At 47.8% G+C, this 71,928-nt stretch overlaps 3 protein-coding genes across 3 annotated transcripts; 1 reads left to right on the forward strand and 2 right to left on the reverse strand.

Moving 5' to 3' along the window:
* Positions 1-16,292: 16,292 nt before the first annotated feature.
* On the reverse strand, positions 16,293-19,010 carry LOC109777171 (L-type lectin-domain containing receptor kinase SIT2). Its single transcript, XM_020335819.4, has one exon. It carries the CDS (start codon positions 18,561-18,563, stop codon positions 16,539-16,541), a length of 2,025 nt encoding a protein of 674 aa, XP_020191408.1. The 5' UTR covers positions 18,564-19,010; the 3' UTR covers positions 16,293-16,538.
* Positions 19,011-39,619: 20,609 nt separating this feature from the next.
* Positions 39,620-42,828, reverse strand: LOC109784609 (L-type lectin-domain containing receptor kinase SIT2). Its single transcript, XM_020343210.4, has one exon. The coding sequence runs from the start codon at positions 41,837-41,839 to the stop codon at positions 39,824-39,826; it is 2,016 nt and encodes a 671-aa protein (XP_020198799.1). The 5' UTR covers positions 41,840-42,828; the 3' UTR covers positions 39,620-39,823.
* Positions 42,829-43,263: 435 nt separating this feature from the next.
* On the forward strand, positions 43,264-44,286 carry LOC109784620 (probable NADPH:quinone oxidoreductase 1). Its single transcript, XM_020343218.4, has 2 exons — positions 43,264-43,515; positions 43,616-44,286. The coding sequence occupies exons 1-2, from the start codon at positions 43,410-43,412 to the stop codon at positions 44,125-44,127; spliced, it is 618 nt and encodes a 205-aa protein (XP_020198807.1). The 5' UTR covers positions 43,264-43,409; the 3' UTR covers positions 44,128-44,286.
* Positions 44,287-71,928: the final 27,642 nt, after the last annotated feature.

Raw genomic sequence — 71,928 nt, forward strand, 5'->3', positions numbered from 1 at the left:
CCCTAAGTATGCACCGTTGCGAAAGTTCTTCGTGCTGAGACACCACGTGATGATCGGGTGTGATAGGCTCTACGTTCAAATACAACGGGTGCAAAACAGTTGCAAACGCGGAATACTCAAGTTAAACTTGACGAGCCTAGCATATGCAGATATGGCCTCGGAACACGGAGACCGAAAGGTCGAGCGTGAATCATATAGTAGATATGATCAACATAGTGATGTTCACCATTGAAACTACTCCATCTCACGTGATGATCGGACATGGTTTAGTTGATTTGGATCACGTAATCACTTAGATGATTAGAGGGATGTCTATCTAAGTGGGAGTTCTTAAGTAATATGATTAATTGAACTTGAATTTATCATGAACTTAGTACCTGATAGTATCTTGCTTGTCTATGTTAATTGTAGATAAATGGCCTGTGCTGTTGTTCCGTTGAATTTTAATGCGTTCCTTGAGAAAGCAAAGTTGAAAGATGATGGTAGCAATTACACGGACTGGGTCCGTAACTTGAGGATTATCCTCATTGCTGCACAGAAGAATTACGTCTTGGAAGCACCGCTAGGTGCCAGGCCTCCTGCAAGAGCAACGCCAGAAGTTATGAACGTCTGGCAGAGCAAAGCTGATGACTACTCGATAGTTCAGTGTGCCATGCTTTACGGCTTAGAACCGGGTCTTCAACGACGTTTTGAACGTCATGGAGCATATGAGATGTTCCAGGAGTTGAAGTTAATATTTCAAGCAAATGCCCGGATTGAGAGATATGAAGTCTCCAATAAGTTCTATAGCTGCAAGATGGAAGAGAATAGTTCTGTCAGTGAGCATATACTCAAAATGTCTGGGTATAATAATCACTTGATTCAACTGGGAGTTAATCTTCCGGATGATAGCGTCATTGACAGAATTCTTCAATCACTGCCACCAAGCTACAAGAGCTTCGTGATGAACTATAACATGCAAGGGATGAATAAGACAATTCCCGAGCTCTTCGCAATGCTAAAGGCAGCGGAGGTAGAAATCAAAAAGGAGCATCAAGTGTTGATGGTCAGTAAAACCACTAGTTTCAAGAAAAAGGGCAAAGGGAAGAAGAAGGGGAACTTCAAGAAGAAAAGCAAGCAAGTTGTTGTTCAGGAGAAGAAACCCAAGTCTGGACCTAAGCCTGAAACTGAGTGCTTCTACTACAAGCAGACTAGTCACTGGAAGCGGAACTGCCCCAAGTATTTGGCGGATAAGAAGGATGGCAAGGTTAACAAAGGTATATGTGATATACATGTTATTGATGTGTACCTTACTAATGCTCGCAGTAGCACCTGGGTATTTGATACTGGTTCTGTTGCTAATATTTGCAACTCGAAACAGGGGCTACGGATTAAGCGAAGATTGGCTAAGGACGAGGTGACGATGCGCGTGGGAAATGGTTCCAAAGTCGATGTGATCGCGGTCGGCACGCTACCTCTACATCTACCTTCGGGATTAGTATTAGACCTAAATAATTGTTATTTGGTGCCAGCGTTGAGCATGACCATTATATCTGGATCTTGTTTAATGCGAGACGGTTATTCATTTAAATCAGAGAATAATGGTTGTTCTATTTATATGAATAATATCTTTTATGGTCATGCACCCTTGAAGAGTGGTCTATTTTTAATGAATCTCGATAGTAGTGACACACATATTCATAATGTTGAAGCCAAAAGATGCAGAGTTGATAATGACAGTGCAACTTATTTGTGGCACTGCCGTTTAGGTCATATCGGTGTAAAGCGCATGAAGAAACTCCATACTGATGGACTTTTGGAATCACTTGATTATGAATCACTTGGTACTTGCGAACTGTGCCTCATGGGCAAGATGACTAAAACACCGTTCTCCGGAACTATGGAGAGAGCAACAGATTTATTGGAAATCATACATACAGATGTATGTGGTCCGATGAATATTGAGGCTCGTGGCGGATATCGTTATTTTCTCACCTTCACAGATGATTTGAGCAGATATGGGTATATCTACTTAATGAAACATAAGTCTGAAACATTTGAAAAGTTCAAAGAATTTCAGAGTGAAGTTGAAAATCATCGTAACAAGAAAATAAAGTTTCTGCGATCAGATCGTGGAGGAGAATATTTAAGTTACGAGTTTGGCTTACATTTGAAACAATGCGGAATAGTTTCACAACTCACGCCACCCGGAACACCAAAGTGTAATGGTGTGTCCGAACGTCGTAATCGTACTTTACTAGATATGGTGCGATCTATGATGTCTCTTACTGATTTACCGCTATCGTTTTGGGGTTATGCTTTAGAGACGGCTGCATTCACTCTAAATAGGGCACCATCAAAATCCGTTGAAACGACACCTTATGAACTATGGTTTGGCAAGAAACCAAAGTTGTCATATCTTAAAGTTTGGGGTTGCGATGCTTATGTGAAGAAACTTCAACCTGATAAGCTCGAACCTAAATCGGAGAAATGTGTCTTCATAGGATACCCAAAGGAGACTGTTGGGTACACCTTCTATCACAGATCCGAAGGCAAGACATTCGTTGCTAAGAATGGATCCTTTCTAGAGAAGGAGTTTCTCTCGAAAGAAGTGAGTGGGAGGAAAGTAGAACTTGATGAGGTAACTGTACCTGCTCCCTTATTGGAAAGTAGATCATCATAGAAATCAGTTTCTGCGACGCCTACACCAATTAGTGGGGAAGTTAATGATAACGATCATGAAACTTCAGATCAAGTTATTACTGAACCTCGTAGGTCAACTAGATCAAGATCCGCACCAGAGTGGTACGGTAATCCTGTTCTGGAGGTTATGTTACTAGACCATGACGAACCTACGAACTATGAAGAAGCGATGGTGAGCCCAGATTCCGCAAAATGGCTTGAAGCCATGAAATCCGAGATGGGATCCATGTATGAGAACAAAGTATGGACTTTGGTTGACTTGCCCGATGGTCGGCAAGCCATTGAAAATAAATGGATCTTCAAGAAGAAGACTGATGCTGATGGTAATGTTACTGTCTATAAAGCTCGACTTGTTGCGAAAGGTTTTCGACAAGTTCAAGGGATTGACTACGATGAGACCTTCTCACTCGTAGCGATGCTTAAGTCTGTCCGAATCATGTTAGCAATTGCCGCATTTTATGATTATGAAATTTGGCAAATGGATGTCAAAACTGCATTCCTGAATGGATTTCTGGAAGAAGAGTTGTATATGATGCAACCGGAAGGTTTTGTCGATCCAAAGGGAACTAACAAAGTGTGCAAGCTCCAGCGATCCATTTATGGACTGGTGCAAGCCTCTCGGAGTTGGAATAAACGCTTTGATAGTGTGATCAAAGCATTTGGTTTTATACAGACTTTTGGAGAAGCCTGTATTTACAAGAAAGTGAGTGGGAGCTCAGTAGCATTTCTGATATTATATGTGGATGACATATTGCTGATTGGAAATGATATAGAATTTCTGGATAGCATAAAGGGATACTTGAATAAGAGTTTTTCAATGAAAGACCTCGGTGAAGCTGCATATATATTAGGCATTAAGATCTATAGAGATAGATCAAGACGCTTAATTGGACTTTCACAAAGCACATACCTTGACAAAGTTTTGAAGAAGTTCAAAATGGATCAAGCAAAGAAAGGGTTCTTGCCTGTACTACAAGGTGTGAGATTGAGTAAGACTCAATACCCGACCACTGCAGAAGATAGAGAGAAAATGAAAGATGTTCCCTATGCTTCAGCCATAGGCTCTATCATGTATGCAATGCTGTGTACCAGACCTGATGTGTGCCTTCCTATAAGTTTAGCAGGGAGGTACCAAAGTAATCCAGGAGTGGATCACTGGACAGCGGTCAAGAACATCCTGAAATACCTGAAAAGGACTAAGGATATGTTTCTCGTTTATGGAGGTGACAAAGAGCTCATCGTAAGTGGTTACGTTGATGCAAGCTTTGACACTGATCCGGACGATTCTAAATCGCAAACCGGATACGTATTTACATTGAACGGTGGAGCTGTCAGTTGGTGCAGTTCTAAGCAAAGTGTCGTGGCGGGATCTACGTGTGAAGCGGAGTACATAGCTGCTTCGGAAGCAGCAAATGAAGGAGTCTGGATGAAGGAGTTCATATACGATCTAGGTTTCATACCTAGTGCATCGGGACCAATGAAAATCTTTTGTGACAATACTGGTGCAATTGCTTTAGCAAAGGAATCCAGATTTCACAAGAGAACCAAGCACATCAAAAGACGCTTCAATTCCATCCGGGATTTAGTCCAGGTGGGAGACATAGAAATTTGCAAGATACATATGGATCTGAATGTTGCAGACCCGTTGACTAAGCCTCTTCCACGAGCAAAACATGATCAGCACCTAGACTCCATGGGTGTGAGAATCATTACTGTGTAATCTAGATTATTGACTCTAGTGCAAGTGGGAGACTGAAGGAAATATGCCCTAGAGGCAATAATAAAGAATTATTTATTTCCTTATATCATGATAAATGTTTATTATTCATGCTAGAATTGTATTAACCGGAAACATAATACATGTGTGAATACATAGACAAACAGTGTGTCACTAGTATGCCTCTACTTGACTAGCTCGTTAATCAAAGATGGTTATGTTTTCTAGCCATAGACATGAGTTGTCATTTGATTAACAGGATCACCTCATTAGGAGAATGGCGTGATTGACTTGACCCATTCTGTTAGCTTAGCACACGATCGTTTAGTATGTTGCTATTGCTTTCTTCATGACTTATACATGTTCCTATGACTATGAGATTATGCAACTCCCGTTTACCGGAGGAACACTTTGTGTGCTACCAAATGTCACAACGTAAATGGGTGATTATAAAGGTGCTCTACAGGTGTCTCCAAAGGTACTTGTTGGGTTGGCGTATTTCGAGATTAGGATTTGTCACTCCAATTGTCGGAGAGGTATCTCTGGGCCCACTCGGTAATGCACATCACTATAAGCCTTGCAAGCATTGTGACTAATGAGTTAGTTGCGGGATGATGTATTCAGAACGAGTAAAGAGACTTGCCGGTAACGAGATTGAACTAGGTATCGAGATACCGACGATCGAATCTCGGGCAAGTAACATACCGATGACAAAGGGAACAACGTATGTTGTTATGCGGTCTGACCGATAAAGATCTTCGTAGAATATGTAGGAACCAATATGAGCATCCAGGTTCCGCTATTGGTTATTGACCGGAGAGGTGTCTCGGTCATGTCTACATAGTTCTCGAACCCGTAGGGTCCGCACGCTTAAAGTTACGATGACAGTTATATTATGAGTTTATATGTTTTGATGTACCGAAGGTTGTTCGGAGTCCCAAATGTGATCACGGACATGACGAGGAGTCTCGAAATGGTCGAGACATAAAGATTGATATATTGGACGACTATATTCGGACACCGGAAGTGTTACGGAGAAGTTTCGGATAAAACCGGAGTGCCGGAGGGGTTACCGGAACCCCCCGGGGAAGTATTGGGCCTTAGTGGGCCTTGAGGGGAGAGAGAGGGCAGCAGCCAGGAGGTGGCGCGCCCCCTCCCATGAGGAGTCTGAATTGGACTAGGGGAGGGGGGCGCAGCCCCTCTTTCCCTCTCCCTCTCCCTCTCTTTCCTTCCCACCCTCTCTTCCTAGTTGGACTAGGAAAGGGGAGTCCTACTCCTACTAGGAGGAGGACTCCCCCCTTCTCCTTGGCGCGCCCAAGGCAGCCGGCCTCCCCCTTGCTCCTTTATATACGGGGGCAGGGGGGCACCTCTACACACAATTGATATACGATATTTTAGCCGTATGCGGTGCCCCCCTCCACCATATTACACCTCGATAATATCGTTGCGGAGCTTAGGCGAAGCCCTGCGTCGGTAGAACATCATCGTCGTCACCACGCCGCCGTGCTGACGAAACTCTCCCTCAACACTTAGCTGGATCGGAGTTCGAGGGACGTCATCGAGCTGAACGTGTGCTGAACTCGGAGGTGCCGTGCGTTCGGTACTTGATCGGTCAGATCGTGAAGACGTACGACTACATCAACCGCGTTGTGATAACACTTCCGCTTTCGGTCTACGAGGGTACGTGGACAACACTCTCCCCTCTCGTTGCTATGCATCATCATGTTCTTGCGTGTGCGTAGGAATTTTTTTGAAATTACTACGTTCCCCAACACCAGTTGGGTTGGGACTGGGGCAGTTTGGCTTCATGCCACAGGAATAAGTGGCACAACAATACCAGTATTTGCTCTCTAATATGCCAAAGCAGGAGATACTGAAGATGCAGGGGGTAACAAAAGATGAGGGGGGGGGGAAGAGGCACCAAAAAAGAAAGAGCCTGGGAATAACAATAAGAAATTATTCTATATCAAATGCAAAGAACATGGTCATCTGAAGAGTGACTGCAAAAACAAAATTGTTTTGTGTGGTGTGTCAGAGACCATCACACAATACTGATGAATGCACAGTCCTAAAGCAAGCCAAACCTGTAGCTAAGTATGTGGGATATGGAGCTAGGGGTCTGGGGTGTTTATTGGTACAAAATACTAAGGACATTGTGGCTGTTGAACATACAAACCCCATGGCATTAGTCACTGTACAGTCTGGGCAGTTGAATGAGACCACGGTAGCTTATGGGTTTGCTAAGATGTTTGAATGGGGGTGGACCTGGAGAGCCAAATTCCAGAGTCCAAAAACCTTCTTTATGAGATTCCCTAACAAAGCTAAATTGGTGGAGCTAAGGAACTTTGGAAAATCCACCTTGCTGGGAACAGGAGCAATGGTTGAGGTTGATTTCTGGAGCCCAGATGATAAAGCCAAAGGGAAACTTCACTCAGTATGGATAAAGATGTGGGGAGTGCCTGACACTTTGAGACACTACTTAGGGGTGTGTGAGATTGGCTCTGCTTTAGGACCAGTAGTGGAGGTTGATGTGGAGCACATTCACTCCAAGGAAGAGATCAAGGTGAAGGTTGGGGTGAGAGACCTACACAAAATTCCAGCAGGAACTGAGATAACCACCAAAGATTTATTACTGTATGATATAAACTTTGAGTTTAACTCAGTTGCTGAACAAGGATGGTACAAGTTTGTTGAGGGGAATAAAAGGAAGATGTTTGATTATCTAGATCTAGAAAACTTTGAGACCCAAAGAGAGAATGACATGCAAAAGAAAAGCAAACAAGCAGACTCTGGGAAACAGAACATGAGCCTGGGGAGTTTGGGTCTGAAACAGTATGAACAGATGGTTCTGAAGCCTAGTGAGATTTGCCAAACCAATGAAGCTTCTAAAGAGGTAAAAGAGACAGATGCAGTAGCAGAGCTGCAGGAGAGAGAGGAAAACTTGATGCTTAGGTTGCAAAAAGCAGAAGAACTCGCTGCTAGACAGACTGCACAACTAATGCTGGAAGAAAAAAGGAGGAAAGAAATGGAGATTGTAAGGAAAACCCTTGAGAAGGAGATCAGGAGACAACATGAACTACTTCAGATTAATTTGAAAGGGTGTGAGGAAGTGAAAGGGTCTCAGTCTAGAGAAAAAAACACTGCTGAGGGAGAAGAAGAGTAAGCTATCGATGAAGATATGGTGATTGAGGACAAACAGGAGGAGGGAGGAGATATGACAGAACAAGAACTGATGGAACAAGCCATTGGGCTGGGATATGTGGAGCCAGTGGATTACACAGCTAGTCTGGAGACAGATTCCTTTGAGACCAAGATCAAAAAAGCTGGGAAGGGAGATACTGATCTTAAAGATGAAGAAGAGGAGCTGAGAAGATGCATTAGACTAAAAGGAAAAGAAGACCGCAATATTACAGAGCTGGCCAAGGAGAGGGCAGCAAAAAAAGACAATTATGGTGAGTTGCCTTGTTTTGAAAGTTTTCAAAATTCTGACAGTTTTTTTCAAAGAGTTGCTTAGGGGGTAGGAGTCAAATTAGAAAATAACCCTGATATGATTAAACACAATTTAGAATTGATAAAAAATGTGGAACAAGATAGAATTGACTTATGGTTGTCTGATTTCAATAAAAATTAGAAACAGGTTATTCTGTCTGAGGAGAATGAGATTATTGATACTGGGGAACATACCCTAGAAGATCTATTAGATCAGGGGGAGGATGATGAAGATAGAAAAGGAGATGATGATTGGGAAATAGTTAGAGAGCTTTTCTCATCAAAAAAGGGGAGGAAGAAAAATAAAACCACCAAAGGTTCTGGGGTTAAAACTGCCTCTGCTGTAAAATTCCTAGAATCCTCTGCTAAGAAAAAGAGAAAAAAGAAATGAGAGGTATTTTCTGGAATATGAGAGGTTTTGGGGGAGACATTAAAAGAAGGTTCCTTAGAGAAATGATTATGGATATGAAAGTGGACTTTCTGGGACTACAAGAGACTATGAGACAACAATTTTCTAGAAATGATCTACAGCAAATTTGTGCTGGTAGAGACTTCCATTGGCATTTCACTCCAGCTAGGGGGAAATCTGGTGGACTTCTATTAGGGGTTAATTATACTACTCTAGATGTGATCTCACAAGATGAAGGAGATTATCATATTAAAATGACAGTGCAGGATCTAAAAACTAGGTTCATTTGGGACTTAGTGGTGATCTATGGAGATGCCCAGCCAGAGAGGAAAGCTAAATTTTTGGCTGAGCTTTCTAGAGTTTTCCAAAACAGTGTCAACCCCATTTTGATTGGGGGTGATTTCAACATTATTAGAAAAGCCAGTGAGAAAAATAAACCAGGCACTCCTGGTCATTGGAGTTAACTGTTTAATGCTATTCTGGAACAAGCTGGAGTTAGAGAGCTTGATATGAATGGTAGAAAATTTACACGGGGGAATAATTTAACTGTCCTACCTTTGAAAAGTTGGATAGAAATTCTCCGTAACACAGAATGGGAGGAGGTATACCCCTTGACCCAAATTACAGCTTTAACCAGAGAAAAATCTGATCACACCCCACTTCTCTTGGACTCTGGTGACATTCAAAAATCTGATCCCATTTTCAGATTTGAAAACTCTTTGTTCATGAGAGAAGGGATTGATAAGATTGTCCATGATGTTTGGAATGACACCAGTATTACTGGAGACAGTGTGGACAGATTATTATGTAAATTTAGAGTACCGAGGCCTAAACTGAAAGGGTGGAACAGAAATATGAACCCTTGGTACATAGAGTTGAAAAGAGACATTTTACTTAAGCTGGATATAATTGATAAACACTGTGAACAAAATGGGCTTACTACTGCTGATAGAAAAGAGCAAATGGAACTCAGAGCACAGCTTGATAGGCTTCTGCAACAGGAAGAAGCTAAATGGAAACAAAGAGCTAAGGTTGATGAAATCTTGGAAGGGGACAGTAATACAAAAAATTTCCATGCCAAAGCAAATGGGAGACTTAGAAGAAACATAATCAATAGACTCGAGTAAGATGAGGGGGAGATTGAGGGAGACAAAGAATTATTAGAGTATATAACAAGTTTTGTTTGGCCACCCTGATGACTCTACAATTTCTCTGAATATTGATAATCTAAAAATGATTCAAGATCAATATAGAGACATACTGATCAATGAATTTTCCTTGGAAGAAATTAAAAATGTGGTCTTTAAAATGGCCCATAACAAGTCACCTGGCCCTGATGGATTTACAGCTGAATTTTATCAAAATTATTGGGAGCTGGTTAAACATGATCTCAAATCTTTGCTGGATGATTTTGCTAACAGGAAAATTGATATTAGTAGGTTGAATTATAGGATTATTACTTTGGTCCCAAAAAGTAAAGATGCTAATAAGATACAAAATTTTAGGCCTATCTACTTGCTGAATGTCTGTTTCAAAATTATTACAAAAGTTTTGATGAACAGATTGAATTTGGTTGCGGCTGATGTTATTTCCCCTGTGCAGACTGCTTTTATTAAGGGCAGGTATATTATGGAGGGGGTTTTGATTTTGCATGAAGCCTTAAATAACATAAAAAAGAAGAAACAAAGTGCCTTGCTTTTAAAAATAGACTTTGAAAAAGCATATGACAAGATTAAGTGGTCTTTTCTGTTTCAAATGCTCAAGATAAAAGGATTTCCAGATAAATGGATAGATTGGGTGATGGAAACCATCAGAGGAGGGAAAGTTTGTGTGAAAGTCAATGAAAATCTAGGGAATATTTCCTTACTCATAAAGGGCTGAGGTAGGGGGATTCCCTGTCACCTCTTAATTTTGACCTGGCAGCTGATGCTTTGGCTATCATGCTGGATAATGCCAGGAAAAATTGCTAGTCAAGGGGGTATTAGAGGAATATTCCGCCGATAGGATTAACATGCTGCAGTATGCAGATGATACCATCTTTATTTTACAAGATGACATAAATAGTGCCCATAATCTCAAATGTATATTGTGCCTTTTTGAGCAAATGTCTGGCTTGAAAATTAATTTTCACAAAAGTGAGCTCTTCCTTTTTGGGGAGGCCAAGGATAAAAAGGATGAATATGCTAAGATATTCACCTGTCCCATAGGTGCTATTCCTATGAAGTATTTAGGACTACCAGTTGATAAAAACAGAATTGGCAATAAGCATTGGAAACCTCCAGAGAGTAAAATGGAGAAAAAATGTGAAACCTGGCAAGGGAGGCTACTTGCCAGTGCTGGGAGGGTCACACTAATACAATCTTCTCTGACAGGCATCCCATATATTTACGATGTCCTTTTATGGGTTACCTATTGGGGTGGAAAAACGTATGGATTTCTTTAGAGCTAGACTGCTATGGAAGGAAGATGATAAAAAGAAAAAGTATCATCTTGTTAAATGGTCTGATGTATGTAGACCTAAAGACATGGGTGGATTGGGAATCCAAAATTTAGCACATATGAATAAAGCTCTATTGAGTAAATGGTGGTGGAAAATTTACAACACAGAAGGGCTGTGGCAGGAAAATATTTTGAAAAAATACCAGGGGAATAAGGCTACTGGCAATATATCTGCTAAACAAGGAGACTCACAATTTTGGAGGGAGTTATTGAAACATAGAGATCATTTTACCTCCCTATGTAAATTTATTATAGGAGATGAAGGTAATACTAGATTCTGGGAAGACTGGTCTGGTGCATTGGATCTGCACCTCTATGCAAGAACTTCCCTAGATTGTATAATATCTGTTTTGATAAAAAGAAAACAGTTAAGGATATTGTTGAGGGGGGAATTGATAACATGCATTTTAGAAGGACTCTGACAGGAGACTCAAGAGAATTGTGGGATCATATAAAAGAGGCATGTAGCTTGGTAGTGCTGAGGGATGAAAAAGATAAGGTGAAGTGGACACTGACAAAAAAGGGGTCTACACTGTAAAATCCTTTTACAGACATTTAATAGAGAATGGTATCAAATACCCACATTTATATATGTGGAAAATTAAAATGCCGCCTAGAGTTAAGGTTTTCATGTGGCTGGTTCTTAGAAACAGCATCCTCACTAAGGATAACTTGCTGCGAAGGGGATGGAAAGGTGATGAGAAATGCCCATTCTGCAGGCGAGGAGAAAGTATAAATCATTTGTTTTTATCTTGCTCAGTAGCTAGGCTTTTGTGGAATAATTTAGAATGTGCTTTCATTTTAACTGATATACTAGATGATTTAGATCTGGTGATGAGGAATTGGGCGAAAACTTTTGGGAAAGAAGAAAGGGGCTTAGTTTTGATAGGAATTTGGGCTATTTGTTGGACTATTTGGAAATTGAGAAATAGTATTGTTTTTTATAACAACAGGGTAAATGATCCCTGTGTACCTGTGAATTTGTTGCTCAAAAACTTACATGATTGGAACATTTTGCAGAAAAACCCCGTAAGAAATAAGATGATGGAGGCAGAAGTGAAGCAGATCGGTGAAGTGGTTGAAGAAGTGTTCAAAGTAGTTCATGGGTGGCGCCTGGAGACTAGAAGAATCATGGGATGACCAGAAAACTTCAAGTCTTCTCAGGTCTCTGTTGCTGTGGTGGACGCTTGAAGAAGCTAAAAGACTTTTCTGTTCTGCTCTCCCTTCCTTCTTTTGAGCTCTCCTTGTGGGAGCTTTTCAGTTCCTATGTGATGAAGAACCAGTTGTAATCGTTTTCGTCTTTTAGATGCTATTCTGCCTTTCAAACCTTGTAATGCTGGTGCTGGGACCGGATTTTGAGCCCAGACCTTAGATCTCTCCTAGGGGGTTCTGCACTGAGGATTGTGGGAAGGGGAGGGATGGCTCCCCCTCCTCCTTAGTAGCCAGTGCCTACCGGGGAGATAGCTATGGTAGTTTATGCTTTTTTCCTTTTCTCCGCTGTAAGACTTGGTGATTTCTATTAATGGAAACCGGAGAGGGGAGCTCTCTTTTATCAAAAAAAAAATTAGTGTTGTAAGCACTCCATAACTTTTTTTTGCGAGGTAAGCACTCCATAACTTGAGTAACAAAGGAGCCAAACCTAATGGACATCGAACTAATTATATTTTGGTCTTCAATCTATCTAAATTTCAAACGCTCTACGACATTGAAATTATATGAATCCTAGGCATGGAGAGCCAAAAAATACAGAGAGAAAATTACATTTCACCAAAATTATACTTACATGTCACATGTTTACTTATCAGCTAACTATCCAGTAAGTGGACTGCAATTCTTTGTCAATCTTATGCTGCCGCATTAAATTAACCGCGGAAGGAAAAGAGTACAAAAATAGCCCTTGCCGGAAAGCCAATTTGGCTAACGGGGCCAAAAAAATATTGAAATGAAAAAAAAATCAAGACAAATTTTTTTTGTGTACTTAGTCACATCCAAATGCTACCTGCAAATTTTGAGGCAAAAAGATTAAACATTTTGGCTTGTACAAAAAAATTTGAACACCAAAAGTTACCCCAAAATGCCACCCCAAATTTGCTTTTTTTGGCTGCGAAACACCACCGTTTCGCATGAAAATTGTCATGCATGTTTGCGACACTAATACAATCATCTATAAATAATTTTAGAATTTTTCAAAACATTTAATATTTTTTTCGTGCTACTGTTCACCCAGGAGCAAATGTTGCGTATCTTTTTATACAAAAAGTATATAACTATATGCGAGTGTATATGCATGCATCGATTCGATTGTTATGGACGTGCTTAGCATTCTTTTGAAGAGAAGTATGACTACCTTACAAGAAAAATGGATGTGCTTAACAGGAAATCAAGCTTATGTACAAAAAATCAGTACTTGTATGGTTGTTCGCCCTAAGATATATAAATATATTTTTACTTTGGTCTATTGGAGAAACCATTCGGTTTTTCAATATATACCATAAAAACCAAAATTCAAAACGGTATGAAAAGTTCATACCATACCGAAACCATAAACCATAAAAACCGTAAAATTGATTCGGTTCGGTTGTTTTTTGATATGGTTTTTCGGTTCGCTTTTGAAATGCACAGGGTGAGTGAATACAACCACAACAACATTGGATAGCTAAGTCAAGTTAAAGGGGCTCGGACAATTTGAACTTCATCACTAGTCTTGAACTTTAATTCAGTGAAGATTATTTTGGAGGAATCCCTGTGGGTAGCAGAGTGCCTCGGCCGCCGCCCCCAAGCAAAATTGGAACTTTTTTTAGTACTTTTAGTACCCTGTAATAGCACAACAACTCATAATTAGTATGAACTATTTGTCTACTAATAAAATGCTACTAAGGCGGTCAGCCAGGCGAGAGCTCCTACTCAGCTCCTCCAATTCGCCGGCTTTTTGGCGGCTCCGCACCATCCCCTGCAGGTGTTCTCGGTTGGCCGGCATCCACCCGGCGCGGCTCTGGCTCTGGCTTGCTCCTGGAGCTGCGCCTCTTTTCCGGCTCCTTGGCTGGTTGGTGTCTTTGCGGCTCCGGTCCGGACGGCTCGGATCTGCGCTCCTCTCCAGATCCTGGCTTGTCCGGGTCCTCGGCCACCTCCGCTTCCCCTACGCCTCCTCCCATTTTCGCCCAGCCGCCTAACCTCGCCCACCTCCTTCCGCGTGATCCGTAGCTCGCGCGTCCGGTGCTCATTTGGCAGCGGGTGTGGCTCCCTTTCCCGCGGTGGTGGTTCCGACCGACGACTTAGCTTCCTCTTCTTCGAATCTTGCTCCGACGGCTTGGGATTGCTCAGACTCTGGCCAGGAGAAATCCTTGCTCGACCCTTCGACGCAAGCAGCGGCGACACCCGCGGGTGTCGTACCCTTCTTGGAGGCGCTGCTATGGCCAGCGTATGTGCCCTTCTTCGAGCATCAGGGGAAACCCTAGATCCGGCTATCCGGATCGGGCGGCGACGGCGTCTCGGTGTCGTTCTCCTTCGTGAAGGCGCTGTCTTGTTTGCTCGCGGCGCCCTCGGCGGTGGATTTTGAGATGTTTCATGTTGTTTTGGTTTGGGTTGCTTCCGAGGAGGCGAGTTTTCGCTATGTTGTTTTTTCTCTCTAGGCCGAGCATCCCATGTCACTCTGCTCCGGGCACCATGTTCACGCCTGTCGCGTTTGTTTCATGTGTTGTACCATCACCTGTATTCACTCTTATCTTCTTCTATCAATGAAATGATACGCAACCTTTGCGTATTCGCGAAAAAAAACTCAGCGCTTCATCTGTTACAGAGCGAATTAAGCCTATCGAGCATGGGCTGGCCCGTCAACGCGGCATGCTAACGTGCTCGCTCGCTGCCACCCTTCTTCGCTCACTCAGTCAACGGTTGACCACCGACCGTAGACTTTCGGGAAAAAATCCTAGATTTTGAAAAAAGTTCATGAATTAAAAAAAATGTTCACGAAGTTGCAAAAATTTCGTGTATTTAAAAAGTTTCACGAATTTGAAAAAATCCCTAAATTTTAAAATAGTTCACGGATTTGAAAAAGGATCATGGATTTCCAAAAGACACGAATTTGAAAAATGTTCACGATTTTGGAAAGTTCATGAATTTTTAAAAAAGTTGACAAATCTTGAAACAGAAATTTGTGAAAATTTAAAATGAAAAATGAAATAAAAAATAAATCGAAAAAGAAAAGAACAGAGAAAAAACCACCAGAAGCTACACACAAAACAAGAAACGGTTCAATGTTTATGGTCCGGCCGGTTTGTAACGGTTTCATCATCCAGGCAGCCAGCAGCGACAAGCTCTCTTCTTCTCTGCATCTAGAAAACAGGCTCTGTTTTTCTCGTTTCGCCTCTCGCGCGGACTTGCGTTGGCGAACGGGGACCGGCTGGGGCCGGGGCAGATGCGTTCGGGCGTACCGGACAGCGGCAAACCCGCCGCGGGCGTCCGTTCTCCAGCCCGTCAGATGGCCAGAGGCCTCAACGCCTCGTCGCGGCCGCGCTCAGCATCACGGCGACGCCGGCGCTGGGCGCGGTGAGCCAGTGAGCAGCAAGAGCAGTCTACTCGCCCTCCCCAGTCGGTAATTTTATCCAGTTCCATTCCTAGTTTTCCGCTGCATCTTAATTAGTGGGGGTGGGGGGAATTCTAGTTAGGTCAGAGATTTTGCACTAGGCAAATTTGTTGTTTATAAAGGACCGAAGCTAGCCATGGTTCAGGGGAATGCTACTGTACTGTTGATTCATTTTATACAAAAGAAATAGAGGTGAATGTGGTGAAGCTAATGAATGCTCGGCCTCCTCTCTTGTTACTCCAGTTTGAACATCAAAGTCATAAAGAACAATGACATCAAACTCAAACAATTCAAGTCTTATTCTGAGGGATTGAATTCTTGGAACGGTATCCAGCACTGTGTCCACATATTTGGCAATATCTGCCTAATCAAAGCGATGATGTGTGGCGAGCAGATTTGAAGCAGGCCTTATGCAGACCCTTTTGTAGAATTGCAAAGTTTATGGTACACAAGATCGACACTTCAAATATAAGTGATTTAATCCATACCATTAGGGACTAATAAATGTATCTTCGCCCTCCTAAGATTTCTTTCAATCTACGCCACTGCCACCTATATATATTACTCAAACTGGCCCAAGGGCCATGATGTTACAGACAAATTACAAGCCGATGTAATCCATTCAGTTAGTGAACTCTCATTGTTTCTCAAAGGAATTCCAAACAAGCACAAACAGAAACTTTGTGTAAAATTCATGAGTTCACATGTACTCCCTCCGTTCCTAAATATAAGTCTTTGTAGAGATTTCACTATGGATCACATACGGATGTATATAGATGCATTTCAGAGTGTAGATTCACTTATTTTGCTCCGTATGTGGTCCATAGTGGAATCTCTTCAAAGACTTATATTTAGGAACAGAGAAAGTACATGCTAGGTGCTTACATACACCGAGTAGTTTCAGACTGGAACCGTGTAGAACATACGGACGATTGATTAATTAACTCCGTGAGTAATTAAGCTGAACATAGTCATCCAGAGTAACATCTGAAGTGAAGTAAATGTTTAATATACTCCCTAGCTAGTGTTCTAATACATTAGAATATAGTATCTATCCAGACGAAATGCACAAGAAAGTACTTTTTTTTTTTGCGAAAGAAGGAAGTAGATGTTTTAACATCTAAGAGACACGATAACACTAAATACCGTATATGTATATGTTATCTTCCTCCTGAAAGGTCGGAAAAAGTGGCAAAACTCGTCGATAACTGAGGATATTGCAAGTTTGGTGACTCCAATCCTCTGTTTTGCGTCAAGGCCTGCATAGTGAAGCTGAAGTGTGCTGGTGTTAGCTCCGGGAGTGGTGTATCACCTTCCAGGTACTGCATGACTTGCCGCATTGTGGGCCTTGCGCTAGTAAAAGGGTGCGAGCACAGAAGTCCTAGCTTCAGTACCAAAGATGCATCATCAACGCCGTAGTGACCCTGCAGTCTCGGATCCACGGTATCCATGAGCGATCCGTTGTGCCAGCGCTCTATAACCCAGTCGACCAATGTGTGCTTGTTGCCAAATGGGTTCTGCTTGATAGGCCTCTGCCCAGAAGTGACCTCTAGGAGAAATATGCCGAATGCAAACACGTCTGTAAGAGCGGATGCCTTCCCCGTGCGTACGAACTCAGGCGCCAGGTATCCCATGGTTCCAACCATATGAGTGGTTTGTGGATCAGTGCCATGGTCGTACAACCTTGAGAGACCAAAGTCACCCAGTCTTGCATTCATTTCACTGTCCAGAAGCACGTTGCTCGGCTTGACGTCTCGGTGTATGACAACTTTCTCCCACTTCTCGTGAAGGTAAAACAATCCGAACGCGACACCCTTGATAATATGTAACCTCTCCTCCCAATTCAGTGATGGCTTGCCATCTTCAGAGTATAGATACTGATTGAGGCTTCCATTTGACATGTAGTCATAAACCAAAAGAAGTTCACCTTTCCTCCGGCAATAGCCTAGCAGGGGCACAAGGTTGCGGTGTCTGAGCCGGCCGATACTGACAACCTCCGCGATGAATTCTTTCATCCCTTGCCTCGACTCGTGCGACACCCTCTTCACCGCTATTTTCAGTTTGGACTTTGGGAGGGTCCCTTTGTACACCTTGCCGAACCCGCCCACGCCAAGCAGGTTCTTTTCCTTGAACCCTTCCGTCGCATGGAACAGGTCCTTGAAGGAGAAGCGGTGCGGCCCGAAATCGACCTCCCAATCTTCCCGCAGCTCCCTGTACCTGAATCTCTTGCGAAGAAACAGAATGATGACAGTTCCCACTACAAGGACGAACGTGGCCGTGGCAATAGGCAGGGTGATCTCCAGGACCTTGGAGCGAGGCTCTGGGCCAAGACGTGGTAGCTTTGGGAGCTTGGATGTGTCGATGGCTGGAGCAGGGCCGTTCATGGCGAAGCTCCAGCCTAGAACGCAGTGGATCGTGCTAATTGCGCCGGTTGTGGCTGCGAAGCCGATGTAGGATGGTTCTCTCAGAACTGTGGAGAGGTTATAGGGAGACGAAAGCAGTGGCCTCACCGGCTTAGCGAATCCGAGAGGAGCCAAGAACACGTTGATCTGCGTGGACTCCCCATCATAGTCAGCCCATACCTGCATCGCCTTGCCGCTGATAAGGGTCAGGTTGTTGAAGGATCCACTCCCGTCGTCGTAGTACCCAGTGCGGTAGGCCTGCAAGGAGTTGAGGCTGTTGATGTCGATGCCAACGTGGTTGTTGTCCATGTCCTGGAACTCCTCGTTTTGGGTGGTGTCGAGCTCAACGGCGAACATGTGGTTGCTGGCGTTGCCGTTGTTGCCGCTGTTGAGGAGGCCCATGTACTGCGCCCACGTGTTGGAGAGGTTCTTGGTAGGGGCGACGAAGAAGGCCATGCCGTCGGCGCTTATGCCGTCGTGGACGGAGAGGATGGCGAACGCGAAGCTGAGGGAGAAGGACCGCACCGTGCCGTTGGGCGACCCGCTCAGGCTCAGCGGGGTCGGGTAGAAGGCGTGGCCGAGGTTGATGGTGTCGTTGGTGAGCTCGAGGAGCCCGTCCGGCGTGACCATGGCGTTGCCGTCGAGGGTGAGGTTGACACCAGAGAAGCCATGGTATAGGAAACTGAAACTGTCGTTGCTGGTTGTGGATGCAACAAGGGGAAGCAGAACGAGGAGTGGGATGGCAGGACGTAGGAGGAGGAAGATGTGCTCCTTCGGAGCCATGTCTCGAGCTCTGGCAAGGAAAAAGATTAATGTATTTGCTTGTTGATAAACAACTACTGGTGTGGCTATCTAAGTAGTACTACTGCTGTATGTGCGCCCGACAGTGGCAAACAACTGCCCATGATTTTCGCGATCGATGCGCTACTCAGAGGTAAGGTAAATCCGTAAAATTTAGGAATTTTGCTAAGTCGCAAGCAAGAGATACATCACCATCTACGGCTGCAATCGAAGAGAAAGAGGTCCAAGAGGTTCAATTTTCTTCCTAGATACGGAAAGGTCGTCTCCCGATCGACGCTGAAGTCTGAACATCTTTCTGAAATTGTCTAAATCAGACTGATCTAGACGGCAACCACTAGGCAACACGTACACACGTGGTTACAATTCCCCCTCCGACTCCGAGATGAGGGAAGAGCCTTTGACTATCAAGCCAGAAAGTAGAATAGCATGTGTACACTACATCCATCTTTCTGTTGGCACTTCTGTTGGTGATAAGTCTGAATAGTCCTCTTCAACGACTGGGCCGGTATGCATGATTCGTCCACGTCAATCCAGGCCGTCGTTCTCTAGCTAGCGGTCTGCATATGCCAAGCACCGGAGTGTACATGTGTTCGACTTTTCCGCCGAACCTGAGGTGGTCCGGGGTAGGCATGCACCGCACAAGTAGGTATAGCTTAGAGTTTTCTTCATCCTCTACGTAAGAACATCTCCAATAGCATGTGTATATTTGGATGTCTATAAATTCATATAGACAATGGTCTAAAAAGATTCCTTCATATACACGTCCAATCTTGCATCAGAACGTCTATATACAGGGACCATGACAGGTGGGCCGTCGCTGGGGAGAGGAAGAAATCATGACTGCAGCTGAGTTTAGACGACGCCTTCACATTGTCCAGGCGTAGACATTGTCGAGGTCGATTTAGAGGATGTGTATATTTGGACGACCATATAGACAAACTGTTGGACGCCTGTTTTAGGCTCACGTCGTGAAAAACGAGTATAGACATTCATATAGACAAGCTATTTGGAGATGCTCTAAGGGCATCCTCATCCGCACAACACCGACGACCGGGCAACGCTACACGGTGACACCTACCTCACGCACGGTGAACACCAAACTGATAAAAGTCTACACATGACATGAAGACCCGGTTGCATGGCAGCAGTTTTGGGAAAAGTATGAGAGGAAAAATGTGAAAGCGAAGGGAGGAGAGAGATGGGTCGGTCCACTGAGGAGACTGTAGCATTGGATGAGTCAACTTTGTAAGGTGGTTTCAAGATTCCATGTCTGTGTTGCCAAGGTCCGTGGGTGGTTTTGTTGCGTGTTGATGCGTGAGCCATGCATTTTTTTTTCCTTTTCTTAATAATTTCGTTGTGTTCATTCCTCCCAAAAATAATGACTTTTTTTTTTGCGAAATCATTCTCAATGTCTTGACCGGCTTTTGATATCGTGTTAGTGCAGAGGTTGGATATAATTGGTATCTCCTTGTTATTAATATATTTCTATTATCGTATCTCCTTCTTTAATGCATGATACGCACACTCATGCGTATTCTAGAAAAAAAAAATCTCATTATCGTATTAAAGTACAAAATGTTGTCTCCTCAATCTGTAGAAAGCCAATATCGTTGGATCTTTCAACAAAAAAACTAAGCTAGTTATTTTGAATAAAATATGACCAAATATTCATTTTTCAGAATTTAGTCACAAGTGCGCGCAGTAAGTCTATGTGTTGTCCATATAATTCTGGCCAATAAATACATCTGTTTTGCCTACAAGTATACTGTATATATGCACCCATTTTTCTTTGCAATACGTATGCTCCAATTATTACACTTACTATCAGTTTTACTACATGGCCTTCACTGTAAGTTTGTAACTATATGTTCATACAGCGAAGGATAGAATTGCTTCTTTTTTTTTGCCTATTCAAACTGAGGGTTTAGCCCCGGCTCTGCATCAGACATCGCGCACAACTCTATTTATTAAATTCTGAGTATCAATCCTCCGGTACGTCGTACAAAAAATAATAAGTAAAAAGATGACAGAGCTCGAATTAACCGGGCACTTATAAGACACAATGACTCAGTCACATATCACAGTGAGGATCATACAATTCATTTCTGGCACGCAAATTAGGATCAGTAAAACTGAGCCTAAACTCGCAAGCAAGGGATACATCACCATCTGCGGGTGCAATCGAAGAGAAAGTGGTCCAACAGGTTCAATTTTCTGTCTAGATATCAATGGCCATGAAGGACTCCAGTTGATAAGTCCGAACAGCCACGTATGCACTTTTGTTGGCACGTCACAGGACACAGTCCTCTGCGGCGACTGGGCATGCATGATTCGTCGTCGGCCGTCGTTCTCTAGCTAGCGGTCTACATAGGCCGAGTACCGGAGTGTGTGTATGTGTTGAACTTTTCTGCTCAACCTGAAGTGAGATAGCCTGGGAGGAGTTTTCAACATCTTATTCACACCCATAATTCTGTGTAATTTGCGGCATGCCACTGAAAACCGCACATACTGCTCCTTCGTGTAGAAGGGTATATTTGGATATATAGTGGCCAATGCTTACCCTGTCATTTACTATTTCATGATCCAAAATTCTGATGTTTTGTCAACCCAGTGCCTCTTTGTCCACTCGGTTCACTTTTTTCATCAACGTTGGTCAAGTGATAGATAGGCAAAACCATGCCTAAAATTTTAACTAGTCAAATATTCGGTAGGGGCGATCTTGAGCGGAAACCAAACATGCTGTTGAGTATATTATGTACGTATATATTATGTATAGGGTCCATCTCCTGTTTCCTCTGTATAGTTGAGGATGTGGCCCTCCCTCTGTACTTATATATACGTGCCTGATGCACCGATCAATACATTGCGATTGCACAACCCATAACTTGTCCTTCTACATGGTATATCTATCGCAGCACGATCCTAAACCCTAAGCCGCCGCCGCCGCCGCGCTTCTACGCGCCGCCGCCGCTAGTCGCCCCCTTCCACCGCAGTCGCGGCTTCGCTTCCGCTCCATCCCGCCTGCGCCGCACCATCCTGCCATCTGCGCCGCACGTTCCCGTGTCGCTATCTTCCCAGTATCCCGGGCCAGCGCCGCATCGCTCCAGCCTCCCGCGCCGCATCGCTTTTCTGCCAGCTCCGCCACCCTTCGCCACCCTACCCCGCGCTGCTCCCGCGCCGCACCACCTCCACCCCACGCCGCGCCACGCGTCGTCAACCCTAATCCTAGTCATGAGTTCCTCCTCCTCCACCGTGTCCAACCCGTTCGCCGGTCCCGATGTCACTCTCGTCCGCGACCTCAACATCCACGAGCGCGTCCAGGTGAAACTTGATCAATCCACCGCCTCCTACTCCGCTTGGAAGCGGTATTTTCCACTGGTGTTTCGCGAGTCCCTCCTTCATGGCCACGTTGACGGCACCGTGGACTCGACCCTCATCATCCATGACGAGGAGTGGATGATCCTCGACGCCACCATCATCCGGTGGTTCTACCTCATCATCTCCACCAACCTCTTCCACACCGTGGTGGACGACGACAACGACGCCTACGCCGTTTGGACCAAGCTCAACGGCCTCTTCACCGACAACAAGCTGCAGTGCAAGGTCCTTCTCCACGGCGAGTTTTACGGGTGCCAGCAGCTTGACTCATCCATCGACGATTTTTGTATGCGCCTGAAAAAGCTTGCCGATGAGCTCCGCGATCTTGGGGAGACGGTTGGCGACGAGCTCCTCATCAGCACCCTCACCGCCGGTCTCAACGAGGATTTTGGTAACGCTGCCTCCAACCTCACCCTCATCCCGGAGCCTACTTTCGCTAAGGTAGTGGCGTACCTCAAGCTGGAGGAGCGCCGGATGAGGATGGCACGGACTCGGGCGACCCACACCGCCCTCGTCGCCGGCACCCGCGGGGGTCAAGCCCCGCCACCTCCGCGCCCGACGCCGCCCCAGCCGGCAGCGCCCGCTTTCCCGCCCGGCTTCCCGCCCGCCTCGGCTGCTCCCTTCCCGCCGCCCCCGCGGGCGACCAATGGGGGGGTCGTCGCGGCGGCCGCAAGCAGGGGGCGCGGGCGCTCAGGGAGGAGCACCCCGCCCACCGCAGCAGGCCTACCAGCCGGCCCCGTGGTATGCCGGCCAGAACCCATGGATCAGCGTTGTGGACGCCTACTCCATGCCGGTTCCCCATGCCCCTGCCCCGGGTATTCTCGGCGCCCGGCCACCGTCGCACCAGGTGTTCTACGCCGCGCCGCAGCCCTATGCGGTGCCCTATGGGCCTCTCTCTTACGGCCAGCAGCCGCAGCCAGGCGGGCTGCTGCTGCTGCCCCTGACGGCCCCGCCGCAGCCTCTCCCGCCGGCGCCGTGGGACCCAGCTCTTCTGGCGGCTCTTCACACCGCCCCCTCACTGTCCACCTACACCGGTGGCGGCGACTGGTATATGGACACTGGAGCTACCGCACATATGGCTGCCTATCCCGGTAACCTCCACACCTCCTATCCCGTCCACACTTCCGCTCGTATCACCGTCGGTGACGGTTCCTCCCTTCCCATTACTCACATAGGACATGCATATTTTCCGTCTAATTCTACTCCAATATCCATGTCTAATGTCTTAGTTTCTCCTGAGCTTATTAAAAATCTTATTTCTGTTTGTTCTCTTACACGTGAAAATCCTGTTACCGTTGAGTTTGACGGATGTGGTTTTTCTGGTAAGGACGCTCGCACCCAGATGGTACTCTACCGATGTGACAGCCCCGAGGAGCTCTACCCGGTTCACTCCGCCACCTCCACCACCTCCGCCGCCCCTGTCGCTCTCGCCACTGGAGTGGATCTTTGGCACGCTCGCTTGGGTCATCCCAATCCCGCTACCCTTCGTCATATACTTTGGAGTTTTTCTTTCACGTTTAATAAGAACGAGGATCACTCGTGTCATGCATGTCGTCTTGGCAAACATGCTCGTCTCCTGTTTAGGGCTTCTTCTCATGTTGCATCGTACCCGTTTGAGTTAATTCATAGTGATGTTTGGACCTCTCCCGTTGCAAGTAATACGGGCTATCTTTATTATCTTGTCATACTTGATGATTTTTCGCATTATGTGTGGACCTTCCCGTTGCGTCGCAAGTCGGATGTTATATCCATTCTCGCCGCCTTCTACTCTTATGTTCTTACGCAGTTTGGTCGTCCCATTCTCGCGTTCCAGACAGATAACGGGAAGGAGTTCGACAACCTCGCTGTTCGTACTCTCCTCACTACACATGGCACGACTTTTCGTCTCACCTGCCCGTACACTTCGCAGCAGAACGGTCGAGCTGAGCGTGTCCTTCGCACTCTTAACGACTGCGTTCGGACTCTTCTCTTTCACGCCAATGTGCCTCCGCGCTTTTGGCCTGACGCTCTCGCCACCGCTTCGCTCCTCATTAACATCCGTCCATGTCGCACTCGCGGGAACTTTGCACCTCATGACCTTCTCTTCGGTGCACCGCCCTCTTATGATGAGCTTCGCATCTTCGGTTGTCTCTGCTACCCTAGCATCGCCGCCACTGTGCCTCATAAGCTTGCACCCCGCTCCGTCGCATGCATCTTTCTCGGCTACTGTAAGGGCATATTTATCCCTAAGATGTTTTGGTGATTGATGACAATGCTTTTGCGGACTAATCGTGTGCATTGAGTGTTTTTCAGAGATTCATCATTTTGGCACGAGACGATTCCCTCCCCTCGGAGCTTGAAGCGAAGACGGTGTAGTCCTTTCGATTAGTTTGGTGGACTAGTTCCATAGGAATCACCGTTCTATCAAGAGGGGGTCCGTTTTGGTAAGGCTAGGGCGGAATCATCACGTACACTTCCTTTGCCCCTCCCTCCGAGCCTTTTCGTTTTGATGATGGGCTCGTTTCTCTTCTCAGTGTGCTCTCTGTGGTCCCAGCGGTAGTACCGCGGGCCGGAGCGGTAGCACCGCTTGGGTGCTACAAGCGGTATACCGCTCTGGAGCGGTATTACCGCTCCAGAGCAGTAGTACCGCTGTTAGCCCCCAACTGTGTGCTCTCTCAGGTCCCAGCGGTAGTACCGCGGGACGGAGCGGTAGTACCGCTTGGGTGCTACAAGCGGTAGTACCGCTCTGGAAGCGGTAGTACCGCTCTGGGAGCGGTAGTACCGCTGGTAGCCCCCAGCCGTAGTACCGCGGTGTTCTCGTGCTAGTACCGCCTCGATTCGAGGGCTCTTTTTTCGTGCCGGGTTTTACGGTACTGGCCGCGGCAGTGGGGGGCCGTAGTACCGCTCGTATGCGGTAGTACCGCCCTCCCACCGCGGTAGTACCGCTCTGGGCCAAGCGGCAGTACCGCGAGGAGGAGCGGTAGTACCGCCTATAGTGGCAAGCGGTAGTACCGCTGGCCCAGCGGCAGTACCGCTCTCTGCGGGGCAAAAGTGGGGGTAACAGTTGGTTGGTTGCCCCCACTATATAAGGGGGTCTTCTTCCCCAAAGTTGACTAACCTCTTCCCCCAAAAGCTCCATTGTTGCTCCAAGCTCCATTTTCGCCCGATCTCTCTCCCTAGCCAATCAAACTTGTTGATTTGCTCGGGATTGGTTGAGAAGGCCACGATCTACACTTCCACCAAGAGAAATTTGATTCCCCCCACTTATCCCTAGCGGATCTTGTTACTCTCGGGTGTTTGAGCACCCTAGACGGTTGAGGTCACCGCGGAGCCATAGTCCATTGTGGTGAAGCTTTGTGGTGTCGTTGGGAGCCTCCAATTAAGTTGTGGAGATTGCCCCAACCTTGTTTGTAAAGGTCCGGTCGCCGCCTTCAAGGGCACCAATAGTGGAATCACGGATCTCGCATTGTGTGAGGGCGTGAGGAGAATACGGTGGCCCTAGTGGCTTCTTGGGGAGCATTGTGCCTCCACACCGCTCCAACGGAGACATACTTCCCCTCAAAAGGAAGGAACTTCGGTAACACATCCTCGTCTTCACCGGCTCCACTCTTGGTTATCTCGTTCCTTTACTTTCGCAAGTTTACTCGTGTTATATCGCTTATTTGCTTGTGTGCTTGTTGTCATTGCATCATATAGGTTGCTCACTTAGTTGCATATCTAGACAACCTATTTTGATGCAAAGTTTAATTTGGTAAAGAAAACCTAAAAATTGTTAGTTGCCTATTCACCCCCCCTCTAGTCAACTATATCGATCCTTTCAATTGGTATCAGAGCCTCGTCTCTTTATTAAGGACTTTACCATCCAAAGAGTATGGTTGACGTCGTAGACGGTGTGGAGGAGCACTCCGGTGAGAATCCAGTCTCGTCTACGGGAGATGGGGGAACCGCGGTCTCTCATGAGGAATTCAATGTGGCGTTGGACACATTGAAAACCTCCATGAAGACCAAGGTCGAAAGCATGTTGAATAAATTCTTAGAAGGGCTTAAACTTACCACCGCACCGTTGAAAGTGGGTGATCCCGCTAACAAGGTGACAGATGCTACCTCCGACAAGGGGGAAGCTTCTAGCGAGAAAGCTCCTTTTTCTAGTGATAAAAATGGGACCGGCATCTTTGCCCATGTGGAACCTCCACCTGTCTATGGTGGACCGCTCCCGTCCACTCATTTGAATCATGCCGGCCTGGCCCCTAAGATTGAGAGGAATGTAGATTTTGATTCTTGGGTCTATCGTTTCTAGCGTCATTTAAATAATGTGAACACTAACCGTTGGAGAATCATTGAAGAGGGTTTTTATCCGCATGACCGAAGTAACTTCACTCCTAGAGAAGTTGTGGATGATCAATTCAATGAGAATGCTCTCTTCATCATCCAAGAAGCAATCCCACCCGAAGATCTTCCTCATCTCCGGCCTTACACTGTGGCCAAAGATGCTTGGCTCCAAGTTGTTTCCCTCTATCGCGGAAGCGCAAGCATTCAACGCTCCAACTATGAAGTGGTGCAAGATGAAGCCGACGAGTTTGCAATGAGAGAAGATGAAGAACCTCGCGAGCTTTTTCGGAGAGTAACCAAACTCGCGGTCTCTCTCCGAGATCATGGAAGTAAAGACACGGATGACAATTGGATCAAGCGCAAATTCCTCAAGGCAATGATGCCCTACCACAAAGCCATGTCCTCGTAATTCGTCAAAGGCCGGACTTCCACACCTTGTCATCAAGTGAAGTGTTGGATGAATTTGTTGCTATGAGCATCTTGGACAAGACCGCCGACAATGCGGTTCTTCGTTCTCAAAGAATAAAGAAGCCCAACCTTGCTCTAAAGGCCAAGGTTAGTATGGAGGAAGAGGATGAAGAGGAAGAAGAAGAGGGCAACCTCGAAGATACGAAGTATGCATATCATGAACACATGGCTCTTGCTTCAAGGCAATTTTGGAGCAAGAAGAACACAAAGCCAAACTTCAACAAGAGCAATTCAAGTGGCGCAAAGGGAAAGCAACGGGTGAGGACTTGCTTCAATTGTGGCAATGTGAGCCACTTTGTTGCGGAGTGCCCTTACGAGAAGAGGGAAGACAATGGTGGCAAGCTCATTAGAAAAGACAAGGCCAAGTCGTTCCCCAACAAGAGCAACTTCACCAAGAAGACTCCTCCCAAGGCGTTGGTGGTACAAGAAGAGTACAATGAGGATGATGACGATGATGAAGATGGTGAGTCGGTTGCCATGGCCTCCGTTGCCATTGCGAAGACTCCACGGGTGTCTCTCTTCGACTCACCCAATGAGAACATCACCGCCAAGTGCCTCATGGCTAAAGCCACCAATAAGGTAACCTCCAACATCAAAACTACCATCATTAATCATCCTTCTTCGACGGATAGCATTGATGAACATGAGGGGACAAATGTGGAGGAAAATGAGTTTGAGATCTTTATGAGTAAACTCAAGGGTAAATCCAAGAAGCACTTCGTTGCTCTCTTGGAACAACTTGGTGAAGCCAATGACATGATCGAGGCTCACGAAGATACCATCTCTAAGATGGAGGGGCATAGTCGTGACTATGCCGATGAGATTTCGGATCTTTCCAATGCTCTTGACGAAGAGCGTGGTCTTCGTTTGGCTCTTGAGGAGTCATACAACGATGATCATGCTAAGTTAAAGGAAGATCTTGATCATGCTCTTGTTGTGTCTCGTGTGCTAAACTCCGAGAAGGCGAAATCTGGGGTTGATCTTGCTAGACTTAAAGAGGAGTTTGGCATTCTCGACAAGGCTCACAAAGTCTTGAAGGGTGCTCATGCTAGCCTCAAGGAGTCTCATGATCAACTCCAAGTAAAGCTAACTAAGGAGAAAGCCACCTTTCCTCATATGGTGTTAATTGACAATGCAAATGCTACTAACTCTTGTTGTGAGCATGTGCATCTTGTTGAGGAGAATGCTAAGTTGAAGGAGCAACTTGAGAAAGGCCTTGTGTCATGCATACAAGGTGAGAAGAACCTCAACGACCTTTTGAGAAACCAAAAGGAAGTTGTGGCCAAGGAGGGGATTGGGTTCGCACCCAAGCCCAAGAACAAGAAGAAGAATGACAAGACCAAACGACCTCCCCCTCTCAAGCAAACTTTTGTGAAGGAGGGAGAGGGTACTTCCAAGGAGAAGAAGAACATGCGAAGGGTGATGGTGTCAAGAAGGGCAATTCCACCCCATCCAACAAAGCCGGCGATTTTAATCCTTCTTATGTGTTATGTCGTGCAAGTGATGGGCATGTTTATGCCAAATTTGTTGGTTCTCCTCATGAGTATATTGAATGGTCCATTTGGGTTCCTAAGACCCTTGTTACTAACATCAAAGGACCCATTACAAAATGGGTACCTAAAACCAAGCATTGATCTCTTGTAGGTGTTTGCTTCCAGTGGGGGATCATGGTTGCTCGATAGTGGAGCTACAAATCATATGACCGGAAGCAAGGACTTGGTGGTGGACGTGCACAAGATTCCATCTATGCCCACCAATGTCGAGTGGGGTGATGCCTCGTCTTCTAAGGTATTGGGACTCAGCAAAGTTGTCATTTCTCATGATCTCACGATCGAGAAGGTCATGCTAGTTGAGTCCCTTGCATACAATTTACTTTCCGCTCGTCAACTTGCTATCATGGGCTTTGCCACTTTCTTTGATATTGATACCGTGGCCCTCTTGTGGAGCAAGACTCTTAAAGTAGCCTTTGTTGGGCATGTCGAGAACGGTCTCTATGTGATTACCTTTTCGGAGCGACCCACTAAGACCGCGACATGCCTAATGGCTAAAGTTGACGTGGGATGGCTTTGGCATCGCCGTTTAGCCCATGTCAATATGAGATCTTTGCAAAGTCTTCTCAAGGGGGACCATGTCCGTGGACTAACGAACGCTAGTTTTGCTAAAGATCGTGCTTGCAGTGCTTGTGTCGAAGGAAAGCTTCATGAGAAGGCTCACCCTCCCACGACTCTCATTTACTCGAAGAGGCCTTTGGAGTTCCTTCATTTGGATCTCTTTGGGCCCCCATCCTTTGATAGTCTTGGGGGTAGAAAGTATTGCTTGGTAATTGTGGATGACTATTCTAGATACACTTGGGTGTATTTTTTCAAGAGGAAGAGTGAGACCCAACAAACAGTCATTGACTTTGCAAATGAAGCCCAACGTCAACACAATGCAAAGATCTTGACTATAAGAAGTGACAACGGCACCGAGTTCAAGAACTACACCTTGGATGAGTTTCTTAGTGATGAGGGGATCAAGCATCAATATTCCGCACCTTACACCCCTCAACAAAATGGTGTTGCGGAGAGGAAGAACCGGACGTTGATGGATGCGGCAAGGACCATGATGGCGGAGTTCAAGTCTCCATACAACTTTTGGGCCGAAGCCATCAACACCGCGTGTCATGCTTCAAATCGGCTCTATCTCCGCAAAGGCTTGAACAAGACTCCATATGAGATACTCACCAGTAACAAGCCCAACCTCAAGTACTTTCGGGTGTTCGGGTGTAAGTGTTTCATTCTCAAGAAAGGTGTCCGTCTGTCTAAATTTGAGACTAGAGCTCATGAGGGCATATTTGTTAGTTATGCTACAAACTCCCATGCTTACCGTGTTCTCAATAAGTCCACGGGACTTATTGAGGAGACGTGTAACGTGGAGTTTGATGAGAATAACGGCTCCCAAGTGGAGCAAAGTGGTACTTGTGATGTAGGTGATGAAATTCCTCCCCAAGCCATAAGAAGAATGTTTGTTGGATATATCCTACCCATTGAGGAACCCCTTGTGGCCGAAGGAGAAGGACAATGCTCCACTCAAGTGGAGCCATCACCAACCCAAGACCCACACGCTTCCGAAGAACAAAGTGAAGGCCCTCATCCACATGAACAAGATCAAGGGCAAGATCAACCTCAAGATGGTGGTGATCCACCAAATGATGCCCAAGGTCAAGTTCCTCCCCTCGAGCAAGTTCAAGATCAAGAACAAGCTCAAGACGACACTCAAGATGATCAAGTAACCCCTCCTCACTTCACTTCCGAGGAGGAATTGGAGCGTCGTGCCGCTAAGATCGCTTCCAAGCTCACCACCAAAGGTCATCTCATGGAGAATGTGGTTGGAAGCCTAAGAAAGGGGGTAAGCACTCGTAGACAATTAGCAAACTATTGTGAACATCATGCGTTTGTTTCTTGTGTCGAACCCCAAAAGGTTTATGAAGCGCTCGAGGACCCAGATTGGCTCAATGCCATGCATGAAGAACTCAACAACTTCGAACATAACCAAGTGTGGAAATTAGTGCCAAGGCCAACCGGGAATCATAATGTCATTGGAACCAAGTGGATATTCAAGAACAAGCAAGACGCTCATGGAATCATTGTTCGCAACAAGGCTCGTTTGGTGGCACAAGGCTACTCCCAAGTCGAGGGTATCGACTACGGTGAAACCTTTGCCCCCGTCGCTGGCCTTGAATCTATTCGTTTGTTGATTGCTTATGCTTCTCATCATAATTTCACGTTGCAACAAATGGATGTGAAGAGTGCTTTTCTTAATGGTCCCATGAATGAGTTGGTCTATGTCAAACAACCCCCCGGGTTCGAAGATCCCTATTTCCCCGATCATGTGTATCAACTCCACAAGGCGCTCTATGGTCTTAAACAAGCCCCACGTGTGTGGTATGAGCATCTTACGGAGTTGTTACAAGATCGTGGATTCGAAATCGGGAAAATCGACCCCACTCTTTTTACTAAGAAGGTCAAAGGGGAGTTGTTTGTGTGCCAACTATATGTTGATGATATTATTTTTGGTTCCCCTAACAAAGCCTTCAATGAAGAATTTGCCGCTCTCATGACCTCAAAGTTCAAGATGTCTATGATGGGAGAGTTGAAGTTCTTTCTCGGATTCGAAATCAAACAAGGAAGAGAAGGAACCTTCATCAACCAAGCCAAATACACTCAATACATTATAAAGAGATTCAAGCTAAGTGATGTCAAGCCGGCTTCCACTCCAATGCCCACCAAGTGCCAACTTGACATTGATCCCAATGGTAAAGCGGTGGATCAAAAGGTATATCGCTCCATGATTGGATCCTTGCTTTACCTTTGTGCATCTAGACCGGATATCATGTTGAGTGTGGGAATTTGTGCACGGTTTCAAGCCGCACCTAAGGATAGCCACTTTGTGGCGGTCAAGCGAATCTTTCGATATTTGGCTCATACCCCAAACTTTGGCTTATGGTACCCAAGAGGAGCAAACTTCAAGCTTGTAGGTTATTCGGACTCCGATTGGGTGGGAGACAAAGTGGATAGGAAGTCCACTTCCGGAGGGTGCCAATTTCTTGGTTGCTCTTTGGTAAGTTGGTCTTCTAAAAAGCAAAGTTGTGTGTCTCTCTCGTCCACCGAAGCAGAGTATGTGGCGGCCGGGAGTTGCTGTGCACAACTCTTATGGATGAGGCAAACTTTAAAGGATTACGGTGTCATTTGTGACAAAGTGCCTCTTTGGTGTGACAATGAAAGTGCCATCAAGATTTCTCTCAACCCGGTGCAACACTTCAAGACGAAGCATATTGAGATTAGGTATCACTTCATCCGGGATCATATTAGGCGAGGGGAGATCGAGCTCAACTATGTCAACACTCATGATAACCTTGCAGATATTTTCACGAAGCCATTGGATGAAGCAAGATTTCGCGAGTTAAGGCATGAGCTAAATATCATTGATTCGAGCAATGTGGTTTGAACCTTTGCACACCCCTCACATTCATTGTGCATTCTTGTCTAGGTGTAGGCATGGACTTAGGGGGAGTGTTGTTCTCTCAATGAACTCTTCCTCCCCCCATAATGCATAAACTAATCTCACTCTTTCACATTAGCCATTTTTGATGGTACTTGTGCTTCAAAGACGAGCTTTGGTCATGGGCCCAAGGATAATTCTTCGCGGTGCCATACCAAGTGACTCAAACATAGGTGGCCTCGGCCACCGCCCTCTCGTATAGAGGCGTGTGATTCTTGTTCTCTTGTTGATGCTCTTGTTGGTCTTCTTGCCGTTGTTTCCCGTCTTTCGTTTTGCGCCATAGGTGTTGAGTCTTGTTTGAGTTGCGCTGGGCGGTACTACCGTTGTGAAGGCGCGGTACTACCGCTGGAGCGGTACTACCACTTATGTGGCTAAGCGGTACTACCGCCCATCACCACGGTACTACCGCTGAGGGGCGGGGCCAGGGGGTTAAGTCGTGGGCAGGGGTGGTTTCCTCCCCCATACCCATTTGCTTCGTCCCCTGGTTCCTCTTCCTCTCTCTCCAGCGCCATCTCACCGTGGGAGGGCTCCGGCGGCCCTCCGTCTCCGGACCGTTCCTTCCCATTTCCTTCGGTGGAGTCGATCCCCACCTCGTCCTCTTGCCATGGATGCCGGTATTGCCCCCGTTCCTCTTCTCTTCTTGTCTAGTTTTCCGATCTCGCGTTTTAGGGGCAATAGTAGTTGCATCTCTAGATTTTTGGCCAAATCTAGGCTTGAGTAGGATGGAGAAGGTAACTAGACTCTTTGGATTGATGTTTGGTAGGTTTATTTTTGAATTTGGCATCCCCGGTAGTGCCGGATCTGACCACGGCAGTAGGGATCCTCCGTGCCCCGTCTCGGGCGGTACTACCGCTCATATGACGCGGTACTACCGCTGGAGCCGTACTACCGCTGCGGGGGCACGGTACTACCGCTGGTGCCGTACTGCCGCTGGGCAGGCACGGTACTACCGCTGGATGCCCAGTTCCATTGTTTCCTACCACATGTTGATCCATATTTGTTGTGTTTGTTTGGTTTTGATCGCTCTGTCTGGTTGTTTCTTGTGTCCGTGTGTTTGGTTCCAGGTGATGAACATCCTGAGCAGCAAGTCCGCCGTGTCAACCCAGGGCGTTCAACGTCAAAGCGGTACCGCTCATCTGAGACTGCAGGTGGTTCTTCCAGTGCTCCACCGCCGCCAGGGGGTGCTTCCTCTAGTGCTAATCCTCCTCGCAAGAAGAAGATTGCCAACCGACCGAAGCCAAGTGGCAAGAAGGTGACTGAGATGTCTAGCAAGGAATTCTGGGACAGGCGTCGGCGCAACCCATATGAGGAAGACCAAGAACCCAACCTTGTCAATCGCCCGTTCTGGAACCGGTTTCAGTATGCCACATACTTTGATGTGATCAAGGCTAAGAAGAACCTCTTTGTCAATGTTCATTCCATCAACACGGATGCTATGGAGAAGGACCCTGAGTACTTTGGTGATGCCCCTCAGATGTGCTCTCAGTTGAACATTCTCAGGATCATGCAGTTCAACAAGGACTTTGATGCAGATTTGCTGGCACAGTTCTTTGCCACTGTTCACCTAGGAACTGATGCAGACAGGACTCTGACTTGGATGACTAATGGAAAGGTGCTAGCTGTCAAGTGGCAGGCCTTCATGGGGCTGCTTGAGGTGGAAGATCAAGGGCTCGAGACTCCAGTCGGTTTTCGTCCTCACCAAAATGTTACCTCCACTCACAAGCAAGCCCTCTGCCCTACTGTACTCGGAAGGTCCACCCTGAGACCAAGAAGGAAACCTATGAGTTGTCTGCCTATCTGGACATCCTTCACCGTATCTTCCGCGAGACTCTCTTCCCTCGTATTGGAATCTGGACATGGTACACTCTTATCTTGTGGACATGCTTCTCTTCTGCCAGCGTGAGAAGGAAGCAAACACTGGCGAGTCCCAGGACATCTCTCATGTCATGTGGTCTGAACTTCTTGCTGCTGTTTCTGAGCGCAAGTGCCCAATTTATGGTCCGTTCATTATGTTGCTTATTGAGAGGGCCTGGAGACATACCTATCCTGAGGAGCAGCTGGAAACTGGAGAGTTGGTTTCTCATGAGATCAAGCGTCTGAGGAAGAAGGATAATTGGGGTAGATCTGGAGTTCCATCTTCTGCTGCTGCCATGGAGACCGAGGACGAGGCTGATGCCGGTGATGATGATGAGGATTATGTGCCTTCTGGGACAGAGCCTTCTGCGGCAGAGCCCTCTTGGGCAAAGAAGCTCAAACACAAGATGAAGAAGTTGTTCTGCATGGAGTCTCACGGTCAGTACATGACTCATGTGGCTGAGAAGAAGGCAAGGGGACGTCGCAAGGAGCTTATGCGTCAGATGGGTGCGACAGTCACCAGCGGCTCTGAGGGTCAGATCACTGAGGAGGAGGAGGAGTGGATCCAGCAGCACTGTCCGTGGACCGATTCAGATGCCGAGTAGTTTCCGGGCGAGGACGGCAGTGCAGATAATCACGCAGAGTCCTGATGTTCGAGATCCTCAGCATGCTCTCACCTGGAGCCGTAGGTTAGCTCTTTGCCCCTTTTGGTGTCTCGATGCCAAAGGGGGAGAGAGTTTAGGGATTTGCGTCGTTGTGTTGCGAGTGTGTCTTTGCCTTTGTGCTTTCGTTGTGTGCTACCTTGTGCTTTGCTTGGTTTTGTGTTCAGTGAGACCTTAGTTCAAGTCATATGGTGTGAGACATATGCTACCCTATCCTTACCATATCTTTATCTTTGTCTCTAGTCATTTGATATCTATATATCCTGCTATCTTGTATCTCGCTTAGGTTGTTGGTCTCTAAAATACAAGGGGAGTGTTGATCCTAGTATGTGTGTCGTGCAGTCCAAAGCACTTATCTTGATGGCACACATCTAGGGGGAGCCCGTCTATATTTTAGAGATTTGGGGTTTGCTTATGTCCTTTGTCTTTTCCCAGTTGTGCAAATCCCGTATTGTCATCAATCCACCAAAAAGGGGGAGATTGTAAGGGCATATTTATCCCTAAGATGTTTTGGTGATTGATGACAATGCTTTTGCGGACTAATCGTGTGCATTGAGTGTTTTTCAGAGATTCATCCTTTTGGCACGAGATGATTCCCTCCCCTCGGAGCTTGAACCGAAGACGGTGTAGTCCTTTCGATTAGTTTGGTGGACTAGTTCCATAGGGATCACCGTTCTATCAAGAGGGGGTCCGTTTTGGTAAGGCTAGGGCGGAATCATCACGTACACTTCCTTTGCCCCTCCCTCCGAGCCTTTCCGTTTCGATGATGGGCTCGTTTCTCTTCTCAGTGTGCTCTCTGTGGTCCCAACGGTAGTACCGCGGGCCGGAGCGGTAGTACCGCTTGGGTGCTACAAGCGGTAGTACCGCTCCAGAGCAGTACTACCGCTGTTAGCCCCCAACTGTGTGCTCTCTCTGGTCCCAGCGGTAGTACCGCGGGATGGAGCGGTAGTACCGCTTGGGTGCTACAAGCGGTAGTACCGCTCTGGGAGCGGTAGTACCGCTCCAGAGCAGTAGTACCGCTGGTAGCCCCCAGCCGTAGTACCGTGGTGGTCTCGTGCTAGTACCGCCTCGATTCGAGGGCTCTTTTTTCGTGTCGGGTTTTACGGTACTGGCCGCGGCAGTGGGGGGCCGTAGTACCGCTCGTATGCGGTAGTACCGCCCTCCCACCGCGGTAGTACCGCTCTGGGCCAAGCGGCAGTACTGCGAGGAGGAGCGGTAGTACCGCCTATAGTGGCAAGCGGTAGTACCGCTGGCCCAGTGGCAGTACCGCTCTCTGCGGGGCAGAAGTGGGGGTAACGGTTGGTTTGTTCCCCCCACTATATAAGGGGGTCTTCTTCCCCAAAGTTGACTAACCTCTTCCCCCAAAAGCTCCATTGTTGCTCCAAGCTCCATTTTCGACCGATCTCTCTCCCTAGCCAATCACACTTGTTGATTTGCTCGGGATTGGTTGAGAAGGCCACGATCTACACTTCCACCAAGAGAAATTTGATTCCCCCCACTTATCCCTAGCGGATCTTGTTACTCTTGGGTGTTTGAGCACCCTAGACAGTTGAGGTCACCGCGGAGCCATAGTCCATTGTGGTGAAGCTTTGTGGTGTCGTTGGGAGCCTCCAATTAAGTTGTGGAGATTGCCCCAACCTTGTTTGTAAAGGTCCGGTCGCCGCCTTCAAGGGCACCAATAGTGGAATCACGGCATCTCGCATTGTGTGAGGGCGTGAGGAGAATACGGTGGCCCTAGTGGCTTCTTGGGGAGCATTGTGCCTCCACACCGCTCCAACGGAGACGTACTTCCCCTCAAAAGGAAGGAACTTCGGTAACACATCTTCGTCTTCACCGGCTCCACTCTTGGTTATCTCGTTCCTTTACTTTCGCAAGTTTACTCGTGTTATATCGCTTATTTGCTTGCGTGCTTGTTGTCATTGCATCATATAGGTTGCTCACTTAGTTGCATATCTAGACAACCTATTTTGATGCAAAGTTTAATTTGGTAAAGAAAACCTAAAAATTGTTAGTTGCCTATTCACCCCCCTCTAGTCAACTATATCGATCCTTTCAGCTACCCACCTAACACTAAGTGCTACCACTGCTACGATCCCGTCTCCCATCGTGTTTTCACCTCCCGACACGTTTACTTTGATGAGAAGGTATTTCCGTTTCAGCAGCAGGTACCCATTGTCGCCCCGTCGCCGCCGGCCACCGGCGGCCCTTCGGCGACTTCGTCAGGTGGACGGCCCCGCTCGGCTCTCGGACTGCCTCCGGGCTTTGGCAGTCCTCGCGCTGTGGGACGAGCCGCGTCTCTCGCCCCCACGCCAGCGCCTGCTTCCTCGGCCTCCTCGGCCGACTCCGCCACCTCGGCCGGCCTCGACGCCTCGGCCGGCCTCGACGCCTCGGCCGGCGCCCCCCCTTCACCCGCCGCCCCCGACTCAGGCGTCGCGGGCTCGGGCGCTGCCTCCTCGGCCGCCTCGCCGGCCGCCTCTCCGGCCTCCTTGCCGGTTGTCACGCCGGCCCCGTCGCCGGCTATCACGCCGGCTGCCTCGCCGCCCGCCTCGCCGGTCGTTCCGGCGTTGCCGTCTCGCCCTGTCACACGGGCTCGAGCCGGTATTCACCGTCCGAGTTTGCGATACTCGAGCGACGAGTACCTCCTCGCTGCCTCCACCGCGGAGCCGTCCCATCTTCCCGCGTCTGCTCGCGCAGCCCTTCGTGATCCTCACTAGCTTGCCGCGATGCAGGAAGAGTTCGACGCTCTCCAGCGGAACCGCACCTGGACACTGGTTCCTCGGCCTCCTCGCGCCAATGTCATCACCGGCAAGTGGGTCTTTCGCCACAAGACCCACTCGGATGGTACACTTGAGCGCTACAAGGCTCGCTGGGTGGTTCGCGGGTTTCGACAGCATGCTGGATTTGACTTCACTGAGACGTTTGCCCTGGTTGTTAAACCGGGCACGATCCGCACCGTCCTCCAGCTTGCGGTGTCTCGAGGCTGGCCTGTTCATCAGATGGATGTCTCTAACGCCTTTCTCCACAGCCATCTTGAGGAGCAGGTGTATTGTGAGCAGCCCACCGGTTTCGTCGACGCATCTCTTCCTGGCCATGTGTGTTTGCTGTCCCGGTCTTTCTATGGGCTCAAGCAAGCACCCCGTGCCTGGTACGAGCGGATTGCCGGGTTTCTTCAGACACTGGGCTTCAGCATCACTCGCTCGGATGCCTCACTGTTTGTTTATCGCCAGGGCGACACGACTGCATATTTACTCCTCTACGTCGACGACATTATCCTGACGGCCTCCTCCGCAGCTCTTCTTCAGCAGATTACTCTCCGGCTGCGTGACGAGTTTGCCATCAAGGACTTGGGTGCTCTACATTACTTTCTTGGCATTGAGGTTGTTCGGCGACCGGATGGCTTCTTTCTTCATCAGCAGAAGTATGCGCACGAGCTCCTTGAGCGTGCTGGCATGCTCAACTGTCATCCTGTTGCTACTCCTGTTGACACGAAGGCCAAGGTTTCTGCTCTTGAGGGCTCGCCAGCGTCGGATGCTCCCTTTTACCGGTCTATTGTCGGTGCTCTTCAGTATCTGACTCTTACCCAACCGGATCTACAGTATGTTGTTCAGCAGGTGTGTCTCCACATGCACGCCCCTCATGACTCCCATTGGACTCTCGTGAAGCGGATCCTCCGGTACATTCGCGGAACGATGACCCTTGGGCTCACCCTCACGGCGTCCCCCTCTCTGGAGATGGTGGCCTACTCCGACGCAGACTGGGCTGGCTGCCCCGACACCCGTCGGTCCACCTCTTGCTACTGTGTTTACCTCGGTCCTTCCCTCATCTCGTGGTCGTCGAAAGCGACAGCCCACGGTTTCGCGCTCCAGCGCGGAGGCAGAGTACCGAGCTGTGGCTAATGCTGTTGCCGAGTGCACCTGGCTACGACAGCTACTTCAGGAGCTGCATCACGATGTCTCCCAGGCTACGGCTGTCTACTGTGACAACGTCTCTGCGGTGTACCTCTCCGCCAACCCCGTTCATCATCGCCGAACGAAGCACATTGAGTTGGATATTCACTTTGTGCGCGAGCAGGTGGCCCTTGGTCGTATTCGGGTTCTCCATGTTCCGACTGCACAACAGTTCACCGATGTGATGACGAAGGGACTGCCGACTTCCACCTTCGAGGAGTTTCATTCCAGTCTCTGCGTCACTGGCGCCGCTTCGACTGCGGGGGGTGTTGAGTATATTATGTACGTATATATTGTGTATAGGGTCCACCTCCTGTTTCCTCTGTATAGTTGAGGATGTGGCCCTCCCTCTGTACTTATATATACGTGTCTGATGCACCGATCAATACATTGTGATTGCACAGCCCATAACTTGTCCTTCTACGCATGCTTTTCGCCTCTTTTTTTGTCCACGGATTCACATCTATCCTTGTGCTCTAGCTAGCGGTCCACGGACGTTTTAGCTTGGACTGTGCATGTGGAGAACGTGTAGCTTCCTTTACACAGCTACACTACAACTGTGATAGCTCTACCACTAAAGTCGTTGGAGGTACACTATCCTCTACGTAAGGGCATCCTCATCCGCACAACACCAAGGACCGGGCCATCACTACACGGTGGACACCTACCTCACGCACGTCTCCATGTCGGGTTGGATGCTCCCAAACTGATGGATGTGTTGTTTGTAGAGTCAAATGGGTGCCTCCAGAAGAGGTTGTCTATTCTCTCTCTGATAAAAGTCTACCGCGACCCGGTTGCATGGCTGCAGTTTTGGGAAAAGTATGAGAGGAAAAATGTGAAAACGAAGGGAGGAGAGAGATGGGTCGGTCCACTAAGAAGACTAGCATTCGATGAAATCAACTTTGTGAGGGTGGTTTCAAGATTCCATGTCTGTGTTGCCAAGGTCCGTGGTTGGTTTTGTTGCGTGTTGATGCGTGAGCCATGCATTTTTTTCTTTTCTTAATAATTTGGTTTTTTTCATTCCCAATGTTTTTTTGTGTGAAATCATTCTCAGTGTCTTGACTGCCTTTTGATATCGTGTCGGTGCAAAGGCCGGATATAATTGGTATCTTCTTGCTATTAATATATTTCCATTATCTTGAAAATGTACAAATTGTTATCTCCTCAATCTGTAGAAAGCCAATATTGTTGGATCTTTCAACAAAAGAACTAAGCTAGTTTTTTTGGATAAAATATGACCAAATTTCAAAACTAGTCACAAGTGCCGTAATTGTATGTGCTGACCATATAATTCTGGCCAATAAATACATGTATTTTGCCAACAAGTATACTCTATATATGCACATGTTTTTCTTTGCAGTATGTATGCACCAGTTACCACACTTGCTAGCAGTTTTACTACATGTCCTTCAGGTTTATGTCGCCTCTACATACGATGCACACATCCATATTTGTTAAGATTAGAGTATCAAACATCCATTACGTTGTACAAAAGTAACAAGCAAAAAGAACACAAAGCTCGAAACAAACAGACACTAACAAGAGACAATGACGCAATCACATATCACAGTGAGGATCATGCAATTCACCTCCCAACTGTAAGGACGGATGTGCTGTCAACACTCGCTGTTGATGAAGGATATGTCATGACAAATTGGTCAAATCCTTCATTCTGCATTATGGTCATCATCTGAAAGCTTAAATCCGTCGGTGTCATCTCCGGCAATGGCATGTCCCTGTCAAGGTACTGCATCACCTGTCGCATAGTAGGCCTTGCATTGGCGAATGGATGAGAGCATAACAGGCCTAGCTTTAGAGCCAAACATGCCTCGTCGGCGTTGTAGTTGCCCCCAAGCTGCTTATCCACGGCATCAAGGAGCGATCCCTTGTTCCATTGCTCGAGCACCGATTCGACCAACAATACTTGGCTATCCTCTAAGTTTGGATTTACTGGCCTCTGCCCACAAGTAACTTCAAGAATGAACACCCCAAACGCAAACACATCAGTGAGAGGGGTTGCTTTGCTAGTATGCCCAAGCTCAGGAGCAAGGTATCCTATGGTTCCCACCACATGTGTGGTTTGGGGGTCGGCGTCGTGGTCGTACAACCTTGCAAGGCCAAAGTCACCGAGTCTTCCATTCATGTCACCATCGAGGAGGACGTTACTGGCTTTGATGTCGCGGTGGATGACCACTTTCTCCCACTCTTCATGAAGGTAGACCAGACATGACGCAATGCCTTTGATGATGTGCCACCTCTGAGCCCAATTCAAAATGGGTTTGCCTTCTCTACGGTGCAAGTACTTGTCAACGCTCCCATTTGGCATGTACTCGTACACCAGAAACAATTCGCCTCTTCGTCTGCAGTATCCTAGCAATGGCGCAAGATTGCTGTGTTGGAGACGTCCTATGCTCACGACCTCCGAGATGAATTCCTTGATGCCCTGCTTCGAGTCGTGTGCAACCTTCTTCACAGCAACCTCCACTTTGGACACCAGAAGGGTGCCCCTGTACACCCTCCCAAATCCTCCGATTCCTAGCAGGTGCGTGTCGCTGAAACCTTCCGTTGCACGGTACAGGTCCTTGTACGAGAACCGCTGTGGACCGAACTCGACCTCCCAATCTTCTCGCAGCTCGGCGTACCGGAAACGTCTCCGTAATACCAGGAGAACAATGGCGCCCAAGGCGAGCACGAACGCTCCGGAAGCTATTGGCAGTACTATGTCCAGCACCTTGGATCGTGGCTTCGGTCCCATGCGCGGAAGCTTTGGTAGCTTCGCGATGTCGATGGCCGGAGCTGGGCCGTTCATGGCGAAGCTCCAGCCAAGCACGTAGTGTCGCACGTTGATCGTGCCGGTCGCCGAGGAGAAACCGACGTACGCGACGTCTGTCACTGCGGTGGTGAGGTTGTAGGTGGTGGTGAACAACGGCCTTACTGGTCGGCCTACCTTGAGGGGAGCCATGGTGACGGTGATTTGTGCAGTCCTGTGGTCGTAATCCACCCAGACCTGCATGGCCTCACGGCTGATCAGGCTCAGGTTGTGGAAGCTACCGTCCTCGTCATCAAAGTAGCCGGCGTAGTAGGACTGCAGCGACCGGAGGCCGTTGACGTTGGCGCCGGCGTGGTTGGCGTTGAGGTCGTCGAACTCCTTGTTCTGGATGGTGTCGAGCTCCACGGCGAAGAAGTGGTTGCTACCGTTGCCGTTGTTCTGGATGTCCGTGAGGCCCAGGAGCTGGCCGGGCAGCGCGGACGAGAAGTTCTTGCTCGACGCCACCACGAAGGCCATGCCGTGGGCGCTCAGGTCGGTGTAGATGGACTGGATGGCGAACACGAAGGAGGCCGAGAAGGACCGCACGGTGCCGCCGCCGGGAGACCCTCCGGCGAAGCGCAGCGGGGTCGGGTAGAAGGCGTGGCCCTTCTGCTGGTCCGTGCCGTTGGTGAGCTCGAGGAGGCCGTCTGGAGTCACCGTGGCCGCACCGTCCAAGGTGAGGTTGGCGCCGGTGAAACCGGAGTAGACGAGTTGGTCATCGCCGGTGGCTTTGGCTGCTAGAACAAGGCAGAGGATGAGGAGCCGGACAAGCATGAGCACACTATTCATCATCGTGGAGGACGGCGAAGATGAGCTGGGTGTGTCAGTCTTGTCGAGGACTCCCAAGGACTACTCCTCTTATGTGTGTACGCTGCTACGAAGTCAAATGGTTGTGCTGGAGACCGGCAACCGATACATGTCGAGCTTTTTACACAGAAGTCGCTATATATCCTATCACCCCGTTTCCTAATTTGTCATGCGACAAAGCGGAGGATTAGCAAAAGGGAGCACCGAGCGAACCTGCCAGCCCATTTAATTAGTAGCTAACAAAGTACTCCGAAGGGAGTACTAATTTGAACTAAAACCATGACACTTAATTTCGATCACAGGAAGTACTACAGAAATCTCGGTTTTGAAAACCTTCTTCATTCTGGTTTTTTCTTCTATTGTTTGTTTACTGTTTGTTTACTAGTTTCTTTCCAAGTTTATTGTTGGTGTCGGTGTCGGAGAGACTGACACCAACACCCCTCTCTCTCAAATCTTGTGCAGTAGGCCCTTCCTTGTCGCCACATCAAGGATTTGCTTCAATGGGTCAATAGCTATGACAAAAAGGAGGGGAGAGATGGGGTCCCCTTGTCGTAGTCCCTGGCTATGCTTGATGGTAGTACCAGCCAGCCCATTCAAGAGGATCCTCGAAGATGAGGAACATAGAAGAGCCGCAATCCACTCTCAAAATTTGCTTGGAAAACCTCGCCTCCATAGGAGGTCAAGCAAATACTCCCATTTGACAGAGTTGTTGATACCAGAAGACTGAACTCTAATCCAGAGATGATACCTAAAGCTGGAATTTGGATAGTGGTTTTATTTTGGTTTTTGTTTTGCAATTTGTTGTACATACCATATCAAGCTTATTCATAAAATACAGAGAAAAAATGCAAAGAAATGAAAAAGAATAAAAAAAATAGTAATTTGCTCTACTGTTTGCGTTTTAAAAATATCACATTTAAAAAAATTGAAAAAAACACACAAGAAAACGGCTCCCACAAAGAATGGCTCACTACAGTGGGCAAGCCGCTACAGTGCTCAGCTGGGCTACAGGCGGCGGCAATGGGTTACCTATGCGAAACCTTGAAATAGGACCTTCCGGCCCACGGCCTCACGAAGCCCGCGATCGGCGATTTGACGCCATCGATGATGTCAGAGTGAGTACTCCTCTGGTGCCGGCTGCTGGCTGTGGCTGTCACGTTCAAGTCTACTTTTATCTAGCGGTGGTATTTTTTTATCCAGCGGTGGTTGACTCATTGACAATATAATACTCCTATGTCGCGCGTATCAGCTGATTATATATTGTCAGTAGATTAGGCTGCTAATGATCGGACGTATGATGCCATCGATGACGCTCCGCGTACAATCCACCACTCCTTACTCTTCTTCCTCTGTGCTAATCAAATACTCGCATAACCACCAACGTATGACGTTCACAATGACCTGGCTGAGACCATTTAGTCATCTATTTATTCCGTCTCCTCAGGGACAAGACATCAAGCACCTGAGCTGACCTCCACATCGATCAGTACTCAAAGCCACTCCACTCTCAGCCGAGGGACTGAGTGTCACGGCGACCCAAGACCGAAGAAAAATCATGGGGTCCGTGACGGCGTCGACGACGGCGCAGCCCACCCTCCGCGTGGCCGCCTTCTGCGGCTCCCTCCGCAAGGACTCGTGGCACCGCGGCCTCATCCGCGCCGGTACGCACTACTATTCACCAATCCCCATGGTTGCCTAGCTCGCGTCATTGGTAATTTTGCACCACTAACTACGCCTTACTTTGCATAATGATCGATGTAGCCGAGGAGCTGTGCGAGGAGTCCATCCCGGGGCTGCGCATCGACCACGTGGACATCTCCGGCCTGCCCATGGTCAACCCGGACCTGGAGACCGACGGCGGCGAGGGCTTCCCGCCGGCCGTCGAGGCGCTCCGCGAGAGGGTCCGCGCCGCCGACTGCTTCCTCTTCGCCTCGCCCGAGTACAACTACTCGGTCACGGCGTCCCTGAAGAACGCGCTGGACTGGGCGTCGAGGGGCAAGCGCAACTGCTGGGCGGACAGGGCGGCGGCGATCGTGTGCGCGGGGGGCGACTTCGGCGGGGCCAGGGCGTCGCTCCACCTCCGCCAGATCGGGGTGTTCCTCGACCTCCACTTCATCAACAAGCCGGAGCTCCACATCCGTGCGTTCGCGGAGCCGCCCAAGTTCGACGAGGAGGGCAACCTCATCGATGCCGTGACCAGGGAGCGGCTCAAGAAGGTGCTCCTCTCGCTCCAGGCCCTCGCGCTCAGGCTGCAGCACAACAAGGACGACTGACTCAAGATCCATGATACTTGCCACCGTGTACTCGTACGTCCATTTCCCTAAAGTTTGACGACGTTTTCTGCTCCGTGCACTAGTATTCGTGGTTCCGTGAAATACTGTAGGAAGTGTGTCCTACCTTTGTGTAATAAATCGCTGAAGAATTCGACTGTACTGTTGAACGTGTGCGTGCGTATGTGTTTGGGTCTGTTTAAGACACATCTAGATGTGACATAATATGTCACATCTAACCTTGTGTCCACTAGGTTTGTGGTTTTTTTTGTCTCAACTTTTTTTGTTCCTTATTGCTGCATTATTTGTAGGAGCTTAGATGTGCCATTCTTAGAAAATATCTAAATGTGAATTAAACAAACGGTATGTGTTTTACCGTTGCTACTAGAACGCGAGGGCGCATCGTCTATGTTCAGATAACAGTAGAACTGTTGAAGAAATTGATATTGTCGAAACATGTGATGTTTTAAGGTGTTTTTTTGTCCGTTTAGAGTTTGTGTGATTGTATCTTGTTTAGAAAGGCGAGGCAGCGGCAACGACTTTTTGAAGATGAAATACGGTTCTCCTCACGTAGCTCACGTCCTAGTGGTGCGTCGGCGGATCCCGTTGGATTCGATCGGCATTTGCCTTCGGTGGATCTACTTGGAGATCTTCATCTGTCTGTGTTCGTGCGTCTATAGATTGGATCATTTCAATTTAAGCTTCTCGGCGAGGTTGCTATTCTAGTGCACTAGTCTTGTGTGGTCTTAGCATGAAAACTTTCTGATTGGCTACTATGACAAGGTCTGTCCATCTCCTTTAAGGGATGGACGATAACGGCGGTGCACCTTCGGCTCGTTCCATTGCTCGTAATCGTCGCTAGAGGTGTACAGACCTGGTTGCTATTTTGGTTATTTCTAATGAGCTGCCATGTCTATTGATGAATAGGTCGGAACTTTTACCGAAAAGAAACTTTCGATTAAATAGTTCATAGTACAATCTTGATATAAAAGTGGAAACAAGACAAACAAATAACAACTACGACAAGGCAACTTAGTGCATGGTGGACGGTAAACAAGGAATTCAATTTTTTGTGCTAAAAGGAATTGCCAATTGTCTTTTATAGAGTGAGTGGTTAAAATGACCTGACAAGTGACAATTTGAATCTTAGATATATTTTTTGTTTATCACGTTTTACTTCTTTTTTGCGCCAGAAAAGGAGAACGGTTAGGAGACAGAATAAGATTTTGCCATTAAGGATGTCAAATATGAAATTAGTGGCACTCGGCATCACCATACATCTTAGTTTCAGATGTTGAAACCTACATATTTGATTCAAACGCATATGATTAGAAATCAATTAGCAAGAACAAAGAAAATAGCCACCATAACAAGAATGAGTGGAGTATATGTTGGGAAACGTAGTAGAGAATAAAAAATTATGCACCAACAATCACCCAAGATGAATATGAAGATGCATAACCGGTTGGGATCATGATCGTTACCGTCACCGAGTTGCGGCGGAAGAAGAACGTGTCAGTGTAGATCGTACTTGGAGTCACTCGAATCGTCGATGAACGATCCCTCGTACCGCCCACGAACAATCCTCGAACTGAAGACCGAAAGCACGGCATCTCTACTTGGTTGCAAGCGTGCATTCTTCATGATTCAGCAGCGCTTCGCCGTCCAGACCTAATCGTTCCCGGAGAATTAGAGGGAGGAGATTAGAACCACATTGGGCTTCTAATTACGAGAACAAGAGGATTAGTCTAGCTCTAATTAGTCAACTAGGACCAACTAGAACTAAAACTAGAAAAACTAAATGAGGCTCCAAAACTTGTATCATCAAAAGAGCAAAAATCCTCCTGTATATGTAGGTTGGAGGGGAGAGGGATGGCTTCCACCAAGGAGGGAAAGCCTCCTTAGGGCGCCAGTCTAAGGAGGGAGGAGTTGGACTCCTCCCCTAAGGAAGGAGGCACTTTCTCACTTGGGCCTTTTTGGCCCAAGTTGCCTTCCACCTCTTTAAATTAAATATAAAATATTCTAAATACTCTTAGAACATTTTTTAAATATATTTTAACATCTCTGAAAAAATTCACCTATATATAATTTATAGGTAATACCCTGTATTATCCAATACTCACTGAAACCCTTTTGGTGACCCCGAAATGCTTATGGATCCTCTCGAAACTATTTCAAATATTCATGAAATAATTCTACAAATATATTCTCATGACTCCCGTCCTACTAACACTCAGCGGATTGTGATTGCCTTAAGCTTGTGACCCCGTAGGTTCGGCAACTCACATACATGGACAAAACCGTTTGTTCAATGACCGACATCGGGACCGTGGACATCCATATTGGTCCCTGTGAGTACACGAATGATATTCGAGTGAACCTTTGGTTATCATGCAATGTTCCCTTTGCTTTACGATACTTCACAAAACCCGGGATGTATCGGTATCCTCTTGAGTCATCACCATGCTCACTATACCGAAATCCTTGTTACCGGTATGGTTTGTCTCATGAAAAGAAATAGCCTGGCCAAGCTATGGGAACCCTCAGTTTTACCCATTCTTTTGGCATATGGTAGCGATGCATGAAAGATGACTCTGTGATAGGTTGCCCCGTTCGGCCAATTCGTTGTTAATAAACATAATGTTGTTATTCTTCATATTTGGTTTGCTCATTACAACAAGCTAAAGGGTATTCCTGCTCTAAAATTTTCTCTAGACTAGCAAAACATGGTGCGTAAAGATATAAGTTTTGTCGGATATTATGGTTTTGAATATTCAGTTCAACATATTATTTTTTTACAAACGAGGCAAAATCTTTGTCTTTTTCATTGATATAGAAGGAGAAGAACAGAAACACAGATCATAAATAGTGATGGAGCCACTGCTCCGACCAATGCACATGTCACCAAGACAACGATACAAGAACGTTGTGCCGGCTTAGTATCTCGGAGGTGCTCATAGGGGTTGTGACGCCCGGATAATTAAGCTACAGTAACCTTCTACTAATGATGCCACGTCACCACGATTACTGTTGCTAATCTCGCGTTAGTTCAAAACGATTCAAATTCAAATTTGAGTTGATGGCAAACATCAAAAGTTTTCAAACTTTGAAACTAAAATGTTCGGTTTGCGGAAAATAATCCATAAATTATTTTAGTGAAGTAACCACACTTTTACAAAATGTTTAAATATTCTGAAATAAATAAAACAGTAGCAGAAACAGATAATTAAATGCCCTTTTCAATTAATAAAATGTTAAGCTAATTTATTTAATTGCCCGAACTAATGGGGCAGTGACATATTTGTGAAACTAAATTAGGAACTAGTTTTGTATTTTATCTAAACTATAGCAATGTGAAACTAAAATAATACAGAAAAGGATAAATAAAAACAAAACTAAATTAGGAATTAGTTTTGTATTTTATCTAAACTATAGCAATGTGAAACTAAAATAATACAGAAAAGGATAAATAAAAACAAAACAAAATAAAACAATAGGGAGAACACCCAGGTGCATTTGGCCCATCAACTCCACTGTACCAGGCCCAGCCCACCATGCCTTTTTCCCCACCTCTGTACAGAGACAGGGAGGCCATAGCATTGTACACGCCTACACGCCCTCCACGTCGCCGATTGTCGCTGTGGCGATCATCCGGAGCGCACCTGGAGGTTAAATGCATCCCCGCGACCCCCTGACGAAGCTCTAACCCTCACTTTCCCCTCCCTGGCTCGCTCTCGTCCAAGTGGTCGCCGCCCGTCCGCCGCTCGTCACGGTTGTCGTCGTCACCACAGCCACCGTGCTCCCCGGCGCACGGGAAAACGTCCAGGAGGACCGCCACCCTCTCCTTCGTCCCTCCAGGGGGCCAGCCCAAGCTAGGGAATCGCGTAGCCTAGCAATCGCTTCTTCTTCCTGCCACGGTCGCCGCGCGTCCCCGCCATCGATCTCCACCACCGGGCCTCCCCGACCATCTCGAGCTCGCCTACAACTTTCTGGTGAGCTGCTCCTCCATTCCCCCTACTACCCCCTTGATTTGTCGTCGTATCGTCATCCCCGTGCTTCGGCCGCCATGGCCGGGGGCTGAGCTTCCGCGTGCATACTCCGCTGCTCGTGCCGCTACCGTGCTGTTCCTAAGCTGCTGCTGCGTGCTACTACTAACTGCTACTCTTTGCTACTAATGCCGCCGCTAGTTGCTGATTCCTTGCCACTGCCCGCTCCCTGCTCTCCCCCTGCTTCCGTCGCCGCGCGCTGGCCTCGCCCGGCCACCGCCCCCCGCTCGCGTCACACGCCCGTCGCCGCCCGCTGCCGCCTGCGTCCTCCGCTCCTTGGCCTGACCCAGCACGCCCGCGCCTCTGTGGCCGTGCGCTGGCTCGCCCCGTCGCACGCCTGCCGGGCCGCTGCAGCCTGGGGTCGCGCCGTGCTCCCCTCTGCGCGTTGTGCGCCGGTCGCCGACGCCTGCGTGCGTTCGTGCGTGCCCAAGCACAGCCTTGGCCTCTGTCGGCCTGGGTCACTGCCTAGTGGGGCCGGCCCCTTAAAAAAAGAGTAAATAAAATAAATATTAGTGAAATAATAAATTAGTTTAGTTAATTAGTTATTTAGGCTAATTAGTCTAACTACCCTATGACAGTGGCCCCCTCACTTGAATACCCTGTTAAAATAAATGATAAGTCATTGTGTCAATGACGTGTAGGCCCTGCTGACCCGTTTGACCAGTCAATGTTGACTGGTCAACTGCTGAGTGTGCATGCTGACTGGACCCCCTGGCCCACTGTCATACACTCTGGCTATTTTAGCACTAGGTGACAAAACTTTATTCTGCTTATTATTCGAATTAAACAATTTCAGAAATTCTAGAAAATCATTAAAACTTTGAAAAAATCATATAAATTAATCCGTAACTCGGATGAAAATACTTTGTACATGAAAGTTGCTCAGAACGACGAGACGAATCCGGTTACGCAGCCCGTTTGTACACCACACATCCCTAACCTATCGAACATGTAACAATCCCCCTCCATTTCATCTGTCCGAAAATGCCAAACACCGGGAACACTTTCCCAGATGTTTCCCCCCTTCGCCGGTAGCACCTAGTACTGCGTTAGGTCACCCCTAGCACCGTGTATTACCTTGTTATGTTTTGTGATGTTGTGTTTGCTCCGTATTTACTGTTTCTTCCCCCTCTTATTCTCCGGTAGACTACGAGACTGACGCCGCTGCTGCCCCGATCGACTACGTTGTTGACGACCCCTTCTTGCCAGAGCAACCAGGCAAGCCCCCCCCTTGATCACCAGATATCGCCTATTCCTTCTCTATACTACTTGCATTAGAGTAGTGTAGCATGTTACTGCTTTCGGTTAATCCTATTCTGCTGCATAGCCTGTCATTGTTGCTATAGTTGTTACCCTTACCTGCAATCCTAAATGCTTAGTATAGGATGCTAGTATTCCATCAGTGGCCCTACACTCTTGTCCGTCTGCCATGCTATACTACTGGGCCGTGATCACTTCGGGGTGATCACGGGCATATGCTATATACTTTATACTGTTACATTACTTATGATACTGTTCGGAGATGGGTGCTGAAGGGGCAGGTGGCTCCATCCCGGTAGAGGTAGGCCTGGGTTCCCGACGGCCCCCGACTGTTACTTTGAGGCGGAGCGACATGGCAGGTTGAGACCACCTAGGAGAGAGGTGGGCCTGGCCCTGGTCGGCGTCCGCGGTTACTTCAAAATAACACGCTTAACGAGTTCTTGGTATTTGATCTGAGTCTGGCCATTTGGTCTATACACACTAACCAACTACGCGGGAACAGTTATGGGCACTCGACGTCGTGGTATCAGCCGAAGCCTTCGTGACGTCAGCGATTGAGCGGCGCGCGCCGGATTGGACTGGAACGCCTGCTAGGCTAGGTCTGCTTCCGGCCGCCCACGCAACGTGCATGTGTGCAATGGGCGATGGGCCCAGACCCCTGCGCCATAGGATTTAGACCGGCGTGCTGACCTCTCTATTGTGCCTAGGTAGGGCTGCGACGTGTTGATCTTTCGAGGCCGGGCATGACCCAGGAAAGTGTGTCCGGCCAAATGGGATCGAGCGTGTTGGGTTATGTGGTGCACCCCTGCAGGGAAGTTTATCTATTCGAATAGCCGCGATCTTCGGTAACAGGATGACTTGGAGTTGTGCCTTGACCTTATGACAACTAGAACCGGATACTTAATAAAACACACCCTTCCAAGTGCCAGATATAACCCGGTGATCGCTCTCTAACAGGGTGACGACGAGGGGATCGCCGGGTAGGTTTATGCTATGCGATGCTACTTGGTGAACTTACCATCTACTCTCTTCTACATGCTGCAAGATGGAGGTGGCCTGAAGCATAGTCTTCGACATGATTAGCTATCCCCCTCTTATTCTGGCATTCTGCAGTTCGGTCCATGATATGGCCCTTTACACATACACCCATGCATATGTAGTGTAGCTCCTTGCTTGCGAGTACTTTGGATGAGTACTCATGGTTGCTTTTCTCCCTCTTTTCCCCCTTTCCCTTCTACCTGGTTGTCGCAACCAGATGCTGGAGCCCAGGAGCCAGACGCCACCGTCGACGACGACTCCTACTACACCGGAGGTGTCTACTACTACGTGCAGGCCGCTGACGACGACCAGGAGTAGTTTAGGAGGATCCCAGGCAGGAGGCCCGCGCCTCTTTCGATCTGTATCCCAGTTTGTGCTAGCCTTCTCAAGGCAAACCTGTTTACTTATGTCTGTACTCAGATATTGTTGCTTCCGCTGACTCGTCTATGATCAAGCACTTGTATTCGAGCCCTCGGGGCCCCTGGCTTGTATTATGATGCTTGTATGACTTATTTTATTTTTAGAGTTGTGTTGTGATATCTTTCCGTGAGTCCCTGATCTTGATCGTACACGTTTGCGTGTATGATTAGTGTACGATTGAATCGGGGGCGTCACAAGTTGGTATCAGAGCCGACTGCCTGTAGGTATCCCCCTTCCAAACTCCTTGGCCGAAGTTGAGTCTAGACTTTACAATTTTTTTACTAACATGGCTGTGCGGCTTACGGCCCCACGTCGCCATTGGGTGGTATTAGGATCTTTTATTCCTCGTCTATACTCTGGGACTCCGATCTCTCTTCTATTTGGGTTAAATAAATTTTTACTAAATCTAACATTAGGATCTCGTGATCACTTTCACCCGGAGAGCACCTTATTACCGATGATCGTCTGCTGCACCAGAAGATTCCGAGGATACTCTATGATGTTCTCTCGAGACTTTTTGCCATCGCTTTTGCAATTCCCATCCATCAATAAACCTCTATGGATAACCACGTACACTTGCCATTCATACAATCATTCCCCGTTGATCTTGTTATTATAAGATACCTTGATATCCTCTCTATTGTTCCAAGAATACTTTGTGCCTACTGCATTGCAGTTCTTTGCCACATTAAATACCCCTACGGATAATTCCTCGCACTTACCGAGTATTCGGTCATCCCCAGTTGTTCAGGTGTTTCACAAAAGTCTTCGAAATACTACCCGATCTTCCGGTAGTCCTTCTGCAAATACTTGTCTGCTTGCAGTCTGGACAATTCCATTTGACTAACAATAACAATTAAAATCCTTGTGATTGACATTCTGATCGTGTTGATTCAACATGTGTGTGAATGCACACAATCATCAGTTATTCCCTGGAAATTTTCTTCCGGCTCGGACATCATTTTAAACGTGAGCTGGTTCTCAAGCAATCCAATTGCCGTCGATTGTACCCTAAGCCTACTCAACTTATCCATCCTTAATCAGAGTTTTTGCCTCTGAGCCCTTGATTTGGAAATTATGATTCTTTGCCTTTGAGCTTTGAGTTAGTCAGTTGTTTCTATAATCTAAGGCCCTTGCCTTGATTCTTCCTCTGATTGTGTGCCGATGCTCACATCAGCTCCGTTGTGGACTGTCAGATCCTTTGTTGAATTATCAATCCGACAGTGTCCTTTGTATACAAAAACCTCGAGAAGTTCTTTCCCTGATACATAATGCCATCGGTAAATTCTATTCTCTGATATGGCCAACGACGCTCTGCTTTCGAGCTTGAGTTATTTATTTCTGAACTTTGTAGTATATGTTCCTAAGATACCCGATGGGTTGGACCAATGCCTTCCCTACTCTTTGCAAACCCGAGAGTTTTCACGAGTCATATTCTCCTGGTGATTTACCAGCTAAAATTTCAACACTACAACTCCATCGAAAATGAGAAGTGAAAGATAGGTTATGCATTGGAGAAGTGGGAGTCGACCTTGAACTTTGTGTTCATGCCCATGGAAACGATGTAGATCGTATCATTAAAGCTTCTCTTCAAATAAATATTTCCTTGGTATAAATTTATTTTATATCTGGGATCTGGCATTTTGCAATCGTTGTTCCGGCCATGTTCTCCTTTTAAATACCATCTCTCGGACAAGTTGAAGTACTTGTCTTCTGCAGATCATTGCACCTGTCCAACCTTTACTTTGATCTACCGTCGAGTATTACACTCCGGTATCTCAAGAATAGTACGGAACTACATAACTTCTTATGAGTTCTTCATCAACTATTATTCTCGCCGATTCCATTTTTCCAACGGGTTCTGAGTAGAACCCCTCAAGGACACCGACAACTGAATCGAGTCCGCTCTGCGATTCAACAACTCTTAGTAATCTTCATTGCTTACGAGTTTGTACTCGATCGTGTCATTCCCAGCTGATTGACTACATCATCATCGTCAGGCTGACTGCTTGACCATTCTACCTATGTCCTTCATCCTCGGGACACAATCCCGACAGTGCTCTAAGCTTACATCGAACTTTCACCATCATATTGTTTGTCTTGAGAGACAACTCTAAATTCTGAGATGGCATCTTATCTATAGTTATAATAGCCTTTTGCTTCACCATTCCCTTGGCTTGATGTCGTCGCCGAGCGATTGCATCTTCATGGAGACTCTCGACAAAATTTGTCGTGATCATCATTGACATTTTAACTCCTAGGATATCAATCGAATTCATGATGAGAAATAACATCCTTGCCCTCGATGATTTGTATTATCACCGACCACTTTATTGCCTTCCGTTCAACACAAACTTGTTCGTGTTTTGTGTTATACCTTGAGATCCTTGCTATCCAGCATTTGTTCGTCTTTACCTTGGAGTGTTACCATCTTTTATGTCAAGAATGTCGTGAGAATTTCACCACCTCTTAAGAATTCTTGATACAGGTGATACCTTTTGCCATATCCGTTCATCCCTTGGTCCCCGTGTTATTTCTAATCGAAAAACCGACAATCGAACTATGATGTGCGACCTCAAAACTTCTAGCAACCCTATTGCTTCGATGTTAATGGTCGATATTTCATTCTTAGACCATTGGTTATCGAACCACCATTCTAACATTGATCATGCTACTTAAGCCCATATTTCGGGTGCACCTTTCAACCAATGTTTAACTGTGTATGTTTTCCTCGAGCATACATCATTATATCATTGATCTGACTAATGTTATCTCCTTGTTCACATAATTGTGGAAACCCATCTTTTGGAAGTCTCGATGAATTGTCGCTGAGTTCATCAGCTACCACCTTATCCCTTCATTGGTTTAATGATGAGCTCTTATTTCGGAACTCGCTTCCGTAGTAAATTTCCCGAGAATCTTACAATGTCGTCTCGTCAATTTGTTTTCCACCTTTTCTTCTCAGGCATCCTGAGTCTGAGGTATCCTAACACCGATCAGATCTGAATCTCGGTCAGATATGATGGTTGGAACATTTTTCCAAGAGTTATAACACTGGTCTTTTATGACCCGGTAAGGTGATGGCATGTCCAGCACACCTGGCCGGATGACCTGCTGTTATAGTTTCCTTATTAGCAAGGTTATCCATTCTTCCATGAGGAAATTGTAAGACTTATTCTACAAGTTGTTCCTGATGGATCCTTCCTGTATCCAAAGTCTGACCTTTGCTTGAAGACCATGTCAATGCTATCTCGAAGCATGTCTGTGGTAATCCGATTTTCAATAAGAGCATTTGAAGCACAATGCTAAATTTTCTTTATCATTTATCCTAACACCGTTGTATGGGTAATATCATGAGATTCCTCCCCACTTACCTAAATGGTTTTCTACTTTCTATCCTGTCATGGATATCATGCTCCGCTTGTCGTTGGGAAGGATATACCCCTGAAATATGTGTTTAAACATATTTCCCTTTCCATTGTTCTGATTAAAACTGATAACCATTTTTCCTTCCCATTGGTTTGTTTAAACCCTTATTGTGATCTGTATGATATAAGCAGTAATATTCCCTGCTTATGTAAACACCTCGTTGTATAACTATGGCTGTAAGACCCTGTTACTATTGTTGATGACATTCCGGTAGCCACCGATGGACGAGAACCTTGCCTATTGGTCCACCTCGTTCAATGAGCAGGAAAATGGTTCTCCTCGTCCCTCGCCCTTGGTACCGACGTTGATGCCGACATAACTGACAGGCTATTCCTTGACATGCCTTGCTATCATGACCATGCAAGATGTCACTGCCCTCTTACTTTAACCCACATGGTGGGCCCATAACCCACAGTTCCCCAGGATCAAAACCTGACTCTTCTGTATATCCCTGTCTCCAAAGATAATTCTCGGGCCTGGCTACATATGTAATTGACGGGTCACCTTCCTAGTGATCTATTCTGGTATCAGACGCAATACTTAATCTCGTTGCCTTCAAACCCTTTCACCTTCTGATTAGGCATCAAACGATTGCCTATCCGTTTGAAACTTCTCATGGTACCTTCTTACTTTGCTCTCGATATCTTCTTAAGTTTCAATTCGAGAGATACTTTCCGCCACCTTCCTCGATATTATCTACCAGGTAGTCAACCTTGCAAGGGTTCGTTCTCCCGAAATACCCCTCTTATTGTTTTGTAAGTACGATGGAGCTCCCGAAGAAAGGATGTCGACTTCATCATGATGACCTGAGGCAGAGAAATGAAGACATCAACGTAATGGGTCGACCTCTTCGAGAAGAGCATCCAAGACCGAGAAGACTCGTTAGAATTTCGTAACCAGAACTCCCCCCCCCCTACACAACCTCTTAAATCTCGGGACGAGATTTCTTGTAGTGGAGGAGAATTGTGACGCGCGGATTAATTAAGCTACAATAACCTTCTACTAATGATGCCACATCACCATGATTACTGTTGCTAATCTCGCGTTAGTTCAAAACGATTCAAATTCAAATTTGAGTAGATGGCAAACATCAAAAGTTTTCAAACGTTGAAACTAAAATGTTCGGTTTGCGGAAAATAATCCATAAATTATTTTAGTTAAGTAACCACACTTTTACAAAATGTTTAAATATTCTGAAATAAATAAAACAGTAGCAGAAACAGATAATTAAATGCCCTTTTCAATTAATAAAATGTTAAGCTAATTTATTTAATTGCCCGAACTAATGGGGAAGTGACATATTTGTGAAACTAAATTAGGAACTAGTTTTGTATTTTATCTAAACTATAGCAATGTGAAACTAAAATAATACAGAAAAGGATAAATAAAAACAAAAGAAAATAAAACAACAGGGAGAACACCTAGGTGCACTTGGCCCATCAACTCCACAGTACCAGGCCCAACCCACCATGCCTTTTCCCCCCACCTCTGTACAGAGGCAGGGAGGCCATAGCATTGTACACGCGCACACGCCGTCCACGTCACCGATTGTCGCTGTGGCGATCATCCGGAGCGCACCTGGAGGTTAAATGCATCCCCGCGACACCCTGACGAAGCCCTAACCCTCACTTTCCCCTCCCTGGCTCGCTGTCGTCCAAGTGGTCGCCGCCCGTCCGCCGCTCGTCACGGTCGTCGTCACCACAGCCACCGTGCTCCCCGGCGCACGGGAACACGTCCAGGAGGACCGCCACCCTCTCCTTCGTCCGTCCAGGGGGCCAGCCCAAGCTAGGGAATCGCGTAGCCTCGCCATCGCTTCTTCTTCCTGCCACGGTCGCCGCGCGTTCCCGCCATCGATCTCCACCACCGGGCCTCCCCGACCATCTCGAGCTCGCCTACAACTTCCTGGTGAGCTGCTCCTCCATTCCCCGTACTACCCCCCTTAATTTGTCGTCGTATCGTCGTCCCCGTGCTTCGGCCGCCATGGCCGGGGGCTGAGCTTCCGCGTGCATACTCTGCTGCTCATGCCGCTACCGTGCTGTTCCTAAGCTGCTGCTGCGTGCTACTACTAATTTCTACTCTTTGCTGCTAATGCCGCCGCTAGCTGCTGATTCCTTGCCACTGCCCGCTCCCTGCTCTCCCCTGCTTCCGTCGCCGCGCGCTGGCCTCGCCCGGCCACCGCCCCCCGCTCGCGTCACACGCCCGTCGCCGCCCGCCGCCGCCTGCGTCCTCTGCTCCTTGGCCTGACCCAGCGCGCCCACGCCTCTATGGCCGTGCGCTGGCTCGCCCCGTCGCACGCCCGCCGGGGCCGCTGCAGCCTGGGAACGCGCCGTGCTCCCCTCTGCGCGTTGTGCGCCGGCCGCCGACGCATGCGTGCGTTCGTGCGTGCCCAAGCACAGCCTTGGCCTCTGTCGGCCTGGGTCACTGCCCAGTGGGGCCGGCCCCTTAAAAAAGAGTAAATAAAATAAATATTAGTGAAATAATAAATTAGTTTAGTTAATTAGTTATTTAGGCTAATTAGTCTAACTACCCTATGACAGTGGTCCCCTCACTTGAATACCTGTTAAAATAAATGATAAGTCATTGTGTCAATGACATGTAGGCCCCGCTGACCCTTTTGACCAGTCAATGTTGACTGGTCCACTGCTGAGTGTGCATGCTGACTGGAACCCCTGGCCCACTGTCATACACTCTGGCTGTTTTAGCACTAGGTGACAAAACTTTATTCTGCTTATTATTCGAATTAAACAATTTCAGAAATTCTAGAAAATCATTAAAACTTTGAAAAAATCATATAAATTAATCCGTAACTCGGATGAAAATACTTTGTACATGAAAGTTGCTCAGAACGACGAGATGAATCCGGTTACGCAGCCCGTTCGTCCGCCACACATCCCTAACCTATCGAACATGTAACAATCCCCCTCCATTTCATCTGTCCGAAAATGCCAAACACCGGGAACACTTTCCCAGATGTTTCCCCCCTTCGCCGGTAGCACCTAGTACTGCGTTAGGTCACCCCTAGCACCGCGTATTGCCTTGTTATGTTTTGTGATGCTGTGTTTGCTCCGTATTTTCTGTTTCTTCCCCCTCTTATTCTCCGGCAGACTACGAGACTGACGTCGCTGCTGCCTCGATCGACTACGTTGTTGACGACCCCTTCTTGCCAGAGCAACCAGGCAAGCCACCCCTTGATCACCAGATATCGCCTATTCCTTCTCTATACTACTTGCATTAGAGTAGTGTAGCATGTTACTGCTTTCGGTTAATCCTATTCTGCTGCATAGCATGTCTTTGTTGCTATAGTTGTTACCCTTACCTGCAATCCTAAATGCTTAGTATAGGATGCTAGTATTCCATCAGTGGCCCTACACTCTTGTCCGTCTGCCATGCTATACTACTGGGCCGTGATCACTTCGGGGGTGATCACGGGCATATGCTATATACTTTATACTGTTACATTACGTATGATACTGTTCGGAGATGGGGGCTGAAGGGGCAGATGGCTCCATCCCGGTGGAGGTGGGCCTGGGTTCCCGACGGCCCCCGACTGTTACTTTGAGGCGGAGCGACAGGGCAGGTTGAGACCACCTAGGAGAGAGGTGGGCCTGGCCCTGGTCGGCGTCCGCGGTTACTTCAAAATAACACGCTTAACGAGTTCTTGGTATTTGATCTGAGTCTGGCCATTTGGTCTATACGCACTAATGAACTACGCGGGAACAGTTATGGGCACTCGACGTCGTGGTATCAGCCGAAGCCTTCGTGACGTCAGCGACTGAGCGGCGCGCGCCGGATTGGACTGGAATGCCTGCTAGGCTAGGTCTGCTTCCGGCCGCCCACGCAACATGCAGGTGTGCAATGGGCGATGGGCCCAGACCCCTGCGCCATAGGATTTAGACCGGCGTGCTGACCTCTTTGTTGTGCCTAGGTAGGGCTGCGATGTGTTGATCTTTCGAGGCCGGGCATGACCCAGGAAAGTGTGTCCGGCCAAATGGGATCGAGCGTGTTGGGTTATGTGGTGCACCCCTGCAGGGAAGTTTATCTATTCGAATAGCCGTGATCTTCGGTAACAGGACGACTTGGAGTTGTGCCTTGACCTTATGACAACTAGAACCAGATACTTAATAAAACACACCCTTCCAAGTGCCAGATATAACCCGGTGATCGCTCTCTAATAGGGCGACGAGGAGGGAATCGCCGGGTAGGTTTATGCTATGCGATGCTACTTGGTGAACTTACCATCTACTCTCTTCTACATGCTGCAAGATGGAGGTGGCCTGAAGCGTAGTCTTCGACAGGATTAGCTATCCCCCTCTTATTCTGGCATTCTGCAGTTCAGTCCACGATATGGCCCTTTACACATATACCCATGCATATGTAGTGTAGCTCCTTGCTTGCGAGTACTTTGGATGAGTACTCACGGTTGCTTTTCTCCCTCTTTTCCCCCTTTCCCTTCTACCTGGTTGTCGCAACCAGATGCTGGAGCCCAGGAGCCAGACGCCACCGTCGACGACGACTCCTACTACACCGGAGGTGTCTACTACTACGTGCAGGCCGCTGACGACGACCAGGAGTAGTTTAGGAGGATCCCAGGCAGGAGGCCTACGCCTCTTTCGATCTGTATCCCAGTTTGTGCTAGCCTTCTCACGGCAAACCTCTTTACTTATGTCTGTACTCAGATATTGTTGCTTCCGCTGACTCGTCTATGATCGAGCACTTGTATTCGAGCCCTCGAGGCCCCTGGCTTGTATTATGATGCTTGTATGACTTATTTTATTTTTAGAGTTGTGTTGTGATATCTTCCCATGAGTCCCTAATCTTGATCGTACACGTTTGCGTGTATGATTAGTGTACGATTGAATCGGGGGCGTCACAGGGGTAGAGTTGCTTGTGTGCATTGGGGTGAGTGCATTGTGTGTACGTGAACATTTATGATTGTATTATGTTCAATAAATAAATAAAGTTTGCTCTTTAGTACAAAAGAATTTGAAAGAAAATTTAGGGTTCCATTTCACATGAATCTTCCCTATAGTGCCATTGTAGTTCAAATAAATGAATCCCAAAATTTTAATGGATTGCTTTCCTACATCATTTCAGTTTCTAACAAAAGAGAATTCCCATGATAGATTGGACATAAAGACCTCTATAGGCCACAAACTATTATCAAGAATTTGTCAAATAGAATGATAAAAACATAATGATGAAATTGGACCAGGGTAAACTCTCCCCTCCAAACTTCGTCGGTGAGCTTGTGGATATGCCTCCCCCTCCGCGTACTCCTGATAAGTCTATCTTTAAATAAGACCTGAACTTATCCGGGTTCAAATGTCGATTGGGTCATGTGAGAGCCGGCTCACGGAAAGCGCATACCTTCCAGTGGCCATCAGGCTAGTTTCCTTGAAGAAGAAACTTTGGCTTGGCCTCGAATTTTTTTTGATTTCTTATTTTTTCCTCATATAATCTGTTTTTTCTTGCCATATGGTTTTTACAAATTGGGCCAAGCTGCCCTATTTATGTCTCACATTTGAAGCATCTCTGGGCCTTTGCAACCCGCCAGGATGGTAGACTCTAAGTCGCCAGAGAATAATAATCTTATGTTAGAGTTATAGCTCTAAAAACTCTAACTGCATGGAGCTGATAAACCGGCAGTCTAAGCACACACCACAGGGCACTTGTGATCTGTCTGTGTGCAGGGTAATGATCAAACGGATCTGCATAAATCAACGCTATCATAAGCATAAAGTGATAGTTTCTTAAACTGGCGGATCAGCAGTATTGCGCAAAACAAAAATGTGCATGATGGCACGGCAGATTAAAGTTTCACTATCATATTAGATGACTCCATGAGCAAAACAAGATCAAGTGTTTTCAAAGGATCAAATATATAAACCGCCCGAGGTTCACTCTTCTCGGCCTTGCTAACTTGAGGCCTCTGGACCATCCTTTTCCGGTTCTTCGTCCTCTTCCGCCGTCTGGAAATTTGGCGATGACCAATCGATGCCACATAAAGCTTGAAATTCAGCCTCATCATCTATAAGTTCAGACGACTCAACTTCAGGGGCGAAAGTGTGCTTATGGATTGGAGGGATTAGATCCATCACTTTATAAGTCGGCGTGGGCATCTTCTGATTCTCCATGCTGTAAGCTGGGTGGTATTTTGACAGATCCGTTTCATTTGCAATCAGACTAGCCAGAGGACGTATTTCTTTCACACAGGCAGCAAAGTCCTTTTGATCAAATGAAGTGCCGTCTTCTCATAAGGTTGGATATCTAGTAGCTACCTCAGACGGGTCTAGCTCTGGTAACCATGCCTTGGCCCGACTTAAAGCTGTCACGGCACCGGCTCTTGCAGACGACCACTTCATCTCGTCCATCCTAGCAGGCAGCACAGAAAGTTTTTTCAAGACATCTATCAAGAGAGTAGGTGCTTGATTAGTCAGAGAAATTGTGGCCAGCGCACGCTGAGCTCCAGTGTATAGCTGTTCAATAAGTGTGTAAACAGCTTTGAGCTTCACAAGCATATCTTTGTTAAGATTGCTGCTCCTGGGACCTGAGTAAGTCATAGATTGGTTAGAGGTGGTTTATAATATCAAGGAAATCTTTTGATGATTACCAAGGCGACCCACCAAAGATAGCAGAAACCATCTAGGATACACGGCGTTTTAAACCGGTGAGCTCAGTGGTCTCCTCTTGAAGAGCCGCCTCCGCCTTTTCAGCTCGCTGCGTCAAAGCAGTCTTTTCTTCAGCCCAAGCGTTTCTCTCCGCCTCAAAACTGGTCTTCAGCTTTTCCATTTCAGCCACGCTGAATTGGAATTTGGACTCAGCTTTCTGGGTCTCAGATTCTTGATTCTCCAGCCGGATCTTTGCATCAGCCAACTGTGGTTGAAGTTCAACAGTGGCATCCTGTATAAGCACAGAGTTGCAAATACATTCATATCCGGGTTACAGGAATATAAGTCCCAAGCCTTTTGCAAGCAACAACACTTAGCACTTGGGGGCTAATGCCTGCCGAAATATTCTTCATACAACGGCTCGTGTCAGCAAGTCCCAAGCACTTTGCAAGCAAGAGTACTTGGCACTTGGGGGCTAATGCATATCGCTTGTGTCTCCTTATTGTTTTATGATAACCCGGTTGTGCTGTAAACAATCACAGCCAGGTTATGGAGGCTATACAGGTAAGCTCTCTTTATAAACAATGGTGAACAGGACCGGCTCATTCATGCTGATTAAACCGGCCCTTGGGGACTACAGATGCAATGTTAATTTATTAAAATCCGGTTTAACTATAATGGTGAAAGCCGGCCTTGGAAGGATTCTACAAAAGATGATCATGCTTATTCTAAGTCTACAACATATTCAATTTTATCATACCCAATAGACTTGGGGGCTGGCAGGATGTACATAACTTATTCAAGCAGGAATTCATACCTCAAATTTTTGATGCATCTATTTCACCATATCAACTTCAAGATTACGGCTGGTGTGTACTTGATTGAGGTAGCCAGAAAGTATTTCGCTACTACTCAATTGCGCATAGTGGGCGACATCAAACCTCACTTTCCGCCTTTCAATGACCTCTTGTTTGGCGGAGTGCTTAGCCAAGACAGTTGGATATCCCGGTTCTTTAAAGCCGGTGCCAGTGATCATCACATCTTCACTATGCTCTTCTGACGGTTTAAGTGGGCTTGATGATTCAGTGTTCAAAGAATTGATATTTGTGTGACCAAGGGAGAGATCAGGAATTTCAGGCGGAACATCATGGGCAGGTTCTTCTGGTTTTTGTTCAGAAGCATCTGATGCTGGGACTTGATGCTCCGGTTCAACGACTTTAGGATCTTCAGCCGGCTTGGTCACCTTTGCCTTCTTACTAGGCTTTGCTTGGCCACTGCACGGGTTATGACAAGTCAGTACAATTATAAAAGCATAAGGAGGTCCAGAATAAAAGTAATTGTTATTACCCAGGAGCAGTTTTGAAAGCCGGCAGCTGGGTCTGTGATGAATCGCCGGAGGAAGAGCGAGAAACCTCCTGGTAGTATGAATCGGAAGAATTAAGTGGCTGGCGAATGAGACCCGCCAGCGGGTAAAAAGAGTTTAAGTTCGAAAGGACCTCGTTTTGACGTTTCCGACGAACTGGAGTATTTGGTAAGCCGGAGGATAATTCTTCACCTCCACTATTCCGAGTCTGTCATCGGTTCTCGTGCTACTGTTGCTTCAAAAGAAAGTGAGGATCCCAATGAGCTAAGGGGTGTGGAAAGCTTACTTTCCGGGTTACTCGTCGAATTTTCTGTCTTGGCAAAGGTGCTGAGCCGGAGGAAATAATAGTTACCTCTTCCTCAACTGCTTGGCTGGCCCCCGTGTCATCCTGGGAATAATCAATGTCAATAAGATAATTGAAATAGGAGCCAAGGGAGTCAAGGGCTACCTCCGACTTAGAGCTGTCATTCAGCTCAAACATTTCAGAGGCACTTGGTTTCTTCTTAAGTTTTTTGGCAGCTTTCTTGGCAGCCCTGGCCTTTTTGGCAGCCTCATGATCATATTTCTTCTTCCAAAAGTCAGATTCAGCCTATGAGAGTCAGCAAAGTTGAGTTAATAAAGTATTTAAATGATGAGGTAAAATAAGTAAGTTGGAGACTCACATCCGGTGGCGGGTTAAGTTTGCAGAAAGGGTTCAGACCCACTTTTCTGCAATCTTCCGGATCTTCATTTAGAAGGGATTTTGTCATCTCATTGATGGCCTCGTCAGTTAAACGCACGGAGCTGTGGCGCAGTGGATCCTTTGTACGACCCGTGTAAGTACACATTAAGCCGGGTCAGCGACTCAAGGGTATGATTCACCAAGAAACCCAGCACCGAACCAAGTCAATACCAGTTAACCCATTTCCCAGCAGAGCCTTGACCTTCGCAATGGTGGGGGCAAGCTTTTTTCGTTTAGCAGCGGTAAGCTTTTCAGGAAGATGATGCTTTGGGTCAAGACGTTGGACACGATAACCCGGCAATGGATTTTCGTCAGCTGGAGAGGTATCTTTGCAGTAAAACCTTGTCTGGTTCCAGTCCTTGGGGTGACTTGGCAAGCAAGCATAGGGGAAGATGGCATATCTTCTTTGTTGAATTGAGATTCCGCCAAGTTCTGTCACGACCAGATTTTTGGGATAATAATTTCCCAGAAAAACGGCCTTTGTGCTCACCAGCCCCAGGATTACTATTAGCCGATGAGGCACCAACTTGATACAAGAATTCCAAGCAAGGTGCAAAAATATGTAGTACAAGACCATTGTGGCCTAGGAGTACAACATCTGGTTTCTAATGGCTGAGGGCGGAAGCGGTTGGATACATCTGCGTCTATGGGACTCCATTTCCCCAGAAGAACAGCTGACCAGGATAACTCCTATCTTCGCAAGGCTGCTATCGTCAACACGTAGGTTCCGAGGCTGTCACCGCGATGCTTATCTCCATGCGCGAAAATCTGGCCAAGACAATAGCCAGGGACAAGCCAGTGAGTACGTTTGAATGTACTCGCAAACATTAAGAACATGGGCATAATATAACAGGAGATAATCACACTTCGAAACATTTATGATGATAAGTTTGCCATGAAGTAAACAGAAATATGGGAATGCATGCGTACAGAGAAAAATATGGACGTGCAATACGGAAGTAAAAGAAATGCACCGAGCGAGGGTCTGAATGACTCCTCGAGAGGTAACTGCAAGAATAATAATGCCGGTGCCAAACGAGGGTCTGAATGACTCCTCGGGAGGAAAATGCAAGAATATTAATGCCGCAGTCGGGCGTCGGGGCGACACCACATAAAGGGCTTATAACAGAATAATTACAGTGAATATCCAGGAGGTAGAACCATCCCAGGGATACTCAATAAAATACATAATGTAAATGGTTAGTCCATAATAATAACAAAATTAAAACATGATCCTCAGATGTCACAGGTCATAAACAAAAATCTAGTCTAGCCGTTTCTCCATCCGAAGACCGTCGCTGAGCTCTAGCTAATTCGTTCTCCATCCGAATACCGTTACTATGATCCAGTTAGCCGTGTCTCCATCCGAAAACCGTCACTGAGTTCTAGCTAAATCGTTCTCCATCCGAATACCGTTACTAGATTTCACTCGGACTGTGGTCCTTACTCAAGAACATGGCTATCCAACAGGGTATATCCTCTGCAGAGGGAGTACTATTTTCCCACGAGTAACGGATTTATTTAGTCCATCGGGACTAATTCCGCCTATGGCCTTTTAATTGAAAACACGCCTGACCTGCACACACCAGCTTAACTCACCGGTGTCTGGAATCACCCACGACACCTGCCAAGCAAAACTCTAAGTGGGGAGGCTACAACCTCGACGTAGCATGGGATCAAATTTCTATTCGCGCGCTCTAAGGGGGTGCCCCCCTCTCGGACCCAACCGGAAAACACCCATGCCCCCGGACCAAGTGGCATGCCTACCGGAGGCCTCCGGTATCTTCCACTATGGCCTCTCTGTACGGTGTGTGCTTTGGCAAGGGGTTGACAACTTACTGAACCATACCCTGTCTGCGACAGGGACAAGTGGTGGTACCAACAAATAGGGAAGCTACTGACCAAGACTCGACATACGACCGACTCAGGTGGTCCAAGTATCCTCCAACAAAATTACCATTAGTGGAATAAATCACCACTCATCAAGCCTCACCATGCCATACCGGACATACTCGTCTCGACGAGGGACTAGGGACAAGCTCGTGTCTACCCAAGACCACGACTTTCCCGGCTACCTTCCGGTATGCATGAGGAGCTCACGAGGATGATCCAAAACACTAGCGTATCCATTGCTGACCACAAAACAACTCCAAGGTGCACTCATGTACGAGACTTTATCGTTACATAGAGATGACGCATACTCCAAGCCAACTGGTGTTGTAATCGCATCAGAACACCACAACAAAATATTATGCCAGAGTTCAGAAATGCTTGCCTTCAAGAGTATGCAAGGGATGCACTTTTTGAAAGCTTTCCCTTTCCTCCAAAATCCTATTTTGCAAAATATCCAAATAACAAATATTTCAAACACAGTACAAAAAGTTGTCTCAAATATTTTTGAAATAAATCTTAAAATAAACTAGGTGGAATTTGAGAGAGGTAGGAAAAAGAATCAACTCATTTGGAGTTTTATTTTAAAAGTTATAGCTGGTCAAAGTCTGGTCAAATCTCTGTTTTAATAAAATCAGAAAAAGTAAAACGCTTCGGGGAAAAATACGCTTTTGCAGCAGAGGAAATGTACTCCGGATCTTAGCGCTTTCACATAAAAAAAGAGAACGGCCGCGCGGGTCACTGACAGTGGGTCCAAGGGGCCCACTGGTCAGGTTTGACCGTTCTCCCTCTCCCTCCCTTCTCTGCCCGACGGGAGCGGAACTCCGGCGATCGCCGGCGACGAACGGCGGCTCCTCGAGGGCATCTGAGGGCAAGGATGGGTCGGCCAGACCGAGGCGGTCCTCTCGGTGTGTGTTAGTCAGGTGGGGACGGAGGAGGTCACCGGCGGCGAGCTCCGCGGCGGATTGAGCTACGGTGGTGAAGTGGTTTTTGAGCTCCGGTGGTCTCCGATCGGGGTTGGGTAGCTGGGCAGCTCCGCAAGGACGAGGGGAAGCTACTGGTGGTGTTGGATTGGCGGGGGAAGCTTCGGTTGCGACGAATGGCACTGGATTGCGGCGGCGACCGAGCTGGCCGGAGACGAGGAAGAAAGGACTTTCCCTGACGATTGTTGGCAGCGGGAGCACTACGGGGGTGGACTGGGGTTGCCTGAGTGCTCGGAGAAGCACGTGGCCTCCTTTTATAGCACGACGGGGCTGGCTCCGCGGCGGTGGATAAGATCGATGACGGGTCGCCGTTGCTGTAGCTGCAGGGCGTCGTGGCGGCGACGAACGCGTGCCGACGAGCATGAGGATAAGCACGGGCTGTTCCCTGGGGCAGCTGGCGCGCTGGTGTGGTTTGGGCGGTGCCGAACATGGCAGAGGCCGCTGCCGACGCCGGCGTGCCGCCAAGGGCTCTGCCAGCGGCGCTGCAGGGTGCCAGAGATGGCATGGGGAGGAGGGCGAGCTAGTGCGTGGTTCAGTGGTGGAGCAGGGGCCAGGGACGGGTCGCGTCGAGGGTGGCAGTGCGGCGCGGCGACTCAGTGCGCGCGCGTGCAAAACGTGCGCTCTGGGCGCGCCCAGAGCACACACAGCAGGTGTTCGATGAAATGCCAGCGCGCTCTAGAGAGCTTGGGTGATGCGGGTAGTTAGCAGGCCAGGGCTAGGGACATCTGGGAGGTTAGTGGACATGCTGGATGGGTCAGGGGCTCAAGTCCACAATGCAAGCTAGGAGACATGCCAAAACTGTTCCTGCACACAGGGTGTTCGACAGAATGCCAAGTGCACTTAGGCAACTCTTGGGGTGGCCAAAATCTCCAGATCAGGGTCTCTTTAGATGTAGGAGAAGATGGCAAGATCACTTGGGCAAAACCAGAAAGTTGATAGTGCAAGATTTTGAGAAAACCAGTTTTGGGCAGAAACTAAAGGCTATCATTGCATGCACCAAAAATATGCCAATGGGTCCAATCTCCTGGACTTAAGGGTTTGGAAGGGAGGGCTACACGTAGGAAAAAGCTCAGGGTCACTAGAGCAAAATAAAATAAGGTTGTAGTACAAATCACCAAATTGGACTAGAATGAAAAAGAGGGTGATTCACTCAAATTTTCCAAAGATCATCACTGGGTTTTTGCATGAAGATGAATTGTATGCATCCACTGACATCTCCAAACACTTGGAAGAATTTTTAAAGAAATATTTAAAAGGGTTGTAGTGCAAAAGTGCCTACTGGACCAGATTGGAAAAGTTGGTGTAGAGCTCAAAATTTTCAATGGCCAAAAGGTATTTTTGCATAAAAGTGATGTGGAAACATCACATGACATCCCCAAATTTTGGTGGAAATTTTAAAGGCATTTGTCAATTGGTTGTAGTGCAAAACAGGCTCCAAATTCAAAAGAAATCATTTCTGATAGAATAAAGCTCTGAGAAAACCAATCTTGCAAATTTAAATCCACTGTTAAGGAATTGTTTTATCCTAGAGAGTATTCAAGTCCAACAATCCTCTTCGAAGGTTTTTCCACTAGAGGCAAAAATCCAAAATCACAAAGGGTATATCTTGACAAAAAGGAAAAGTTTTATTTCCTGACAACATTTTAATAGATAAAACAAGGTCAAAATTTTGGGGTGTCACAAGTTCCAAGATGGGTCCGTTCGTAAACTCGTTTTGGCGGTTTAAATAAAACATATTCCCTAAAGAGTTCGACACTGGGCTCCTCTTGAAGGTATACTTTGCAGAAGACTTGAAAGTTGCAGATGTTTGACACGGAATTGGGTCCGATGTCTTGTGGATGGAGTTGAAAGAAGTGCAGAACATCTCGGAAAATTTTAGAACCGGGCGGTGAGAAGGCTTGATTCATGTGATCAGTAAAAACGATGACCTCATTATCCTTTGGCTGAGGTCTTTCTTCACCTGGATCAGGGGCGCGATAATGCATGGCATTTTTTGTTGGCAAGTACCCGATTTTTACAAAGTCTTTGAGTGTGTTCTCAGTGACAATGGAGGGAACCCAGTTACATGAAGTAACTGTGTTTGGCGGCATTGTAAAGAGAGAAGCCTAAAGGAAAGGAAAATTTTGCCGGTTCAAACTGATTCATTAAGCCAGAAATAAAAAGCTACAGTATATATTCAGAATGGCGGCTTAAATGGGGCCTAATGATTATGGATAATTATAACTGGTGATGTAAGCCGCTGTGACAGCAATGGTACTCAACATCTATCAAAGAGAAAATTTTACTAATTGTTGGACAAACATGTTTCACAGATTGGAGCTATAAGATTGGATCTGCAGCAGTTCAGAGAAATGAAATAAAATCTAAATCTAAGGTGGTGGCAGTAGAAGTGGGGATGCCCAGATCAGATTTGTTGCAATGAGGATATATTATGATATTAAAAAACAAGTGCTAAAACTGCTACTGCACAAGATCAGTGTTGTTTTCAGATCAAAACTATGCAATCTAGGAAAGTGTCGGCGTCCTGGGAACGGGGGTCCCCAGACTTGCCTGCCTGCGGCCCATGGCGTGGCTTCACCAGCGGCCCTGTACGGCCCATCTTCACCAACAAACACTCAAGACCCTCACGAGGGGCCAAGCCTCGCGAGGCGGACGACACAAGACCTCCTCGGGAGCGGCCTCACCAGGCTGGCTCGCGAGGGGCGGAGAGATCAAGGCAAGGGACACCTCGCGAATTTCAAGTGACGCAAGCCATGACGACTGGAGCCAGGCGGGTGCCAGCGCGCAGTGTCCTCATTTCCTCTTTGGTGCTAAAGGGGCAAGCGCAGGCGAGGAGTCCTGAGGACATCAGGCAAAGGTTTCCATATCGGTGCACCGAGACCAAGACCAGCAGGACGGCAGGACGACGGTCACCGTGGAGCCCAAGACGGCGTCACCACCAGAGCCTTTGGTAGGTGAAGACCACCTTTAGTCAGGATAGCTTGTACTAGCTGTCCCCCTTCAATCTGGCCATTCTGGCATCCCTTCCCGCTCAATATTTGGGAAGAGGAGCAAGGCCTCTATAAATAGGACTAGCCACCACAGTAGGAGGCAACTAATTTAGATCATCCTCACCCACATAAGCTCACCGGGCATAAGAACACCTCCCCTCAGGAGGCTGTTCTTCCCTTGTACTGTTCATCCTCAGCCCAAGAGGCAATCCACCACCACTACACTGGAGTAGGGTATTACACCACATCGGTGGCCCGAACCAGTATAAACCTCGTGTCTCTTGTGTTGCGGGTTCGTCGAGCTAGGCTTTGAGATCACGGTGAGGCTGAGGGCATGATTAGGTAGGAAGAGATCTTCGTGCGCACCCCAGTGTTCGAACCTCAAGGGTTTTGCCGGAACCCGAAATCCGACATTTGGTGCGCCAGGTAGGGGTGCGCCGGAGCTTTCCTTCCGTCGATCTGCGCTTCGCCACCACCGTGCATCGCCCCCATGGCAGGCGCCGCAGCTCCCGCTCCGACGACTGATGCCAGCGGCGGGACCAGGGGGCTCCGAGCCTTGGCCCCCGCCTTGCGACAGGTGCGGTGACCGCCCAAGTTCAGGCCGGAGATGCCACCGCGCTATGACGGCACGGCGGACCCGGTGGCTTTCCTGCTGGTGTACGAGGAGGCCGTCCTTGAGGCCGGGAGCGATGACAAGGTCATGGCCAACTGGCTTCCCATGGCCCTCACCGGCGTGCCACACGCCTGGCTGCTCAACCTCCCCGAATCCACGGTGTCATCTTGGGAGGAGTTGTGTGACCTCTTCGCCGCGTGCTTCGCGGCACCAGCGCCCCATGCGGTCGCGGCCCTCCTCGGCGGCTCGCAGGCGCCGCCCTCGGATCGCCACGTCAAGCCATTCCTTCGCCAGATTAGCGCCGTTTTCGTGCGGCAGGGGCCTCCCCCGGGTTGGGTGGCGCCCAAGGCCGACCTGACCTTCGACTCAGGAGATCACCCCGTCACCATCGTTGGCTCGGGCGTGCTCCCAATGCGTTGCAGGCCCACCATCTTCCATGTAGCTGTCACCAAGACCCTCATCAACGGCGGCACCGGCCTCAACGTGCTCTCGGTGGAGGCCTTCAGCCTCCTTCACATGCCACTCGAGCGGCTCCACCCCAGCAAGCCCTTCTCCGGCATCGGCGATGGCTCCTCCAGCCCCCTGGGGCAGATCCGCCTCCCCGTGACCTTCGACACACACGACAACTACCGCACCGAACTAATCGACTTCGACATCTCCCACATCGACTTACCGTACAATGCCATCCTCGGGTACCCGGTGCTGGCCCAGTTCATGGCAGCTACTCACCCAGCCTACAACCTCATGAAGATGCCGGGAAGCAAGGGTGTCCTCACCGTGGCCGGGGACACCAAGGAAGCCTTGGCGGCATCAAACTCGCTTTCAGAGCCACGGCGGCTGCTTGCCCGGCCGACAAGGCCGCGCCCCGGGCCAAGGGGGCCACGCCGACCAAGAAGAAGCAGCAATTCACTCAAGGCCAGGCCAAGACGAAGCATTCACCAGTCGACGAGGACGGGGCCTTAGGCGCCACCTTTACCATAGGCGCCGACCTCGCCCCAGATCAGGAAAAGGAGTTGGTGGACTTCCTGCGGGCGAACAAGGAAGTGTTCGCCTGGGAGCCCAAGCAGCTAGTTGGGGTCCCAAGAGAAGTGATTGAGCATCATCTGAAGGTATGCCCTAACATGCGCCCTGTGAAGCAGAGGGCGAGGTAACAGTCTGTAGAGAAGCTGTCTTTCATCATTCAGGAGACCAAGAAGCTGGAGGCAGTAGGAGTCATTTGCGAGGTCCGGTACCCAGAGTGGCCGGCGAACCCTGTCGTCGTGCCAAAGAAAGGTGGGAAGGAGCGCATGTGTGTCGACTTCACCAACCTCAACAAGGCCTGCCCTCAAGACCCATTCCCGCTGCCGCGCATCGACCAGATAGTCGACTCCACCGCCGAGTGTGACCTGCTATGTTTCCTGGATGCATTCTCAGGCTACCACCAGATCAAGATGGCGGTGGAGGATGTGGAGAAAACAACTTTCTTGACCCCGTGCGGGGTATACTGCTACACTTGCATGCCGTTCGGGTTGTGCAACGCAGGGGCAACCTTTCAGCGGCTGATGCACATCGCCTTGGTGCGGCAACTTGGGAGAAACACTGAGTCCTACGTTGACGACATTGTGGTGAAGTCTCGGGAGGCGAGAACTTTGATTCAGGACCTGGAGGAGACCTTCGCGAGCCTGCGCCGGGTGCACTGGCGGCTCAACCCGGAGAAATGCGTGTTTGGTGTTCCTTTCGGCAAGCTGCTGGGCTTCCTCATGTCCCATGGAGGGATCGAGGCCAACCCGGAGAAGGTCAAGGCAATCGAAGACATGAGCCCACCACAAACCCTCAAGGAGATGTAGAAGCTTGCAGGCTACGTGACTTCGCTGGGGCGCTTTATCTCCAGGCTGGGAGAGTGTGCCTTGCCGTTCTTCAAGCTGATGAAGAAGAAGGGCCCATTTGAGTGGACCCCGGAGGCTGACCAAGCATTTCAAGACCTCAAGAGATACTTGACCAGCCCGTCGGTGATGGTGGCGCCCCGTCCTCTCGAGCCCTTGGCACTTTACCTATCTGCCACGCCCCACTCCGCCAACGCGGCGTTGGTGGCCCTCAGGGAAGAGCGTCAGGACAAGGGCCCGCCAAGTGAAGTCGCCAAGCTGAACGAAGAAGTACAGCACCAAGGCAATGCTCCTGAGACAGCGGCTGCCCCGGCAAGTCATCAAGCCCCTGAAGCTGGAGATCCACAGGAAACACGTCAGCCCCCGAGAGCCCAGGACTCCGCCAGCTCTCCCGCTCTCATCGAGCACCCGGTATACTTCGTCAGCATAGTGCTGCGGGATGCGAGAGCCCGATACCCCATGCCTCAGAAGCTCTTGCTCGCGCTCCTGGTGGCCTCGCGTAAGCTGCGCCACTACTTCCAGGGTCACCCCATCAAGGTCGTCTTAGCTTACCCATTGGAGAGAGTACTCAGGAGCCCCAA

This window comes from Aegilops tauschii, chromosome 3, assembly GCF_002575655.3.
Source record: "Aegilops tauschii subsp. strangulata cultivar AL8/78 chromosome 3, Aet v6.0, whole genome shotgun sequence".
Taxonomy (NCBI): Eukaryota; Viridiplantae; Streptophyta; class Magnoliopsida; order Poales; family Poaceae; genus Aegilops; species Aegilops tauschii.

Bases quoted from the DNA above. Each gene is read 5' to 3' on its own strand.
- LOC109777171 (XM_020335819.4), bottom strand. From the start codon at position 18,563: ATGGCTCCGAAGGAGCACATCTTCCTCCTCCTACGTCCTGCCATCCCA.
- LOC109784609 (XM_020343210.4), bottom strand. From the start codon at position 41,839: ATGATGAATAGTGTGCTCATGCTTGTCCGGCTCCTCATCCTCTGCCTT.
- LOC109784620 (XM_020343218.4), top strand. From the start codon at position 43,410: ATGGGGTCCGTGACGGCGTCGACGACGGCGCAGCCCACCCTCCGCGTG. The intron at 43,516-43,615 runs GTACGCACTACT...TGATCGATGTAG, and splicing joins CCGCGGCCTCATCCGCGCCG to CCGAGGAGCTGTGCGAGGAG.